We start from the raw sequence: 57,933 nt of genomic DNA, 5'->3' as shown, positions 1-57,933 counted from the left end.
CTCTCTCTCTCTCTCTCTCTCTCTCTCTCTCTCTCTCTCTCTCTCTCTCTCTCTCTCTCTCTCTCTCTCTCTCTCTCTCTCTCTCTCTCTCTCCCTCTCCCACTCCCTCTGTCTCTCTGTCTCTCTGTCTCTCTCTCATTCTCCCCCCTCTCTCATTCTCTCTCTTTTTTTCTCTCTCCCTCTACCTCTTTCTCCCTCTCTCTTCTCCTCTCCTCTCTGTCTCTGTCTCTGTCTCTGTCTCTCTCTGTCTCTCTCTCTGTCTCTGTCTCTCTCTGTCTCTCTCTCTCTGTCTCTGTCTCTCTCTGTCTTTCTCTCTCTCTCTCTCACACAAACACACACACACACTACCCTTGCCCCCTCTCTCTCTCTCCCTCTCCCCTTTCCTCTCTTTCTCTGTCTCTTTTTATCTCGGTTTTTCACTCCACCCCCGCCCATCTCTCTCTTATTGTGGAACCCACCTGCATTCTGTAACCCAGGCAGTGTGATCTGTGTTCTCTTATTTTGGAACCCACCTGCATTCTGTAACCCAGGCAGTGTGATCTGTGTTCTCTTATTGTGGAACCCACCTGCATTCTGTAACCCAGGCAGTGTGATCTGTGTTCTCTTATTGTGGAACCCACCTGCATTCGGTAACCCAGGCAGTGTGATCTGTGTTCTCTTATTGTGGAACCCACCTGCATTCTGTAACCCAGGCAGTGTGATCTGTGAGCACTTGGCTGCTGACTGTGGAGACTTCAGAAGTACATGGGTCGGCCCCTAGGAACACAGGGTTGGGGCCACCTGTTTCCACCAAACTGGAGCAGTCCAGTCCTGTTAGCACCCTCTTCCCAGGAATGCTATGATGAATTGGGCTGTGTCAAGCACACACATGCAGGCAGGCATGCACGCACACGCTTGCTCGCACGAGCACACACACATACACACACACACATGCCCTGGCCTCAAAGACGTCAGAAGGATAGTGTCTGTGCTGTAAGGATTGTGCCTTGTTCTAGTCGGCCTGTTTGTTCGGGCGTTTCACCTTGTTGCATAAGAGAAAAGCAGCACATGACCTGCTAGTTTCTCAATTGATCTCCACACACAGACACAAACATTATTTTACAAACACACCTCATATGCACAATCTCTCTCTCTCTTTCTCTCTCGCAGACAAAACAAATCCCATTTTCCCTAACCCCTAACCCTAACTCTTAACCAAACCCTAACCTTAACCCTAACCCCTAACCCCTAATCCTAAACCTAACCCCTAATCTTAAACTTAACCCATAAAATAAATGTCCTTGTAGGGACAGGCAAAATGTCCCTACTTGTCCGAATTTTCTTTATTTGACTATCGTTTTGAGGACTAGATAGTAAAGCCAAAACCGTACACGCACACACACACACGCACACACACACACACACACACACACACACACACACACACACACACACACACACACACACACACACACACACACACACACACACACACACACACACACACACACACACACACACAGACTCAAATGCCCCCAACCCCAGACAGTTTTGCCAAGTCAGGCTGTCATACTGTATCAGTGGGATCCTCAGTCTCCTCCAGAGGATAGTGCAGTGCCCTTGGCGCCTTGCAGCCCTGCCTCCACGTCTGTGTCCTTGTCTCCCTGCTTGTCCTAAACTGTCCTGAGCTGTCCTGGATCTGTGTTCAGTCTCAGCTGGAAGCTGGAGGGGGGAGGGGAGGGCAGAGAGAGAGAGAGGGAGATAGATAGATAGAGAGAAAATGAAAAGGCGGGGGGAGCAATATAGAGAGAAGATGGGAGAGAGAAATAGAGAAAGGGAGATAGAAAGGAAGAGAGGATGAGAGAGAAAGAGGGAGAGAAAGATGCATATAAATATGCCTTGAATCCAGACAGACATCTGCCTTTCTCTTTGTCCCAATGCAACCTCCACAGGCCTTCACATTTCCGCTTATCTTCCCCAAAATAACACAGAGGGCAGGGCGGGGCAAAACAGTCTGGATTGGGTGTACAGGGGGGAGGTATGTGAGTCGCTGTGTATTTGTGTGTATATGTGTGTGTGTGTATGTGTGTGTCTCTTATCTCTCCAACCTAGGATACGTTCTGTCTCATCAACATCCAATTCCCCCCCTCTCCCCAGTCCTGCGTGCCCTACTCCTCTCCTCCTCTCCCCCTCTTTCTCATTCCTTCTCTCCCTCCTGTCTGCTTCTTCCCTCCAGCCTGTTGATGCCAGCTGTGGGCATCAGAGGGAGATTGATAAAGAGACCAGATAGACCTTCAGACAAGCTGTGCAGCGGCTGAAAACCGTTGAGGAGAAGGGCATAGTTACAGTAAATGTAACACTAACCATGTAGCATAGAGGGCATATGAAACCAAACATACAAATTCAAGGGTGGAGTATAGTGCAATAGAGGGACTTTTCAAAGATAGCTGTTGGCTTTAGAAAGGCATTGCGGTGTACCTAGAAAGCCATAGAGTGGAATGAGGTCCCAGTGAGACATAGGATGAGGGGTTCCTATCGTCAGTATGTTGCAGGAATGTTGCAGGAATGAATGATTGTTTATTTATAGCAGCAGGAAACACAAGATGCTGATGAGTCATACAGTTCCGCTATGCTAGACGCTAGTGGGTGGCTAACTGACGCAGCAGCAGGACCAGCCCCACAGTCTCACAGTTGGACTGTGTCATATACAGTTCCTCTCTATGCTATAAACGCTATCCAACACAGGCCCATGCCCACAGTCTGTATCAGAGGCAAGCAAATGGTCTGAAGACAGGGTTTGGCTCTTGGCAACATCCCATCTTTGAAAAGGTATTGACCAAAATATCTCCTTCAAAATATATATGCTTTGTGTTGTAGTCATGACTGAATCATTTCCTCTCTTTGATTCCCTATCTCCTCTCACCTCTGAACCCGGACAGGACACAAGTCAGGATTCGTCTCACCTCTGAACACAAGTCAGGGTTCCTCTCAGGTTGAGTCATGATTATTACCCAATGAGTACTTGTCTGGTCTCTGAGGGGGTTAGTTACGTTCCATGTTCGGTATGATCTTGGCTGTGGACTCACTCTTAAAAACAACACTCTTAAAAACAAAAGGGCTGTCTATAAAGTCTGCTGGCTTCATGCTTCAGTTTCCGCAGGAAAAAAAGATGACTTTTCTTCACAGTGTATTTCAATGGGGTGCCGCTGAAAGAGCAGGGTGCTTATGAACGATTTCAGAAACATCTATAGGCTTTATAAAGAGTTCATGAAGGCTTCATAAAGCCTTTAATGGGGTGGTGCTGCTAAAATAGTACTAGTGGCTCACTAACAGGACACATGCTGGTCCTAATCAGTTTATAGTAATTGTAGGTCCGACAGGTCGAGGTGGCATTCTCCCAAGATAGGCTTTACCTCAGGGGACTGTCACTGTACAGGGAAACCCTGAGCCCTCATTGATGCTGTGACCGTCACATATTGACTATGAGTAGATGGTTGGTTCATGTTTTTCTAAAAGAAAGAAAAGTCTACACACTGTATGGTCCTGTGCTTTATTCCCCACCCACATAAACGTTTATGGAATACAGCAGTAATGCAACAATATCATTTTATTATCTACTGTGAAACTGACATTTGTCTGGGCTGCATTGGCAGGTTTTGAGTCGGGAGAGTTAGTGGACACAGAGAATTGTCTTTATGTTTTGTAAATGTCCTTTCCTGAAAAGCTTTGGGTGGTGCTGAACAGGTCTATGTGCTGTTCAAGATAAGGCTTAGTGTTTCTATAACACCAATGAAACAGTGTGGGGCAAAACGAAGGCGAATAAACTGAAGGCACAACAAAGTAGAAACACTAGCTACTTGGCTTGGTGACATCATAATCAAGGTCATCTCACATCTCAGTAGTACTGTACAGCTACATAGCTGACTCCCTTTTCAATAAAGTTACCCTCCATTCAAAATTCAGAGACCCTGAGAGAAGGATAGATTCAATGCCTCTTAGTGGCTTCATATCATATGCCCTTTCAACTAATGCTAAGTGTGTGTGTGTGGCACGGTGGCAGCTAAGGCCCTGCCTGGCTGGTGACACCCCAGCCGGGCTCTTTCCATCAACGTCCCAACAGTTATGTCATGAGCCACTGACAAAAAAATCTATATATCCCCTGCCTGCCTTCATGACCTGGCTTGTCACAGTACTGCACTGAACCACTCTGCTTGGAGCTGCCTGCATATCTCTATCTCTGTTTCTCTCTCACTCTCGCTCTCTATCTCCCTGCTTGCCTGGGGGTTGAGGGTGGTGGTGGCTGGGGGAGGGCATAGGGGGGAGGAATGGGTGAGGGCAGAGGAGGAGGAAGAGGGGAGAGAATGTGGGTCATCATCCACATCCAAAGCTGCATCAGATTTCCCAGTCAGCTGGAATCCCATCTCCATCCCAAACCGGCACCACAAGGCCCGTTATATAAGTGGTTATTGATCCATCAGAGAGAGTGTACTGCACGGGGGAAAAAACACCACCGGGACTGAGAACAGGGACTGATGGACGGCGGGATGGAGGGTGGAGGGTGGTTCAGTGATTTGGCTGCCGCGGAGGTGTCACAAAGTGTCTCTATGACTCAGTGTCCAAAATCTAAAGCAGCCTGCCCTGTGCTTGAGGAGTGCTGTGCTAATGGGTGCATTTAGAAAGCAGCTACGACGGGCTTGTTCAGCCATTCAGGTTATTAAAATACTATAAGGCCAAGAGGCCTACATCATTTTTGGGGGAAATATATCTACTTTAAGGTTGATCGCCTCCTTAAATGATGGCCAATCAATATGTGCGCTGGTTGCTATAGTAGGTGGATTTTTAGGAGGATAAAATCAATGATTATACTGGATGGTGAACAGTTTACCAGTGAACTTAATGGATTGAAAATACAGGGCTGACTCGCTAGTAATGCTGAGTTGACATTGTGTGACTCTGAGTGCCTGAGAGTAAGCTGTCAGCATAGATAGGGCTTATTCAGGTCAGTGACACGTCTACTCCCAAAGTCTCCAATGTGGGATGTCATCGTTTTCAGCAACCCTGCAATTCTGTTGCTCCATCCACATCAGTGGCGGTCAATGCAGTTTAAGATTAGGGAGGATGGCCTTATTTCTATTACATCATATTGAATGACTGCCATTCATATTCCATTCATCCAGTTCAATGTAACATCAATAGGTTTAGGCTGCTACATGATACTCTAATTTGCCCTATACCCATCATGAGGTTGCTACAACCTACAAATAAAAGTTTATAACGTAGGTGCACAGTGACACATTCAATATCGCCTTGCACACTTTTGCCTGTGTCTAGCTGATCTGGGGTGTAATCATTAGTCCAAACAGAGAGTTCCTACTGGAAAAATGCAGGTAGGTCCCTCCCTCTTTCGTTCCGTTTGCATCTGTTTAAGAAACAATTTTGCAACAGAATCGGCAGAATGAATACACACACCCCTGATCACAGTTCACTTTCATAGCAGCCGCATACAGCATCATTACTTTGCTTGTTGTTGAATTCATTTCCCCATCTATGTGCTCTCCTCCTCTCACCTTTTCTCTTCGCTTGTGGACTTCAGTGCACAACATAACAGCTGTCTGTGACCAGCCGCGAAAACCTCTCCAAGCCAATCCGTCGTACCATAACCGTATACCGCTACACAGCCTACATCGTTGTCACCATATTAAAGTTATAGCTAGTCAACAAACTAGAACTAACATGTTAGTAAACCCATAATCCAATCCATGTGTACAACCACGCTGTACAGTGTACAGCAAGCAGTTTAGAATTTACATTGGCGGGCACCCGTGGCAATACATTAATAAACCGAAAGCTTACCTTGACTTGGAAGAGTTGCAGTGTTGGATAGATAGCCTTAACCAGCTAGCTAACATAAATTGCATTCCTCTCTGTTTGAGTCAAGTTGTTGAGTAGGCTAAATGAGCTGCATTAGCTAAGTAAGTGAACGGTAAACTAAGATAAGTAAGAAGAAAATACAAATAAACGTAGCTAGCTCTCTCTCGCTCCGCTGTTTGTTCAAAACAGTTCAACTATTGTCTCTCTCTCTCTCTTTGAGTAAACTACTCACCACACTTTATGCACTGCAGTGCTAGCTATCTGTTGCTTCTGCTTTCAGTACTAGATTAATTTTATGATCCTTTGATTAGATGACAACATGTCAGTTCCTACTGCAAGAGCTCTGATAGGTTGGAGGACATACTCCATGTGATTATGATGTCATAATTACTGTGTAAGGCTATGAAAGGGGGTGAGAACCAAGACCCACCTAGGTTTTATATTTAAGTCAATGTACCCAGAGGAGGATGGAAAAAATGTGTCCTCCGGCTACACAATGGTGCTAACCTAGAGGGTGCTGTTGATGCTACTATAGACCTTCATTGCAAAATAGTGTATTTTAATCTGTTGATTGATGGCTTGTTGGTTCAAGCCACAAGCAGACAAATAAGGGTATTTTGAAATGCAGGGAGACAGAGAGAGAGAGAGAGAGAGAGAGAGAGAGAGAGAGAACGGATCAGATCAGAGTGTCCAAGGATAGTGTGTACCCTTTACATGTACAAGGCTAATCATATCTGTAAGTAGGCCTTGGCCTTGCCTCTGTGTGGCAACGCAGATAAATACTCTAAAACTTTTCTCTGACTGGCAGGCATAGCGTTCACACTGCACAGGGTCAGAGTCCCCTGCCTCTATGCAGAGTGTTGAGAGGTGAAATGTGAAGTAGGGCAGATGTGGTAATACAAGGTAATAGTAAATCTATGACCGGCGGACATTGTACTGGGGACATGGCAGGGTAAAAAGAGTCCAATGGTTTCTCACTTATTCCTAGATTCCTGGAGATAAGGCTTAAGTGGTTAAAGTTTCTCTAGGAAATATTTTCAGTGTTTACTGGAGTGGGTCTTTAAATGCTCCAAATGGTGTCCAAATGTGGGCTACAGAGAAAGCTTCAATCTGTGTCAGGCTCAGCAGTACGGAGAAAGGCATTGATGAATGCCCTAGCTATAAATAATTAAAGTTACTGTTTTACCAATATAGAACTGACTCCATTCAATGTCTTCTCTCGAGATAGAAGTTCTATTCCAACATTAAATGGACTGCTTATCCTCTTATCCTCTGCAGTTACACTACATGTATATGAACAGGTGTAGTTGACAACATCATACCTTTGATGTGCCGCTTAAAAAACCACCGACCAGACAGAAAGAGAGCAAAAAGAACGGGTGAACGAAAGAGGGATCACAGATAATATAGATTGAAGATTGATACGGAAATGACTGATTGCTCCTCCAGGAAAAGTGGTGAAGATGAGATCTCTTAAAGTGGCAGGAACCGAAGTTCAAGTTATAATACAACTGTTATGTCAACAGTTAACCTCGAAGCGGAGGGCTGTGTGACAGAGCAAAGCTAGTAGGCTACAGTTCATGTAGAATGCACAGGGTCCACAGATTTCAATGAACTGGTAACCTACCTTATCCAGTACTGGTACCTATTAGGGATATTTATAATTATGTCATTAAAACAACGGGTTACAACAAGTAATGCAAATGGTTCTTCACCCTAACCCTCCAAGCATGAATGTGAGACATGAAGGCCTACATTTCTTAGAGCTCATTTGCTCATAGCACTAAAATATCCTTGTCTGACATGTTTTGCAGCAGTGTGATGAGTTGACAGAAAAACACCCTTTGCTCTCCTTTACCCTTCAGGCAAGGATAAGTCAAGCAAGACCAAATGATTGTGCATGCATGTGTGTGTGCGTGCATGAGGAGTGCAGTCATTTATCCAGATCCACTTACACGTTTCACACATACGGAACAGTACATGGAAGAAGCGTATCTAAAAAAAACATGATTGTCAAAACATGAGTCACATCAGTTAAAGAACATTCTAGAATATTTTTGGAATCTAGAGGGGAATTTTCCCGCAGTAATGTTCAATTACTTTGCAGCTATACTATAGTTCATTATACTGTATTACTGGTATTTATATTCATACAATTCTTTATGTATTCTTAGAATCCTGAGAATCCAAGTTGTTTATCTTTAAGAGGCTCTCTGGCATGTCTTAGCGATGATTCATGACCCAAGAGATCTGGTCAGCAGCATGCACCGTACGGTTGGGCTGGCTACAGTATATATATACCCTGTGCCTCGCCACTGTGGTGTGCTGTGCTGACTGTTGCAGCCCTGTCCTGACCTGACCAGAACAATGCCCTGGACACCACATGTACAGTATACCCCATGGAACTTTCCACTGTTGACTTCACCTCTTTCCATCTAACAGTACAGCTGGGGAGAGGGGTCAGAGGGAGGAATCCGTACTATGCAAGTGTGTGTGTGTGTGTGTGTGTGTGTGTGTGTGTGTGTGTGTGTGTGTGTGTGTGTGTGTGTGTGTGTGTGTGTGTGTGTGTGTGTGTGTGTGTGTGTGTGTGTGTGCGTGTGTGCGTGTGTGCGTGCGTGCGTGCGTGCGTGCGGTCAACAAAGCATCATGAGAGAAATATGATGCCACGTTTTCAAACTAGCGGTATTTTTTGGGAAGATACAGTATATAAAGCGATCTGTGCATTTGAACAACTGAATAAATACACCTGTTTCACTTTTGCATGTCAAAACTGAATGACCACTGCTGCACATGCTGCAACTGTTTTGAACATATTCAATTATACTATTGAGAATGAGCAGCCAGCTCACGAACGAATGAGTGGACCAGGGAGAACACAAGAAGCATGCAGATGCAATAGGTGTAAACACATTCTCTAACTGGGGATAGCTAGCTAACAAATGTCACAAAGCATGATGCGCTAGCCAGTTAACTTTCATTTTAAAATAACGTAATAATTCCGAGTTAGTTGGATATTAGTTTTGAAAGTGTAATGGAGACGCAGGGAGTCAGGAAGCAAATGCAGTTGGTGAGTTTAATAATAACGAACATGGAGCGATGCAAAACAGGAGAAGCGTCTGGACATGAAAACCAATACTTCCTGATGAGTGAGGGTACAGAGTGTGAGATAAAGGGGAAGTAATCAAGGTGGTGATGAAATCCAGGTGTCCATGATGATGGGGCGCAGGTGTCCGTAATGATGGTTGCCAAGTGTGCGTAATGATTGGTTGCCAGTACCAGTGGTTAGCAAACCAGCGACGTCTAGCGCTGGAGCGGGAGAGCGGGAGTAGACGTGACATAAAGACTTGAAATTGTCATGGGAGCTAATAAGCTAGCAACCTACCAGCTAGCTATAGCTAGCTAGCTGCTTATCAGAGGTAGATAACTGATTAATTTGACCAAAAAATCTACCAAACTATTTCTCAATGTTGCTCAAAATTACTGTAGCTGGTTCATTCATTTCATCATACTTTGTGATACACACAGTTTTATGCTGTTTTAGTCGACACAGCATGTCGCCCTGTCACCTACAGCAGAACCTGATGAACAACATGGGGGAAAACAATAAGCCACCATCATGCTTTGTTTGTCCTACCAGATCCTCAATGAGAAGGTTCTAGCTGGTGTATCCCTCTTTACTTCGACTCCTGTTAGATGTAGATGTCTGGTTTATCAGGTCCCAGGCTCCCATGACTGTTATCATTATTTATTTACAAGTTAATTACAATTAGGTTTTTACTTTAGCGCCATCTGTACCAGATCTAGTCTCACGTGCGTAAGTCATCTGTTTGGCGCGAGAGACATATTGGGAGGGAGATTAGAGCAGACCCAGAAGTTGAATGCACATTTGAGCGGCCCAGGACAGTCTATCTACTTTGTGCTGTTATAATTTATGCTAGCAGTTCCCCCTCATAGCAAGTAGCTGGCAAAACAATCCAAGCAATGTTCGCAGGGCCTATGCACCCAGGACAAAGCTATGGATTTTATACATCTGTCTGTGTGACTTAAACAACGTACCAGAGGTCAGAGGTCATCTTAGAGACAGTCATGGTTAACATCATGTCACCCTTTTCACTACACTGTGGACTACTTTTGACTAGATAGTGCACTATAAAGGGAATAGGGTGCTATTTGGGACGCATCGTCAGAGGACACAAAGTTAAGACAAGTCAGTCACATGTCCCAGCCAGGGACTCTGGAGTGGAGTGGAGTAACATGTAATTTAATTTAAGTTATTTACTGGTTGTGTTTCAGTCAGAGAATGGTATGTGCTGCATGGGACTGTTTTAGCCAATTATCCCTGAGTGGATTGGAGTGCCATTGTGGCGGTTATGGCAGTTATGTCCTTTTCCATAGACGGGTTGTTGGTAGGAGGAATAGTTCAACAAACTTGTATGACAATGTGGCGTCCCAAATGGCACCCTACTCCCTATATAGTGAACTAGTTTTGACCAGAGCTCTATGGGCCCTGATCAAAAGTACTGCACAAAAAAATGAGATGCGGGCGATGCGTCGTCAGTGAACTGTAAAGCAGTGCTGAGTCACGATGCATCCCTTAGGGGGAAACACAGGCGTGGTCTCCTACTGAGAACCACTAACGTCTGAAGAATACAGCATTGTCCTCACTCCTTTCCTAAAACCCTGCTGCTGCCTAGTTACAGCACTTTGAACCCGGGCCACGAACACAGTGTAGCGTGGGCAGGGAGAGGAGGAGGGAGGGAGGCAACAGAACAGCTGGCCTGATTTTGAAAGTGCATTTTTCAGCTTCCTTCAGCTGGCCGGCATGTCGTACACTGGCCCTTTAAATCTCTGTTAAGTGTCATCTTGCACGCACACTGCTGAGTCATTGGGTTCAGGCTGATTTTGTAACCTCCGCCCAGCGGGGCTCCTCATTGGCTCTGGTCTCCACATAGCGGTCCGCGTGGTTGGCTGCCAGCACCACTAATCAGTTACTTTTTTCCAGAGGCAGCTCTTATTAAAGGGAAAGTAGCGAAATGATTGAACCACTCCCCCCTAAATTACTTAATGACTGACTGAGTGACTGAATATCTAACTGATGGACTGAAAGGCTGGACAGCTGGCTGGCTGGCTGACTGACTGACTGGCTGGCTGGCTTGTTGACTGGCTGACCGACTGTCACTAACTAATTGGCTGACTGGCTGGCTGACTCTGACTGACTAACGGACTGGCTGACTAACTGACTGAGACTGTGTCAGGGCCACTGGGCCACAGGGGTGGGGTCACAACACTGTCCGAGGATGAGGAAGACAAGAAAAAAAACCTATTTCAAGAGAAAGAGAGAGTGAGGAGGGGCTACAGAAAGAGAAAGATAGTGAGATGGAGAGAGATATGGAAGACAAGTGCTATAGAGAGATCTAGAGCGAGAGAGATAAGAGGGATGCACTCACTCTCAATGTCATGTTGTATCAACAAATCAGTAAATCTTCTGGAAGCCCAGAAAGAAAAGACGGAAAAGCACTGAGCCCTCAGCAGATTGTGCAATGTGACTCAGAGTAATGCCTCCCTCATGACTAGCCTCTGACGCCCTGGAAGTGTACCTACCACCTATTCCCTGTAATAGTCACCTGATAACTACTTAACCTAGATACATCCTTGTGATAGTCACCTGGTAACTACATTACCTAGATACAACCCTGTGATAGTCACCTGATAACTACATTACCTAGATACTACCCTGTGATAGGTACCTGATAACTACATTACCTAGATACAACCCTGTAATAGTCACCTGATAACTACATTACCTAGATACAACCCTGTAATAGTCACCTGATAACTACATTATCTAGATACAACCCTGTAAGTCACCTGATAACTACATTACCTAGATACAACCCTGTAATAATCACCTGGTAACTACATAACCTAGATACAACCCTGTAAGTCACCTGATAACTACATTACCTAGATGCAACCCTGTAATAGTCACCTGATAACTACATTACCTAGATGCAACCCTGTAATAGTCACCTGATAACTACATAACCTAGATACGACCCTGTAATAGTCACCTGGTAACTACATTACCTAGATGCAACCCTGTAATAGTCACCAGATAACTACATAACCTACTTACAACCCTGTAATAGTCATCTGGTAACCAGTTAATCTTGGTACGACTCTGTAATAGTCCTCTGGTAACTACATACGACCCAATAATAAGCATCTGGTAACTACAGTTCATAACCTTGGTATGACTCTGTCATAGTCCTCTGTTAACTACATAACCTAGACACGAGCCTGTAATAGTCCTATTTAAGGATACATAGTGCATGTAAATGCAGATGCAGATTCTACTGTACACGATACTGAAGGAGTTCTTAGTGAAAGCCCACTTACTGTAGAAGACCAACCACTCCCTGCTGTGCTCTAATACTGTGTTTGGATGGATCATGTCTTCATCATAACATGCTACCACTATTACCTCATTTCCTCCCAACTCTGTCACCCCATGACCATGCTCTCACTCATCCATAGAGGAAAGGTGCCCTCCTATTCCCTCCTATTGCTCTGTTTCCTAGATCAGTGTGGACTCCATAGGGTGAGGAAAGAGGAATGAGACATTGTATCTGTGGTTGAAAGGGATCCAAGCTGTTGCTTGCCTAGCAGAGGTGATGATTGATTCCTAGAATATATTTAAGAGGGGAATTAATGTTGAGAGAAAGTGAGAGATGGAGAGAGAGTGAGAGATGGAGTGAGAGAAAGAGAGATATAGAGATTGAGGGAGAGAGAGAGAGAGAGAGAGAGGGAGAGAGAGAGAGAGATGGAGAGAGAGTGAGAGATGGAGAGATAATTAGAGAGAGAGAGAGAGAGAGAGAGAGAGAGAGAGAGAGAGAGAGAGAGAAGTAGCAGCTCCTAGTACAGTATCCACAGCCTGGATGTACTATATTAAGCTGGTGCAGTCAGAGTTAAAGGCTGCTATGTTCCTGAGCTGAGCTTTGAGAGCTTATTAAGGACACATACAGCCACATAGGAAGCTCTAATGCAACGTTTCCATCCCACAGAATATGGTTCATGTCATACAGCATAACACAGCAGGAATCCCCCCACTGACTATGATATAAAACTCTCATAAGAGAAGACCAGGACCATGTCATGCTTTATTCAGTATGGTGACTCAGCCAATGACTGTATAAGGAAGAAACTCAGCCAAGTTGGAGGCGGTTCAATGGAATCACCACTAGAATCCTAATGGAAGGTGACGGGGCAGGCAACAGTGTCTGGGAGACAGAGAGATGGAGAGAAAGAGATGACTTGTCAATAAGATGGACATACATAGTCATACTTCCTCATTAGATGTCCAGTTACACAAAACAGCATTGTGGTCCAACAAAGCAACGTATTTACTGAATTTTGGAGACATGGTGTGGAACGATCATCACACTCACATAGCATAATTGTTTGAGGGCGAAGAAGTTAACAATATCCTCACAGTTTTCTTCCAGTCTTCTTCTATTCAGCGCCTGCAGTGTCTAAACTAGCTCTGTTGTTCCTGCCTCGTGCCTCCTGTCTCCAATCATGGAGCCAGCGTCACAGCACATAGCTAGCATGCATGAGGTAACAACACACAAGAGAGGAGCATCTCTGAAGAGAGAAATCAACCAGGTCCATGAATTTCAATGTGGCACATGCAGGTTCATGACTTATTCAAGCTAGCTAGTGGTTAGCTTAGCTTAGCTTCCATGCTATTCCTAGACTCCAAGTCCCCTGAATCTCAATGCGGATCCAAAGGATCCCAAGTTATTCAAGCCAGTGGTTAACTTAGCTTAGTTTAGCTTCCAGGGTATTCCTAAACTACAAGGCTGTGATGTGTTGTTGTCTCACCTAGCTATCTTAAAACTAAACATTTTGGCCATTTAGCAGATGCTCTCATCCAGAGTGACTTACAATTAGTGCATTTAATGTAAGGCCCATGAATTTCAATGGATCATAAGTTATTTAGGTTAGATGTGAGCTTCCAGGCCAGGATATTATTCCTAGACTACAGCGCTCTATGGGTAGCAGTTGGTGCAATCCACTGCACCGCAAGAATATGTGTGTAGGAGTGTGAGATGCGGAGGGATTTGGAAATGGGACACCCTGTTCTGACCATGTCTGTTTCCTAAATGGCACCCTATTCCCTACATAGTGCACTACTTTTGACCAGAGCCTGTAACGAGAAGATTCCACAGCAGGCTTCTTCCCAGGCAGCTCACTGGATGTTATCGTGTGTGTGTGTGTGTGTGTGTGTGTGTGTGTGTGTGTGTGTGTGTGTGTGTGTGTGTGTGTGTGTGTGTGTGTGTGTGTGTGTGTGTGTGTGTGTGTGTGTGTGTGTGTGTGTGTGTGTGTGTGTGTGTGTGGAAGCACCCTGCCCAGGTCACTCTTTAGTCTAAGCCCCACAGGGACCAACCACTGCTGGGAGGAAGTGGGATTTATTTCCTGAACGAATGGTGCCTGTAGCGCATTCCTGCCCTGCTATACACGCACATAAAACGCACACACGCACATACATGCACACACACACACACACACACACACACACACACACACACACACACACACACACACACACACACACACACACACACACACACACACACACACACACACACACACACACACACACACACACACACACACACACACACACACACACACACACACACACACACACACACACACACTCACACACACACACAGCTCATTCCAGTCCTGCTTTGCAAATCATCCACCTAACTGAGGCTAAGGAATAAAAGCTGTGTCACTGTGCTGAGGCTGATGCCTTGCTTCTCATATTACTGCCTTTTTGATATGTGCAACAAGAAAGGGGTTGACAGGCCAGTGCCTGTCATCTGACTGCAAGGCAACTCTGCAGCGAACCTGAAAAGGGTGATATAAGGCTGTTTAAACTACTGCCTTATTCTGATTCCAGCCCCCAAGACACAAACACACACACTCTTACACATGCAAGCAGGCATGCACACACATGGATGTACACACGCACGTAGGCACACGAACACACTTATACAACCTCAAGCATCATGCTCACACTCGCACAAGTATACACACACATTCTCTCTCTCTTTCGCTCTCTCACTCTCTCAGAGAAATCTTTATAAAAAATTCACGATGTAGAAAATAAACTCACGTTATGCCTCTCCCCATGCATGCTAAGGGTTGAGGAGATGTTAGATATCTTCAATTATGTATCATCAGCCAAAATCAAAAGTAAGTCAGTATCTGGTGTGGCCACCAGCTGCATTAAGTACTGCAGTGCATCTTCTCCTCATGGACTGCACCAGATTTGCCAGTTCTTGCTGTGAGATGTTACCCCACTCTTCCACCAAGGCACCTGCAAGTTCCCGGACATTTCTGGGGGAAATGGCCCTAGCTCTCACCCGCCGATCCAACAGGTCCCAGACATGCTCAATGGGATTGAGATCCGGGCTCTTCGCTGGCCATGGCAGAACACTGACATTCCTGTCTTGCAGGAAATCACGCACAGAACGAGCAGTATGGCTGGTGGCATTGTCATGCTGGAAGGTCATGTCAGGATGAGCCTGCAGGAAGGGTACCACATGAGGGAGGAGGATGTCTTCCCTGTAACGCACAGCATTGAGATTGCCTGCAATGACAACAAGCTCAGTCCGATGATGCTGTGACACACCGCCCCAGACCATGACGGACCCTCCACCTCCAAATCGATCCCGCTCCAGAGTACAGGCCTCAGTGTAACGCTCATTCCTTTGACGATAGACGCGAATCCGGCCATCACCCGTGGTGAGACAAAGCCGCGACTCGTCAGTGAAGAGCACTTTTTGCCAGTCCTGTCTGGTCCAGCGACGGTGGGTTTGTGCCCATAGGCAACGTTGTTGTCGGTGATGTCTGGTGAGGACCTGACTTACAACAGGCCTACAAGCCCTCAGTCCAGCCTCTCTCAGCCTATTGCGGACAGTCTGAGCACTGATGGAGGGATTGTGCGTTCCTGGTGTAACTCAGGCAGTTGTTGTTGCCAACCTGTATCTGTCCCACATGTGTGAAGTTCGGATGTACCGATCCTGTGCAGGTGTTGTTACACGTGGTCTGCCACTGCGAGGATGATCAGTTGTCCGTCCTGTCTCCCTGTAGCGCTGTCTTAGGCGTCTCACAGTACGGACATTACAATTTATTGCCCTGGCCACATCTGCAGTCCTCATGCCTCCTTGCAGCATGCCTAAGGCACATTCTCGCAGATGAGCAGGGACCCTGGGCATTTTTCTTTTGGTGTTTTTCAGAGTCAGTAGAAAGGCCTCTTTAGTGTCCTAAGTTTTCATAACTGTGACCTTAATTGCCTACCGTCTGTAAGCTGTTAGTGTCTTAACGACATGTTCATTAATTGTTTATGGTTCATTGAACAAGCATGGGAAACAGTGTTTAAACCCTTTACAATGAAGAACTGTGGCGTTATTTGGATTTTAAGAATTATCTTTGAAAGACAGGGTTCTGTAAAAGGGACATTTCTTTTTTTGCTGAGTTTATATGATAATCTATGATATAATAATCAGATATTTTTTCATCATATTATTTTTTGTACTTTTGGGTTGCTGCGTGATATAATTGACAAGTGAATGCTGAGGGAATGGAAAGTTTGAAATGTAGAATTCCACTGTTTTTCCCTTTGAGAAGCAAGCGCTCTCATCCAAAAGTGAAATTTCTGTGATTTCAGCAAGCCATTAATTAAGGTTTCCGTCCACAAGATGGGCAATGGCCTGTTTGGTAATGGAGCCCCACTGCCTCGTACTACTCTCACAACCTCTGGAGCATATTTACAAAAACACTGTATATGCTAAGAGATGTTATTGGAGTGACTGGGTTAATTGGGGTGACTGGGTTTATTGGGGTGACGTTTTCCTGTTTTTCTTCCTGAGTGGAATAGCACAATAAGGAGTAGAAGTACAGATATTGATTACTTATCGGCCTCAGCATAGATGATATAGGGATGAAGACATACAATGACAAACAGGGCTGTCTATTTAAGGGTGACGTAGGACAGCTATGGCAAAGGAATGCCTTTCTTTGTTACGTAATACAGCAAATGTACTTAGCAGACATCCTTTAGGGGATGCATCTATTTTATTCACATTGGAGAAACATCTGTGATATAGACAGAGTCTATGTCCCAAATGGAACCCTATTCTCTATAGAGTGCACAAAAGTAGGCCTAATGCACTATGTAGGGAATAGGGTGCTACAGTATCTGCGACGCACACAGAGTCATTATTCAGGAGTGATGTCGACAACAGAGATACTTCTTCCCTTGACACTTTGAGAACATTACCACAGTTTTGTGTTATTACAATGTAATAATGTAATAATGCAATATCAGAACAACAGCTCAATCCTCTTTACTCCTTTCTCATCTCCTCCCCACCTCTTTCTTCTCCTTCTCTCCTCCTCCTCTCTCCTTTCTCATCTCCTCTCCACCTCTCACTTCTCCTCCTCTCTCCTTTCTCCTCTCCTCTCCTCCTGTGCAATTATGTCTAAATGAGAGAAGAGGAAAGAAACAATCTTGTATAGCCTACTACTAGAGATGCTGTAACCTCCTTGCAACACACACAGAGTCCTGTTCTAGATTTTGAATGAAACCTGTTTTAACTAGAAAAGTTCACAGTACTCGACTACTTTACACAACCCTAACTATTGGTAAAACGCCTCTCCTGTATGCCACTCTTATTGGTAGGCATTTCTTGTTCACGCCTCCCTGCCCATAGTCATCCCCCTCAACATTTGTGAGAGCACCTGTCAATCAGGGTGCATAAGCGGTGGGAGTCGTCAGTGTTCTTTGACGTTGGAGTTTGATTGGCCAGCTGTTTCTATTGGCGTCACTGCGCCGCCAGCTGATCGCAGTGAGAAGCCGGTTTGAAGGGAGTTGGACTAGAAAGAACCAAGACGCGGCGATAGAGCAACTTGCTGTTTGGGGAACCGCTAGGAAACTGGGAAGTGAAACTGGGGCGGTATCTTCGTTTTTACGGATTAAGTTACAATGTAGCGCGTCCTAATAGATACAAGAGTGGTAGCTGAATAGTTGTACGTGCATTTTAAACTAGAGCTATAATAGATGCGTTTCGTCCATTACTAGAACTGTCAGATTTGATTGAGAGAGTTAAGGTGTGGCTGTCTTCAAAACGTTTTTTCTTCTTCAAGGCTTTCCTCTGAACTAAATGCTTATAATAATAAAGCTTGACATATTTACAGTGAGAAGTAGCCTAGCTGATCGATTTTCAACATTAATGGCGCATTTGAAAAAGGAACCATTCGATTATACGACCTAGAGTGCCACCTCGACAAGGATAATATGCATTATTCTAAACATTACGGATGGAGTCTATTCTGCTATTATTTGGATGATTATAACAAGTATTTAATAATCGTGTAGGTTAATTCGCTGTATAATGTTTTGAAATGGATGTGGCAACTTTACGGTAGTATCGCATTCTACATATGAAAGGTAAATCAACGGACCTGTGGGGGAGTAGGCCTACTCGGTGATATAGAGCTATTCTCGCACGATAATCGATTTAAAAAGAAACATCTTTAGATTTTTTTCCTTTATGATCAATGGCGATACTTGTAACTAGTCTACTGCCATTTTGAGTCCCACCGAGGAAAGAAGTTAGTCTAACCTACAGAAAAAAGTAAGTGCGTCAATATTAATTTAAAAACGTTTAAATGTCTTTATGAGTGTGGAATAACCTTAACTGAATATAATACAGTAATCCAGATAGGCTGCAATTAAAAGATAAAATAGCGCGTCAAATGAACCCCGATGACTATATGCCTACTGAGAATATTGCCATAACTGTTACTAATGAAGCAAATTGAATGTTACAAATTATGTAATCAAATAGTTGACTTGCAGTTCCATTTGGACTATATGTAGTCCGCTGGTCTGTAGGCGGTGCATTAATTACCATATCACTTCATTCAGTACAGCTGTGAATTGAATATTAGATTTATGAGTTATTTCAAAGGCCATCTCATATAGGCTAAACGTTAAATGGATTGGATTATGGACACTTCTGTTGCGCGCATTCGTGGCCTATAGAGCCTACGGGCGTGCCCATCAATTAGCCTACTTGTGAAGAAGAATGGGGCCAAAGGGGCCAGAATAAGATTCGGTCATATTTAAAACTTTAAAAAAATATATGTAAAATATCAAGATCATTCCTGTACTGTAAAAACGCGTTAAAATACCTATTCATAGATCTGATGTTTGACTTATTAACTTTTAGTATTTAGTAGTAGGGTAGACTAAAGACATGATGAATTTAACCTTACTCATATCTTTTCATTATTTAGTTACAGTAACTCACTGTAATTTGCTTTAATTCGATTTAAAGGAGAGAATTGTGGAGCGAATGCCTCAAGGCCCCACCCTTTACAGCGAAACATGGATGTGGATCACAATTTTCCCCAGAAGTTTCTTGTTTCCCGTTTTCCTCTCTCTAACTTTACGTTGCCAAGTGTGTAGCCATAGGCCCTGCTTTAAGTGGAGAGAGCCTGTAACCTCCATATAAACTGGCTGGCAACCCCCTAAAGATCAAGCTGCAGGATCTTCATTCAAGCTCCAATCAGTCTCCCTTCCTTTGATCAAGGTAAGATATGAACAGTCTAACCTCATTATTGAATAAAATAAGTAGTCTATGATAGGCCTTGCTCTTTTAAATGAACTTCCATTATTTACTTATTTTTCAGCGGAATTTTGTGGCAGGGATTATGTAAGTATAGGAACAAGTATTTACAAGCTCTCCAACTCATGCTTATGCAATCACAGTTTGAGGATTTCAACACTCAGAGGAGAGCTGTTTGTTAAAATGTGACAGCTCATCAAAGAAAGCTGTACGCCACTCTAAAGATTTGGCACTGTGTCATCTTTTATTGACTCAATAACTGTTTAAAGCACCTGAAATTCCTCAAATCCTGAAAGCCTATCAATTTCATTCAACAATGCTCCCTTGCACACTTAATATCCCGAGCACTATTCCATTCTACCACCACCAGACAATCGATTTATTCTGAATTTCAGTCAAGACCTCGTTGGATTCATCCTTTCCCTGAAGCCTCTTAGGCAAACAGCCTGCGGAATGGAATGGTGAATTCTTATCCATTTCTGTTGGGCAGTGACTCGTCTCTTCTCGGGTGTGACTTTGATGCTTCATCCTTATTCACTGGGGGTGGATGAATTCTTAAGGCCCAGGCTGGCTGAAAATAAATTGACCAGGCAGGCTACTTGGATGAGTTCCAAGATGGTTTCCCATCCCATACACCTTCTAGTTTGATGTCTCTGGAGAGTGAAAGACTGTTTTGTGACGAAAGCAAGACCTCAGCCTCCCAAGTTCCTCAGGGCCACTCCCCCCCCCCCCCACCAGAGAACGCTTAGACAGCAATTATCAGCTGTTTGGAAATTAATTGTGTAACATGTAGCCTAGCAAAACTAACAGCCACAGGCCATACTCGATTGGCTACATCCAGATTATCTGAATGCCACATTTTAACACTTAGTCCTTGAACCATTTTTAGAGAATTACATGGAAATGATGTCAGTGGCAGCTAACCTCAGATGGTTCAATGGTGTAACTGGAGGACAGTTGAACGTACATGGTTTAACGTACATGACATGTAGCCTACTGTCTCTCTATCTGAGGGACTCCATTGTCCATCTAATGGACAATGAAATGATTCTGTATGAATGAATGCTGCACTAAGACCTACTTGGAGGATCTGAAATGGGTGCCTCCATAGGAACGGTTACAGTGAGGTCTGATTTAACCTACCTGTGATACCTCAGTTGTAAATCACACGAGATAACATTGATTGGGTGATGACGAGGGGCTGTGGCTTTATGTAGGGAGGGGGTGTAGCTCACAATCTAATTGAATTAAAAAGGAATGGACCACAACCCAGATAAGATTCTTATTACTAAATCCAATGGATCACATCAAAGTCTTCATAAAAGGGACCTTTTTATTTACAGCTACAGAGACAAACCCTCAAGACCGTAAACAACATAGCATCTTTCCATATCTGGCTGTATTTGTTCTGTGTCCTGATTGTCTAGCCACGTCACACTGACCTGGCTGTGTGTGTGTGTGTGGTTAGCGAGCGGTGTCTTTATCTCCACATGACTGGATTAGATTAAAACAGATTTCCACAGAGCCGCTCCCCAGAATGACACACAGAACGACAGACAGACAGAAAGACAGCCCTGCTGGCTGGCCGGATAGGCAGACTGGCAGGCCAGGTGGACGGACGGCTGGACGGCAGGCAATCAGGCAGGCAGACAGACCGACAGACGGATTGTATGGGCGTACATGAACAGAGGGATTGAGAGAGATTGGGAGAGGGAGGATATGATGAAAGAGAAGAATAATTGTAATTCAAGGTCTTTCTCTGCAGTCCTGTGTTCCCTTTGCCCTACTCCCGTCAAACTATTGTAGTCATAGCATAAGTTGTGACGATATGTGTGTGTGTTTGTGTGTGTGTGCACATTGGTATGGTAAGTGCGTATGAGACATAACGTTCTCGTTAGTCCTAGAAATCATCCACTCCCTCACATGAAAGGTATTAAACCATTCTGATCTATTAATAAAATAATAATTAATTTCATTTGACACACCTTACAGGACACTTAAGGATACCTTACATTAAAAGTACCTACATTCAAGTGCAGGTTAAATTGGATTTAACCATTGGATTACTTACATTGATCCTATCCTCTGGAAGAAAAAAAAAACAGTTTAATTACACCAGAGGCCAATATTACTCTAGTTTTGACATTAGCATGCTAATGCAGCTCTTATTGAGTAGCATAGTTGGGCTGTTCTGGATTGCACATTGACAGTTATTGATGGGCTATCAAGAGTATTCCCAGTGGGTGAGGAACTGCAGTGGAAATGCGCATTCTAGAATGAGATTGCACGTTTCAGACAGGGCCACACCCCATGGCTATAGATGTATACACTGCATCACTCATCAGAGTACACACTTTACTTTACACTCTAATTGTAAATTGGTTCTTTCTTGGTTTATTTCAATTAATTCCCATGTAACCAAAAACTATACCTAGGTAATAATTATTTTATAACACTTTTATAGTTTTAGTTTTGACAAAATTCCAAACACTCTGAACCAGATCAGATGAGAATTCACAAGCAATGTTAGTTGCCTTCTTTTGAAATGCCATTATACTGAGAAGTTAGCAACAGCCATTGAGTGGGTTCTACTTCGTAGGTGCTGTGGTGGTGTGTATCAGACAGACATGGGCTCTGTGTGTGGGACTGAGTGTAGGAAGACAGACATTGAGTGGGTTCTACTTCGTAGGTGCTGTGGTGGTGTGTATCAGACAGACATGGGCTCTGTGTGTGGGACTGAGTGTAGGAAGACAGACATTGAGTGGGTTCTACTTCGTAGGTGCTGTGGTGGTGTGTATCAGACAGACATGGGCTCTGTGTGTGGGACTGAGTGTAGGAAGACAGACATTGAGTGGGTTCTACTTCGTAGGTGCTGTGGTGGTGTGTATCAGACAGACATGGGCTCTGTGTGTGGGACTGAGTGTAGGAAGACAGACATTGAGTGGGTTCTACTTCGTAGGTGCTGTGGTGGTGTGTATCAGACAGACATGGGCTCTGTGTGTGGGACTGAGTGTAGGAAGGCAGACATGGTCAGTCTGTAATCTCAATAATAACAGACAGACTTTAAAAACCCATACAGCAGATGTTGATTTGAGATCCCAGTACTCCATATATTCAAGACCAGTTCTCTATTAGCCTCAACTCTATCTTGAAGAGTCCAGCCTATTTGGTGCTTGGATCAATTCACTTGTGACTCAAGGCTGAGTTCAGACCCCTTATCTCTAAGGGTTGGGACTGGGATTGAGTCTTGTGCTCTTAGCGGCCTTGGGGTCTAGTCCACTCTCATCAGGGCTTAGGCTGGGACTGGCTCTAGTCCTCATAGTGCCTTGGTAAAGTCTGGACTGACAGTTAACAGTTTACAGTTCAACTAATTTAACTTCCATTGGTTCCATTTAATCTCCATGTTAAACAAGCACTAGGAAATGAACCCCAGAAGTTGTATGTAACAGTAAACTTAGCAGTGCCAATTCAGCATGAACTAGTCCCATCCAGATATTGAAAACCCTGGGTGCATCCAAATTGGCATCCTATTCTCTATATATTGCACTACTTTTGACCAGAGCACCTGGTCAAAAATAGTGCACTATATAGGGAATAGGGTACCATTTCCCCTGTGATGGAAGGAGTACATGGCAGGAGGGATGCTGTGTCATTGTGTAATCTCCTGTTGATTAAATGGACTGCCACAGGTTTTGTTTTTCCCACAGCCCTGTATCCCTGGCCCTGTAAGTGACCTAGTTAAAGACCCAGTGCTATTGTGCCTTGCTGAATTTCAGTCTCCCTATAAGTAGTTGTACATGGTGTGGAAGGTAGACATACATACACACCAGTGGAAGCTGCTGAGGGGAGGACAGCTTATAATATTGGCTGGAATGGAGTAAATGTAATGGCATCAAACACATAGAAACCATGTGTTTGACACCATTCCACTGATTCCACTCCAGCCGTTACCAGGAGCCCGTCCTCCCCAAGTAAGGTGCCACCAACGTCCTGTGATACATACATACATACATACATACATACATACATACATACATACATACATACATAGGCCAACCTACTGTATGCATACACACAAGGTGGAAAAGTGGAAAGCGAAAGGTAGAGTGGAAGCTAGCGAGCAAGAGAGGGGGACAGACAGTGAGCGAGATACTGTAGAGTTAGAGGAACAGGGTGGGTCTGGAAGAGGTGGGGCCTGCGCGTGCGTGCTGTCTGTGTGTGTGCTCTGTGTTCAGACAGCGTGGATGTCTGGGGCCTCAGCAGACTGAATGGAATTTATACCATATGTACCAGGCATCCCAGGAATGCACCCTAGGCCCAAAGAGCTGACCAACGGAAAGAGAGGAGAGAGAGAGGGAGAGAGAGAGGGAGAGAGAGAGAGAGAGAGAGAGGGATCCATCCATTCTGCAGGAACAAACCTGTTGAGCGCAAGTCCTCCTGTTAGGGGAAAAAATTCAGCATATTTTGCAAAATGGCTGCTTGCTGTGGACACATCTGTTTAACATGGTTGTATCTCTGGACCCTATGGGCCCTGGTCAAAGGTAGTGCACTATAAAGGAATAGGGTGTCATTTGGGACAGATTCCATATGCAACGATAAAGATGAATACACAGATTTTGCCCAACTAGTTATTGAAACGAGTTCTGCAATAACTATGTAATTACTATGTAGTTACACCAAGGCAACCCAGAAATTATTAACAATTATATTTAACTACATGGTATACAGTGCATTCAGAAGTATTCAGACGCCTTCACTTTTTCCACATTTTGTTACGTTGCAGCCTAATCCTAAAATGTATTTAATTGTTTCTTTCCCTCATCAATCTACACACAATACCCCATAATGACAAAGTAAAAACAGGTTTTTAGAGATGTTTGCAAATGTATTAAAAATATAAAACGGAAATATTGCATTTACATTAGTACTCAGACCCTTTACTCAGTACTTTGTTGAATCATCTTTGGCAGAGATTACAGCCTCGATCTTCTTACTATGACACTACAAGTTTGGAACACTGGTATTTGGGGAGTTTCTCCCATTCTTCTCTGCAGATCCTCTCAAGCTCTGTCAGGTTCGACTTGGAGCATCGCTGCATAAATATTTTGTAGGTCTATCCAGAGATGTTCGAAATTCGTTCCGGGCTCTGGCTTGGCCACTCAAGGCTATTCAGAGACTTATTCCGAAGCCACTCCTGCATTTTCTTGGCTGTGTGCTTAGGGTCGTTGTCCTGTTGGAAGGTGAACCTTCACCCCCAGTCTGAGGTCCAGGCCGCTCTGGATCAGGTTTTCATCAAGGATCTCTCTGTACTGTCACCACCATGCTTCACCGCAGGCATGGTGCCAGGTTTCCTCCAGACGTGATGCTTTTTTCCCCAAAGAGTTCAGTCTTGGTTTCATAAGACCAGAGAATCTTGTTTCTCATGGTCAGAGTCCTTTAGGCGCCTTTTGGAAAACTCCAAGCTGGCTGTCATGTGCCTTTTACTGAGGAGTGGCTTCTGTCTGGCCACTCTACCATAAAGACCCGATTGGTGGAGTGCTGCAGAGATGGTTGTCCTTCTGGAAGGTTCTCCCATCTCCACAGAGGACCTCTGGAGCTCTATCAGAGTGACCATCGGGTTCTTGGTCACCCCCCTGACCAAAGGCCCTTCTCCCCTGATTGCTCAGTTTTGCCAGGCTGACAGCTCTAGGAAGAGTCTTGGTGGTTCCAAACTTCTTAAATTCAAGAATGATGGAGGCCACTGTGTTCTTGGGGACCTTCAATGCTGCAGAAATGTTTTGGTATCCTTCCCCCAGATCTGTGCCTCAACACAATCCTGTCTCTGAGCTCTACGGACAATTCCTTTGACCTCATGGCTTGGTTTTTGCTCTGACATGCACTGTCAACTGTGGGACCTTATATAGACAGGTGTGTGCCTTTCCAAATCATGTCCAGTCAGCTGAATTTACCACAGGTGGACTCCAATCAAGTTGTAGAAACATCTCAAGGATGATCAAAGGAAACAGGAGGTACCTGAGCTTAATTTCCAGTCTCATAGCAAAAGGTCTGAATACTTATGTAAGTAAGCTCCTCACACTTCCTTACCTTTCCATTCATGTGTGAACTTTGCCATCAGTGCTGAAAACGAAATTCCTTTGGCCGCTCGCTTGCAAACAGACAAGCAAGCAAACAAAACAGTTTGATAGAGAGAGAGAGAGAGAGAGAGAGGGTGGGAGAGAGGGAGCACGAGAGAGAGAGAGAGAGAGAGAGAGAGAGCTAGGGGGGGGGATTCCATGGCCCTTATACAATGGAGAGGACTGTGGGGCAACATTATGTGGTATTATGTGTAGATTTTTTTTATTTTTTAAATACATTTTAGAATAAGGCTGTAATGTAACAAAATGTGGAAAAAATAAAGGGGTCTGAATACTTTCTGAATGGACTGTATGTGTGACCTCTTTTCCACCTCCAGGAGTCAACATATTCTTGTGAGAAACATTAGTAGACTGTAGTTCTCAGAAAATCTATGATTTCTCGACTGTACCACTTTTTTTCTCTGAAAGACGACTGTACATTTGTTAGCAATTACTAAGCAATGAGCTGCTTTGCTCCTTTTAATGACGTCCATATAATGTCTGATGTTCTTTCTACTGCTCAGTTGTCTGTGGCAGGGGAACTACATTCATGTGGTAACTGTCACTATGTAGAACATGCTTCATATAATAATTGAGGTTATCAGATACATACTAATGCTATAACTGGTGTATGTGCGAGCTGATCAGGGAGGAGAGAGACAGAACACTTTGGCATTATGGCAGCCAGTGTCGCACAAAGAATGTCAATGTGATCTGTGGTTGGATAAGAGCCTCTCTCTCTCTCTGTGTGTGTGTGTGTGTGTGTGTGTGTGTGTGTGTGTGTGTGTGTGTGTGTGTGTGTGTGTGTGTGTGTGTGTGTGTGTGTGTGTGTGTGTGTGTGTGTGTGTGTGTGTGTGTGTGTGTGTGTGTGTGTGTGTGTGTGTGTGTGTGTGTGTGTGTGTGTGTGTGTGTGTGTGTGTGTGAGAAAAAGCGTGTGCCTATGCCTGTTGGAAAGAGATGGTGTACTGATTTGAGCATGTGTATGTGTAACTTGAGTGAGACAGCAAGAGTGAAAAGACATTTAAGTGTGTGTGTCCAGCATTTCATCAGCTGCAGGCTGCCACATACACAGATATACACAGATAGCCTGGGAGTATATTCCATGCAGGGAACATTCTGGAAGACTGAGACACAGTGAGCAGATAGTTTAATTTCCACTCGGAACTTAAACTATCTCCTACTAACCCGCAAAGACTGTCATTACTTAGAGTATCTACCTACCTTATGATCACACACACACACACACACACACACACACACACACACACACACACACACACACACACACACACACACACACACACACACACACACACAGTCCTATGGTCTAGTCTGTTATCCCCACAGTCACGTCTGTGAGGTGAGGTGTGTCTGGAAACGTGGTCAACCACTAGTCAACAACTCTCATTGACAAGCAAACCACTGTGAGACGAGCACTGTTCTTTATGAAGAAACAAACATCTTCTGTCCTATGGGGAAATGGATCCATGCCCTGAATGTGTGTATTAAGTTATGAGTTCACACAGGTTAGGATGGATGGAAGGATAGGCACAATGGTAAAGGGCACAATTCATGCAGCCCTGTTGGCCCAGTTGAGGCTTCCTCGTAGACCTCCTCCCTTCGCCTCTGGTAGGACTTTTGATTTGATTTTACAGCCCAGTCATACAAGCACAGCTGTGTGGTGCGTGTACATTGGGTCCATTGCAATTCATTGGGTTATAAGCCCATTGAAAGAAGGGGCTTCTGCCCCCCCTCCCCCCCTCCCCCCTGCCCTGCCCTGTACTTGAGCTTGGGTGTGACTACTACTCTCTTTCCCTCTACTTTCATCATTACACATTCAAGAAGAAGTAGAACACCTTCTCTCCTCTCTCTCCCCCTTCCACTGCCTCCCTCACCCTCCTTTCCCTCTCCTTCCCTCCCTTATCTCCCTCTCTCAGCCCATTCTCCCCCCTTTTCCTCCCACCACCTCTCACCTCCTCCCCCCTATTCCAATCAGGGAAATTAGTTAGGAGATTACGAGAATTCCTGAGATGGTTGAGCTGTTTCCGTCTTGCCCCACAGTCCTCTCCATTGTACAAGGGCCATGGAATCTCCCCCCCCCCCCCAGCTCTCTCTCTCTCTCGCTCCCTCTCTCCCTCCCCCTCTCTCTCTATCAAACTGTTTTGTTTGCTTGCTTGTCTGTTTGCAAGCGAGTGGCCAAAGGAATTTCATTTTCAGCACTGATGGCAAAGTTCACACATGAATGGAAAGGTAAGGAAGTGTGAGGAGCTTGAAGGGGAACATGCACACATGAACACACGCGGACACACACAGATGGAAACACTCCTTCACACACACATACACACACGGAAGGACACACACACACACACACACACATTCATACGGACAGGCACACACAGATGCAGACCTAGAAACAACGTTTTTATTCACACACACTCCTATATCCGGGAAGGGAAGGGCGATGGCTAGACTGGTCTAGCCTGGCTCTCTGTCTCTCTCTTGTTCTCTCTCTCTCTCTCTCTCTCTCTCTCCCTCAATCTTTCTTTCACTCTCTCTATCTCCCTCTCAATGTCTCTCTTTCTCTCTCTGATTCTCTCTCTTCCTCCCTCTCTCTCTCCACACTTATTCCTCTGTTGGTTTTAGAAGAGCAACATTAACGATGTAGCTAGTCATGACACATTGTTGATAACCTTACAGCCCCCTTCGTTCGTTCATTTTCTCTTACGAAAAATGTATCAACCCCTACAAAAATGTCCATGAATTATAATCCCCATAAAAATTCCTATGTCCTGTTGCTGCAGGAATATTTTCCTGCTTTAGCAAACGGTCTCAAATTAAGAGGAGGACTAAAGAAAGATTACAGGAAGAAAAGGATCAGTGCGTGTGAAGCTGATGACCTGGGATGCCATACAAATACATAGACAGACACAGACAGGCACACAGCCTTGATGATCAGCTAATGACACACACACATACACAGCTGTCATACAGGATGAGTGTGTTGCGGTGTGTGTTGCGGTGTGTGTGTGTGTGTGTGTGTGTGTGTGTGTGTGTGTGTGTGTGTGTGTGTGTGTGTGTGTGTGTGTGTGTGTGTGTGTGTGTGTGTGTGTGTGTGTGTGTGTGGGGCAGGATGTCTGCCTCTGTCCCTCTGACGTCTGGGAGCCGGATACCCCCTGACACACACACTTCCTGTTTACCTCCATAACACACACACCATAACAACTAATTAACAACAAAATCTGAGTTGTTTCCCGGTTACAGGTGTTCTTTCATAACACGTAACCGTGTCATAGTGCTAATTCCTGTCCCCTTCTTCCAGTTCCTCCTACATCATCACTTCCTATTCAGGGGTGTAGATGCATATGAATGAAATCAGTGCTATCAAGCAGACAGCAAAGAGCTCAAAGCAAGCTGTGTGTGTGTGTGTGTGTGTGTGTGTGTGTGTGTGTGTGTGTGTGTGTGTGTGTGTGTGTGTGTGTGTGTGTGTGTGTGTGTGTGTGTGTGTGTGTGTGTGTGTGTGTGTGTGTGTGTGTGTGTTCACACCAGATGACTCACCGTAGCATAATTGCTGTCAGATTGATGTTGTCGGAGGTGGTTTGGTAAAATGGCAACGCTTACAGTAGCTGAGATCAGATGTCTACAGCATTTGCTGAAACGCATTCACACACACTAACATGCAAACACTATAACATATGTTGAAACAACATGTGTAGTGGGTAAGCGCACGCAAGCAACCAACTACATACACACATGCACACATTGAAAGGATGTACACACACATTGGAACATTGAGACATACACGGACTCTCTCCTCCTCAGTTAGCAGTGAGTGGACGTGGTTCCTGGTTGATGCATATGCATGGTGCTCTTATGAATAATTCACTGAAGGCCTGTGTGATATTGCAGTGAATTTCTAATGGGATAGTTTGGAAAGTGTGTATCTGTCTCAGAGATCCATATGACCACCACCACTGCTGCTTATGCCTCCAAGGCCTACTCACAATTTTTTTGTCCTGTTGCTCTTCTCACTCCCTATATTTCTCTCACTTTCATCCCTTTCTTTTTCTCACCTCTCTCTCTGCTCTCTCTCCCTCTCTATGTATCTCTCTCTTATCTTTTCCTCTCTTTCTCTCTCTCTTTCTCTCTCTCTCTCTGCTCTCGCTCTCCCTCTCTATGTATCTCTCTCTCATCTTTTCCTCTCTCTCTCTCCCTCTCTCTCTCTTCTCTGCGTCACTTATTTCAGGCATTAGTTGACAACCTCTACACTACAGAGCGAAAAATACTAAGTAATATTTCCCTCTGGGGAGTCATTTTATATAATAAATCAAATATATATTTATTCATTGTCTTTGAATTTATGAGAAGTTGTTATATTGGCATGCCATGGGTCAATCTAATCTCTATGGTGTCACATTACTGCCGTAATGTTGTAAATGAACTGAACATGAGTGGCATTTGCAACATAAGATATAAATCCTATGGGATGTCAAAACACATCCGGTTGCAGTGACAGTGACGTGAGACAGAGAGATGTTTCCACGTTGCAGTGACTCGTCTGGCCCCCCTCTCCTCCTCCGTTAGCATTGTCAACTGGCATTTCATAGCCCAAATGGATTGTGTGTATTCCCAGAAGGCTCGGCGGTTTTCCCTTTCAGAGATGACTTCCTGCAGTCAGTTAGAGAAGAGAACACTGGTTCATAACTCAGACCACATACACTGTTATTCACTACAGAGAGGGAGGGGGGCGTGAGGGGGGAGGAGAGAGCGTGAGGGGGGGGAGAGAGAGGGGGGGAGGAGGAGAGAGAGAGGGGAGGAGGAGAGAGAGAGAGGGGGGAGGAGAGAGCGTGAGGGGGAGGAGGAGAGAGAGAGAGGGGGAGAAGAGAGCGTGGGGGGGAGGGAGGGAGGAGGGAGAGAGTGAAGGGGGGAGGAGAGAGGGGGGGGAGTGCACTGCCAATGCCTCCAGACAACTGGGTGTGGCTCCTGGTCTCACGCACTCTCTATTTTATGCATGCATACTCTCTCATTCTCTCTCACTGTCTCTCTGTCTCTCTTCCTGTCTCTCTCATTCTCGCTCTCTCTCTGTCTCTTCCTGTCTCTCTCATTCTCTCTCTTCCAGTCTCTCTTTCTGTCTCTCTCATTCTCTCTCTCGCTCTGTCTCTTTGTCTCCCTGTCTCTCTCATGCTCTCTCTCTCTGTCTCTCATCCTGTCTCTCTCATTTTGCAAGAAAGGAGCATCTCCACCAGAGTGTGTCGTATTCTCTGATGCATGGCTCTGTTCTGGTGACAGAGCTGTTAAGACAGACAGAGCTATAAGAGCGGGGAGTGGTTCTCCCTCTGTAATATACAGTTAATCCACAGTCAGGCATAGAGAGAGGCAGACAAAGGTTTTAGTTGAAATAGAGTCCCTTTCCTCTTCCTAGTAATTCTACTGGGAGGCGAGAGAGACAATGACTAATATATTGATCTCCCATTGACTTGAAAGCAATTTATGAGAGGTAGAGGTTGGGAGGTGTTGGTGGTGAGGGGCATTATTTACAGTGGTATGGCGGCCTGGGCCTGAGGGTGGTGTATGTATGTGTGTGTGTGTGTGTGTGTGTGTGTGTGTGTGTGTGTGTGTGTGTGTGTGTGTGTGTGTGTGTGTGTGTGTGTGTGTGTGTGTTCGGTGTGTTGCAGTGATTTTTTTTATGGGAGATCACAGAACAGCAGTGTGTTTATAATTTATTTAACATATAATGTGTATATAATTCCCTCCTTAAACACACACACACACACACACACACACACACACACACACACACACACACACACGCACACAACTTTTGATGACTTGCCCTTTTCACCGGTCGTCCAGCAGTGTTTGACGTCAGAGGGCCGTTGTTTCACCGGTCGTCCAGCAGTGTTTGACGTCAGAGGGCCGTTGTTCCGATGAGTGGTCACTGACTCCCCTCCTCACCCAGTCAACCATGCACTCCCCAAGTGGAGGAAACCTGGAGGGGGTGAAATATGAAAGTGTGTCTATTGTATAAAGTGTCTGTTGGATAAAGTGTATGTGTGTTGTATAAAGTGTGTGTGTGTGTTTCCGCATAGTACAGGACATCACTGTGAGTAATAATGATATTAAGAGACCACAGAGGGACTCACTTCACACGCACACACACACACACACACACACACACACACACACACACACACACACACACACACACACACACACACACACACACACACACACACACACACACACACACAGTTGAAGTCGGAAGTTTACATACACCATAGCCAAATAAATTTAGACTCAATTTATCACAATTCCTGACATTTAATCCTAGTAAAAAATCCCTGTTTTAGGTCAGTTAGTATCACCACTTTATTTTAAGAATGTGAAATGTCAGAATAATAATAGAGAATTATTTATTTCACCTTTTATTTCTTTCATCACATTCCCAGTGGGTCAGAGGTTTACATACACTCAATTAGTATTTGGTAGCATTGCCTTTAAATTGTTTAACTTGGGTCAAATGTGTTGGCTAGCCTTCCACCTTGCTTTCCACAATAAGTTGGGTGAATTTTGGACCATTCCTCCTGACAGAGCTGGTGTAACTGAATCAGGTTAATATGCCTCCTTGCTCGCACACACTTTTTCAGTTCTGCCCACACATCTTCTATGGGATTGAGATCAGGGCTTTGTGATGGCCACTCCAATACCTTGACTTTGTTGTCCTTAAGCCATTTTGCCACAACTGTGGAAGTTTGTTGGAGTCATTGTCCATTTGGAACACCCATTTTCAAACAAGCTGTAACTTCCTGACTGATGTCTTGAGATGTTGCTTCAATATAATTTTCCAGCCTCATGATGACATCTATTTTGTGAAGTGCACCAGTCCCTCCTGCAGCAAAGCACCCCCACAACATGATGCTGCCACCCCCATGCTTCACGGTTGGGAGGGTGTTCTTTGGCTTGCAAGCCTCCCCCTTTTTCCTCCAAACATAACCATGGTCATTATGGCCAAGCAGTTCTATTTTTGTTTCATCAGACCGGAGGACATTTCTCCAAAACGTACGATCTTTGTCCCCATGTGCAGTTGCAAACTGTAGTCTGGCCTTTTTATGGCGGTTTTGGAGCAGTGGCTTCTTCCTGAGCAGCCTTTCAGGTTATGTCGATATAGGACTCGTTTTACTGTGGATATAGATACTTCTGTACCTGTTTCTTCCAGCATCTTCACAAGGTCCTTTGCTGTTGTTCTGGGATTGATTTGCACTTTTCACACCAAAGTACGTTCATCTCTAGGAGACAGAATGCATCTCCTTCCTGAGCGGTATGACAGCTGTGAGGTCCCATGGTGTTTATACTATCGTGCTATTGTTTGTACAGATTAACGTGGTACCTTCAGGCATTTGTAAATTGCTCCCAAGGATGAACCAGAATTGTGGAGGTCTACAATTTCTTTTCTGAGGTCTTGGCTAATTTCTTTTGATTTTCCCATGATGTTAAGCAAAGAGGCACTGAGTTTGAAGGTAGGCCTTGAAATGCATCCACAGGTACACCTCTAATTGACTCAAATGATGTCAGTCAGAAGCCTCTAAAGCCATGACATAATTTTCTGGAATTTTCCAAGCTGTTTAAAGGCACAGTCAACTTCTGACCCACTGGAATTGTGATACAGTGAATTATAAGTGAAATAATCTGTCTGTAAACAATTGTTGGAAAAATTGTGTCGTGCACAAAGTATATATCCTAACCGACTTGCCAAAACTTTAGTTTGTTAACAAGAAATTTGTGGAGTGGTTGAAAAACGAGTTTTAATGACTCCAACCTAACTGTATGTAAACTTCCGACTTCAACTGTACATACACAACACACACACCCGTACAGAGTCCTGATGCAGAATACACTGTTCCAGAGGTGTGTGTGTGTGTGTGAGAGAGATGATGTAAGAATGATTAACATGGTGTCTATGATTCTAAGGGGTGAAATTGCATCGAGAAGAGAACTACTGGTATCAGACCATAATACAGGCGTATCTTATCCATAATTCTCAGTACCTGTGTATGTGTTAGTCTTTGTGGAGGAACTGGTCTCATAGAAGGGGAAAGAGGGGTCAACGAAAGCACATAGCACCTTGTCACCAAGGGTTGAATAATATTCTATTGCGCTCTCTTTTTCCCTCTTTCTCTCTCTCTCTCTCTCTATACTGCTCTCCTCCATGTCTGTGCAACTAATAACACAGCCCAAACACACTTAAACATCCACATGAAGTATGACGTCATGTTCCATGTCAATGCATGCGGGAGCACATGCACACACTTTAAGATGAGGTCAGTAACAGCAGGAGCTACAGGTGTGTTGTGATGGCTGAGTGCTGTACTATGCTCTGTCAGAGCCTCTCTGGAGAGTCTGCAGGTGTGTTGTGATGGCTGAGTGCTGTACTATGCTCTGTCAGAGCCTCTCTGGAGAGTCTGCAGGTGCAGGAGGACACTGACTGACTGCCCCGTGTCCTTTAACAAACACTACTGTACTGTAGGTCAGGACAGTAGGCTGGCTAATGCTAGTCCTCATTCTAATGGTACTAGAAGATTCTGAGGCTGGCAAATGGTAATAATGCTAGTAGTGAAAGCCTTGCCATCTGAATCTTGACTACCTACATTGCTAGCTACATTAGGATGCTCTAGCTACGCTATAATAGCGACAGTACATTGAATGTTATTTTATCCAGAAATAAAGTTGAGTTTAATTTTGACTCTGATACTTGCCCAAAGGTACAGTAGCTGGATTACATTAGCTAGATATCTACCTTATGTTAGCTACGTATCATACTATCCATTTCCACAGTAGGGTAGAAGTTAAGTTAGCCCCTGGTTAGTTCTGGACACTATACAAGTCACATTAGGGATTTAGGACAGTCACCGGTCAGCTCCCCCTCAGCGCTACTCACTTCTCTTTGGTTCGAATGTTTTAGTGGATTAGTGTAGCCCATCGCTCTAATTTCTTGTGTCCTTTTCTCTTTTGACCTCATTTTCGCTTGTTCTCTCTCTTTCTCTCTCCTTCTCTCTTTCTCTTCTTCTTTCTCTCTCTCTCTCGCTCTCTCCTTCTCGCTCTCTCTCTCTTACTTTCTATGTAACAGTACTCGCATGGATCTCCTTGACAGCTAGCTACTGTATTGTTCCTGTTGAACACTGGAGGAATCTTCTCTGTCCAGCTCTGTCTGCAAACAAACGCCAATTAGGGGAGCAGTGGTATGGTTAGCGTAAAATAATACATTTAAAAAAATATATATGTATTGTGGATTGGAAATGATGCAGACAGTTACATTGATATAAGCCACAATCTATCTGCAAATATTAACGCTGAAAAAAACAAAGGCTGATTCCGCCAATCAGGTGTCCCTGAAGAACTAGTTTTACACACACACACACACACACACACACACACACACACACACACACACACACACACACACACACACACACACACACTCCAATCATTACACATTCAAAATGGACCCATTAGATCCACTACATTTCTCTGCTCAGAGCTCCTGTGTTTGGCTAGCCTCAGGACGAGGATGGGTCTGAGGCGGCTGTATTTAAAGGGACTCAGTGCTTTGGCAGAGCTGGCTAGTTTTCCTAGGCTGGGTCGCGTGTGTGCGTGGGCTGTGCGTGGGCTGTGCGTGGGCAGTGTGTGTGTGTGTGTGTGTGTGTGTGTGTGTGTGGATCTATTAAGTGAAGCCCGCACACAGGAGCTTTCCACTGGAGCACAGAGCAGGGCAACAAGGGGTGGGTTCGTTGGGTTTACAGAGTCGTTGGGTTCGCTGGACTGCTAAGGGATAGCTTTGCCCAAAACCCTGTCCTTGAACTGTAACAAATCTGTCTGCGCTGCCCGGAAAATATGCAGCTAGGAAGAGGCATTTAAAATGGCATAACAAGAATAGTTTTCATATACTACAGCACATAGTGAGGCTAGACTTTATTCATATGTTCAGTGAAAAGGCTAACCATACACTGACTGAACTAAGTAGGTCTTACTATTTTACTGGGTATATATTTACAGTTAGTTGTTCTCTGGGTGTTTTTTTGTTGTTGGTTGTTTTATGGGTTTTACTAAAGGACATAAGTTATTTATAACAATAAAAAAAATCAACATAGATGGGACACTCAAGTATAAGAGTTGTTTTAGCATTGTAACTAACTTTCAACACTTTTTGTTTAGGCTAAGGCTAAAAACGCTGCACAGCTAAGCTACATTCTTTATCATTGATGATAATGTGTTGTAATGAGTATCTCTTGAAGGTTTCACAGCCCCCCTGGCAGTTCTTTGGGATTAATCTGACATGAATTAAAGTGAACATTTCTGTCCTTGGTGACACTCTCTTGTAAATAAGACACCATGTTATCTTTCAATTTTGATATTTTGTTGTAGAAACAGTTGAAGACTGTAGTGACTAAAATAAACGCAAACTCTGTGTTGACCGAAATGGCACCCTATTCCCGATGCAGTGCACTACTTTTGACCAAAGCCCTGCCAAAGTAGTTTTGATGTCTTCACTATTATTCTACAATGTAGAAAATAGTAAAAATAAAGAAAAACCATGGAATGAGAAGTTGTGTCCAAACTTTTAACTGGTACTGTATGTCGTACTGAATATTGTATTGTAGCACCAGTCTGTCAGACATACATTCTAATGTTTCCCTCTCTCTCTCCACCCTCTCTTTTCTCTCTCCACCCTCTCTTCTCTCTCTCCACCCTCTCTTCTCTCTCTCCACCCTCTCTTCTCTCTCTCCACCCTCTCTTCTCTCTCTCCACCCTCTCTTTTCTCTCTCCACCCTCTCTTCTCTCTCTCCACCCTCTCTTTTCTCTCTCCACCCTCTCTTCTCTCTCTCCACCCTCTCTTCTCTCTCTCCACCCTCTCTTCTCTCTCTCTCTCTCTCTCTACAGATTCCACCTCTGCCCACCCTGATGGCCAAAGATGAAGAAGATGTAGCGTAGTGTGTGTGTGTGTGTGTGTGTGTGTGTGTGTGTGTGTGTGTGTGTGTGTGTGTGTGTGTGTGTGTGTGTGTGTGTGTGTTTGTACATGTTGCGTGGGTGCTCACTGGCTGACCCACAGCAGTTCTTCACTGGCAAGCTTTATGTCCTTGTGTACCAACTAAAGCTGCCAGCTGAAGAACTGTTGTGGTTAGCTCTTTCCTGCATCCCACACAGAAGACCAACAGACGCCTTCGAGAAATGTGTGTGTGTGTCCAGATGCCATGTATCGGATCAGTGAATTCTCCATCCAGATGTTCCATTTTGCAGCCAATGGTAGCAGTGTACAGTATATTTAGAGGTAAATACAGCACACGTGAAGATTAGGCTAAACAGAATAACTAGCTATCCAAGACAAAAGGTCTCAGTTAAAAACACATGAACCCACTGCACTCAAATGTAATGTTTTCATTAAGTCTTCTGCTCATGTCACAGAGCTAATGAAGGCTCCAAGTATGAAAAATGCTTACAAACTATGAAATATGTTTACTAAGTCTGAAGTTTGCTTACTAAATATCAAGTATGGTCCCAAAGTATGAGGTACGCTTGAAGTATGCTTACTGAAGACAGATTTGACTATATGTGTGCTGTATTTTGCTCTATTTACACTATATTGTATTTAGTTTTATGTATGTATACTCAACAGAGTTGTATGCTTTCATGTACAATGTGAGCTCTTTTAAACCACACTATCAGCATCAACTGCCCCCACAAATGGCTGCTTTATTCTACTCAGGCATTAACAAAGACGACTGCACATTGATGCTACTGTACATGCTGAGTCAGCCAACATTCCACACCCCAGCCAGGACCCGCCTGCTGCCCTTATATGGGTTGAAGCTGCATGGTGGGGCATCATGGGTGCTTCATTGTATATCAGAACAAAACATCTCTAGAATAATTTCTTATGCTACTCAAAAACAACAAAAAGTAGAAGGATAGGAAGGTAGATGGACTGGCTACTCAAAAGCTAGCAGTGTGTAAAAGCATAGAATGATTGAACGATACAGTATGATAGATTGGGGAAAGGATAGAAGGAAAGACCGAGGGAAGGTTAGGAGGATAGATGGAGGGAAGGTTAGGAGGATAGATGGATGGATGAAAGGGAAAGAAGGAGGGAGGGAGAACAAGGCAAGGACATACGACAAACAGCTGGACAAAACCAGCCTCCTGACATGCTGGTAAAGGCAATTTGTGACATTGTTCTAGACTTTGCTGTGCTGTTTGTCTCAAACCATGACTGCTCAGGCCCTCTCTGTTCCCTTTCTCTCTCCCTCTCTCTTCTCTTTCTCTCTCTCCTCACTTTCTATGTGTGTGTCTCTCTCTAACTCTTTCTATTTGACTCTTTCTCTCTCTCTCTTTCTCTTTCTCTCTCTCTCCCTCTCTCTTTGTTACACACCCCCACATACGCACACACACACAGCATACAATAAATCTGACTTCAAGGGCGGTGTTGGCGTCGGCAAGAACAGGATATGAGAGCGTGTCCCTCTAAAAACCTTCCCCTCCAGATGAGAACAAAGGTAGAGAATGTTCCAGATTCCCTGGCCGCTGCAGTCTAGGAACATGTGGAGCCAAGAGTTGGCCAACGAGCAGTCCTTATCTTTTCCCCCTTCTTTCCATGCATTTTCTCTCTGTTGTCTAGCTTGTCCATCTCTGTTTTTGGCCTCTTGGTAAGCTAGCTTTTTGTTTTGTACTATTATCTCTTTGTTAGTGTATCTGCTTCAATCTCCTTATCTTGTTGTCTTGTCACTCTTCTCATTCTTTCTCCCCTCTTCTGTCTAGCATCCCTCTTAAAACACACACAAAGACACACAAACATAGAGGTACAGAGAGACAAACTCACACACACACAGAGACAGAAAGCGACACACACACAGAGACAGAGCGACACACACACACACACACACACACACACACACACACACACACACACACACACACACACACACACACACACATACACAGAGACAGAGAGCAACACACACACAGAGAGCAACACACACACACACACACACACACACACACACACACACACACACACACACACACACACACACACACACACACACACACACACATCCCTCAGACAGGATTATCCCACTCTCACAAGTTGATCCTCTCTGGTAAGCACTGCCAGTCCCCTGTGAGCATGTAACAGAAGCACTGCAGTCAGGGCAAGGCTGTGACCTAGAGAGTAGTGTGTTTGTGTGTCTGCGTCTCTGTTTGTGTGTGTGTATTCCTCTGTGTGTGTGTGTGTGTGTCCCGCTGTGTGTTTGGGTGTGTGTGTGTCTCCCGCTGTGTGTTTGTGTGTGTGTGTCTCCCGCTGTGTGTTTGTGTGTGTCAGGTCACAGGCCAAGGTCTCCTACCTGATCCGCTCTGAGGGAATCGGCCTGCGAGTACATTAAGAGATTGCGGTGGGGCGCCGAGCCGAGGCTCACTGGCTCGACTTAAAGACATACACACATAATCCTGGCTGCTCTGCTCCACCTAACAAGGATACACGTGGCAGGTGTGTCTTTCAGGGTGTGTGTGTGTGTCTGTCAGTGTCTGTCAGTGTGTTTGTGTGTATCGTCTCTGAGCTTTACCCCACCTATGCCCTCTCAGGCGTGCCCCTGTCCTTGGGCACCCTTACCCACCCTAAAGTCACTTCATCTGCCAACTGGATAAAGATAGAGAGGGGTACACAGAGACGAGAGAGAGGGGTACACAGAGATGAGAGAAAGAGGGGATACACAGAGACGAGGGAGAGAGAGAGACCGACAGATGGAGGGAGAGAGGGAAGCAAACAGTAGAGAGACGTGACAGGACAGAGGTTACCCAACACCATCATGCCATCCTGCCCAGCCTGATCACACAAAGCACAGTCAAAGCACACCAACACCTAACCATGCACTTTAACTATGGAGGCTTGAGATCTGCAAGTGTATGGTATGTGTTTTGGTATGCTATAAAATGCTATGCTACGTAATTCCACGGTATGTCACGTGGTCTGTGTTAATTTTGATGTGATAATAAATTGAATTGCACGGAGACACAACATTCTTTGTGTTTGTATTATTTGAACTGTGAGTAGATATACACTACCATTCAAAAGTTTGGGGTATTGTCCTTGTTTTTGAAAGAATATCACATTTTTTATCCATTCAAATAACATCAAATTGATCCGAAATACAGTGTAGACATTGTTAATGTTGTAAATGACTATTGTGGCTGGAAATGGCTGATTTTTTTATGGAATATCTACATAAGCGTACAGAGGCCCATTATCAGCAACCATCACTCCTGTGTTCCAATGGCACATTGTGTTAGCTCATCCAAGTTTATAATTTAAAAGGCTAATTTATCATTAGAAAACCCTTTTGCAATTATGTTAGCACAGCTGAAAACTGTTGTTCTGAATAAAGAAGCAATTAAACTGGCCTTCTGTAGACTAGTTGAGTATCTGGAGCATCAGTATTCGTGGGTTCGATTACAGGCTCAAAATGGCCAGATAAGCTTTTTTTCTTCTCTGGGAAAATGGCTGCCCAGTATGATTACATGGTGGTGTTTAGACTTCAAAAGATACTCAAAACACAGGACGACCTAATCTCCTCTCCTGTTCCTAGAAGAAATGTCACTGACACTCTGTGGACGCTATTAGTTAATAACAAGTAATGGAGGGGAAGGGAACTAATGTGGTGTACACACACACACACACACACACACACACACACCATTTCTCCTCAATGGCTCCATCCAGCCATACTGAAAACCACAGGGGAGGAAAGGAGAGGAGAGGAGGAAGAGGTTTCAGTGCCAGCAAGAGGCCAAGCCTGGCTCTGCTCTGAAGAGGTTTACAAACCTTTCCTAACTTCCCCTTAGCCTGGTGAAATCGTCTGTGAAAGCTTCTTAGGGTTAGGATTACCCCTATGTGCCGGCTGACGGGTGCGAGATCACCGCTGCACCTGACAAAAACACTGCCGGTGTGCAACTTTACCCAAACCTGACCTATCCCAAGCCCAGACTGACCTAGCACATTCCAACAATGCACCCAGACCTTTACCAAGGGGGGCCAGCAGAGGCCTGTGGCCACTCACAGAAGGCAGGCCACCTAAGGACTGTACCTGGGAACGTATATGGCTCTCTCCCTCTTTAAGGTTCGTCACTAGTTAACACAGCCACAAAGTCATAATTATGGCTAAACTCTGCCTATTTCCACAATTTCTCTTCTTATTTGATTGTAAACCTAACCCTAACCTTAACCACACTGCAAACCTTATGCCTAACCTTAACCACACTGCTAACCTTATGCCTAACCCTAACCTTAAATTAAGACCAAAAAGCACATTTTTGTAGCCAATTTTGACTGTGTGGCTATCTAGTGGAAACCTTCTTTAAGCAGGAGATGTGTGATACATCCTGACTCAAATAGACAAGAGATATTAACAAAATATTTTATGATCTTTTCTTGTTTTTTTTCATCTCTCTTTATCCTGTGCTGTACCTCAGGGCTGGACTAGGACAATAATTCGTCACACATCATCATTCATAGGGCTTTATTAAGGAGTGTAATAAATAAACTACTGAGGTATTCAATAAATAAATGTTTTAATCAATCCAGTGATTGACATCAATTCTGGCTTGACAATTAGACTATAGTATTTTACTGTTGAAATAGGACTCCAGAATTACATATATCTTTATGTGCACTAACTAATATCATAGACTAATTCATTTAGGGTTCAACACCTGAGGAAGTGGAAACTCAAAACACATGAACTAGTGTAACTAACTCTGAATATAAAAGGCTACCCACTGCTAGTAGCCATGTATTCATCCAACAGTAAATGTCTTAAAAAAGCTTTGCAGTTGTAAGCTACTACCCATGAGACCTATAGGCCTATGCCCTTGCAATGGCCGGTGCACATTTCGCACACAAGCCACTCATTATCTCAAAGCCATATCATATCTTGGTTATAGAATAGTTGCTATAAAGCTGAATATGGACAGTTGAGAAATAAAAAGTATACCTACAGAAAGCTGAGACCCTACTCTCTTTGACAGGGACAAGGGAACAAAGCTTCCAAAGCTGTTGCATTTTGAAAGGTTATAAGATCAGAATGCATTTTTCTCTCTAGTGCATGGGGAGAGAGGAGAGCGGCTCACTCATCCCAGCGAAACAGGCACAGGGGCAGGGCAGACACTTTTATTACAGGAATCATGAGGATAATGCACTTCACTGATTGACCAAATTCTGGTTTTAGCCGCAGTGGCGATTTTAGCATGTAAATCTTGGTGGGGCAAACAAAAAACTTTTTTTTTAGATGCATGCCAGCAAATCCACTACACAACACTAAACAATAAATTGATTGCACTATAATGGTGACAAATGATGTCCACAAACTGTTAGGACCTACATAAAGCTGTCCCAACAGCAGAGCTTTCTTTTCAGCACCAGAGTGAATTCTTACCACTGCTACACCTGGCTATCAGCGGAGCCTTGTCTGGCAGCGAAACAGTTCATTCAGCCTCATTTACGGTCTTTAAAAAAACATAGCTGATATGGCTGACTTGCTTAAACAAATGTGGTTTCTACTGACAAGTGAGATGTACTATATCATAAGGGGGCGACGAGCGGATAAGAGGCAATCCGTAATTTCGATTAAGACATGAGCGAGCTAGGACGGACGTAGTCAATATAACTATTTGTTTAGCTCTGTTGAAATGTACAGTGACAGAATTCAGAACATGGTCCTTTCTTACATTATTCTCCATGTACGCCAAGTCAGAACCGTAGGATAAATAAAGGGGGCATATAAGCACACAATGAAAGTTCTGACATTTCTCTAAAACAGGCTATAGGCTACATGTGCACCACCAAGTCAGAACAGTAGGCTTTAGGAGGGGGAAAGGGACCAAATTATTAGGGTGAAGTACATGGGCTACTAACAGCTTACTACACAACATACACTTAGTATTACTTTCTTAGCAACAGTATACATATCTCCCTGGCATACTACATCATTTATGCAGCAGCATACAATATCAAATCAAATCAAACCAAATGTATTTATAAAGCCCTTCTTAGATCAGCTGATATCTCAATGTGCTGTACAGAAACCCAGCCTAAAACCCCAAACAGCAAGCGATGCAGGTGTAGAAGCCCAGTGGCTAGGAAAAACTCCCTAGAAAGGCCAGAACCTAGGAAGAAACCTAGAGAGGAACCAGGCTATGAGGAGTGGCCAGTCCTCTTCTGGCTGTGCCTGGTGGAGATTATAACAGAACATGGCCAAGATGTTCAAATGTTCATAGATGACCAGCAGGGTCAAATACTAATAATCACAGTGGATGTCGCGGGTGCAACAGGTCAGCACCTCAGGAGCAAATGTCAGTTGGCTTTTCATAGCCGATCATTCAGAGTATCTCTACTGCTCCTGCTTTTTCTTGAGAGTTGAAACAGCAGGTCTGGGACAGGTAGCACGTCCGGTGAACAGGCCAGGATTCCATAGCCGCAGACAGAACAGTTGAAACTGGAGCAGCAGCACGGCCAGGTGGACTGGGGACAGCAAGGAGTCATCATGCCAGGTAGTACTGAGGCATGGTCCTAGGGCTCAGGTCCTCTGAGAGAGAGAAAGAAAGAAAGAAAGAAAGAAAGAAAGAAAGAAAGAAAGAAAGAAAGAAAGAAAGAAAGAAAAAAAGAAAGAAAGAGAGAAAGAAAGAAAGAGAGAATTAGAGAGAGCATACTTAAATTCACACAGGACACCGGATGAGACAGGAGAAATACTCCAGATATAACAGACTGACCCTAGCCCCTCGACACATAAACTACTACAGCATAAATACTGGAGGCTGAGACAGGAGGGGTCAGGAGACACTGTGGCCACATCCAATGATACCCCTGGACAGGGCCAAACAGGCAGGATATAACCCCACCCACTTTGCCAAAGCACAGCCCCCACACCACTAGAGGGATATCTTCAACCACCAACTTACCATCCTGAGTCAAGGCCGAGTATAGCCCACAAAGATCTCCGCCACGGCACAACCAAAGGGGGGCGCAAACCCAGACAGGAAGATCACGTCAGTGACTCAACTCACTCAAGTGACGCACCCCTCCTATATTTTTGGACTCATCTTGCTGTGCTGTTCTTACTTGAACAGGAAGGTGGCATGGCAGTCCTTCGTGGGCAAATTTAGTTATCAAACTTCGTCAAGACAACTGGGAACACTGAACACTGAAAAAAACAAGGTTGAATCACGTCAGTGATCTTCAGGTTGGAGCTCTAGAAAGAAGCCCGAGTTCCTGGCTTGGAATTCCGAGTTGAATGACCGTTCAAAACATTTTTTCCCAGTCGGAGATCGTTTTTTTCCAAGTTCCTGGTTGTCTTGAACTCATTGAAGTCTGAGATTTCCCAATTCCGAGTTTCCAGTTGTTTTAAACACGCCAGAAGTCATGCTGGATTCACAGCATGGCCGATGTATTCAACCTTTTCTGACCCATCTTGTTGAATGTTTATCCTTTTAAGCTTTGAAAAGAGACCCTTAAACCAGACTTGGACCACACACCCACTCCACTGAATAGCAGGCAAGTGATTGTTTTGCAACGCTTGCAGTTAGCCACTGATTCCTTCCAAACCACTCATTATTGAATTTGCAATTTCAAACTTGTTGTGTAATGTTTATGTCCAATGGCCGATGAGCACCAATACGTTTTATATATAATTTCTCTTCATATGACAAGGATTGAAAAGGATTTGCCAGTAGATTGTCGACGTGATTCATGATGATGACTGCTTGTCTAGCTTGCTACCTAAGATTTTGAAAGAATGATGTTGACATGATCAGTCCAATCAAAGCTACGGTAGATATAACGTGATTTGACGTCATTTTATCTGTGGCCTATGACCTTGAGCCTTCTTGGATGGGCATTTCTAATGTAACTCTATGGCAGCACCCAAGGGGCTTGAATTTGAGCTATCCCTGTAGATTTTTGCGGTGACGTAGTGTCCCCATGAGTAACAGAACACTGAGCAATCACGGCGCAACTAGAGAACCAACCCCTACACTCCGTGTTTTCCTCAGGCTGCCCCACCACCACAGAAAGCACTGAGCTAGGCTGAAACACCTGCATTTTGGAGCTGCCTTACTCAAGAAAGCAAAAAAGAGACCATGTTCGTACGCGGCTTTATTAACTACATTTTTTTTTTTCATTGTTTGCAAACTGAAATGTGACACGTATTAATGCCAAAATAATATGCAAAACAGGCAACAATTTTATATATACAGTTGAAGTCTGAGATTTACATACACTTAGGTTGGAGTCATTAAAACTTGTTTTTCAACCACTCCACAAATCTCTTGTTAACAAACTATAGTTTTGGCAAGTCGGTTAGGACATCTACTTTGTGTATGACACAAGTAATTTTCCCAACAATTATTTACAGACAGATTATTTCACTTATAATTCACTGGATCACAATTCCAGTAGATCAGAAGTTTACATACATTAAGTTTACTGTGCCTTTAAACAGCTTGGAAAATTCCAGAAAATTATGTCATGGCTTTATAAGCTTTTGCTAGGCTAATTGACATCATTTGAGTCAATTCGAGGTGTACCTGTGGATGTATTTCAAGGCCTACCTTCAAACTCAGTGCCTCTTTGCTTGACATGGGAAAATCAAAAGAAATCAGCCAAGACCTCAGAAAAAAATGGTAGACCTCCACAAGTCTGGTTCATCCTTGGGAGCAATTTCCAAACGCCTGAAGGTACCACGTTCATCTGTACAAACGATAGTACGCAAGTATAAACACCATGGGACCACGCAGCTGTCATACCGCTCAGGAAGGAGACGCGTTCTGTCTCCTAGAGATGAACGTACTTTGGTGCGAAAAGTGCAAACCAATCCCAGAACAACAGCAAAGGACCTTGTGAAGATGCTGGAGGAAACAGGTACAAAAGTATCTATATCCACAATAAAACGAGTCCTATATCGACATAACCTGAAAGGCCGCTTAGCAAGGATGAAGCCACTGCTCCAAAACCGCCATAAAAAAACCAGACTACAGTTTGCAACTGCACATAGGGACAAAGATTGTACTTTTTGGAGAAATGTCCTCCGGTCTGATGAAACAAAAATAGAACTGTTTGGCCATAATGACCATGGTTATGTTTGGAGGAAAAAGGGGGACGCTTGCAAGCCAAAGAACACCATCCCAACCGTGAAGCACGGGGTTGGCAGCATCATGTTGTGGGGGTGCTTTGCTGCAGGAGGGACTGGTGTACTTCACAAAATAGATGGCATCACGAGGATGGACAATTATGTGGATATATTGAAGCAACATCTTAAGACATCAGTCAGGAAGTTAAAGCTTGGTCGCAAATGGGACTTCCAAATGGACAATGACCCCAAGCATACTTCCAACATTGTGGCAAAATGTCTTAAGGACAACAAAGTCAAGGTATTGGAGTGCCAATCACAAAGTCCTGACCTCAATCCTATATAAAGTTTTGGGCAGAACTGAAAAAGTGTGTGCGAGCAAGGAGGTCTACAAACCTGACTCAGTTACACCAGCTCTGTCAGGAGGAATGGGCCAAAATTCTCCCAACTTATTGTGGGAAGCTTGTGGAAGGCTAACCGAAACGTTTGAGCCATTAAACAATTTAAAGGCATATACTAATTGAGTATATGTAAACTTCTGAGCCACTAGGAATGTGATGAAATAAATCATTCTCTCTACTATTATTCTGACATTTCACATTCTTCAAATAAAGTGGTGATCCTAACTGAGCTAAGAAAGGGAATTTTTACTAGGATTAAATGTCAGGAATTGTGAAAAACTGAGTTTAAATTTATTTGGATAAGGTGTATGTAAACTTCCAACTTCAACTGTATATATGAGTGAGCTATTTTATATATATATACTGTACAATTGTTGCCTGTTTTGCATATTGTTTTGGCATTAATACATGTCACATAACAGTTGGCAAACAATGTAAAAAAAATCTTTGAGTTAATAAAGCCGCACACAAACATGGTCTCTTTTTTACTTTCTTGAGCGAGAGAGAAAATGTTTTTTTAAATCTATTTTATAATAATGAAGTAACAAAATGTGGAAAAAGTCAAGGGGTCTAAAAACTATGTATATATATACCATACATTTGGAAAGTATTTAGACCCCTTGAATTTTTCCAAATTTTGTTACTTTACAGCCTTATTCTAAAATACATTAAAAAAATACATGTTCTCTTCAATCTACACACAATACCCCATAATGCTAAAGCAAAGATAGGTTTTTTGAAATCTTTGCAAATGTATTAAAAATAAAAAAGTATTCAGACCCTCTGCTATGATACAACAAAATTGAGCTCAGGTTTTTCCATTAATCATCCTTGATGTTTCTACAACAAGATTGGAGTCCACCTGTGGTAAATTCAATTGATTGGACATGATTTGGAAGGCACACACCTGTCTATATAAGGTCCCACAGTTGACAGTGCATGTCAGAGCAAAAACCAAGCCATGAGGTTGAAGGAACTGTCCGTATAGCTCCAAGACAGGATTGTGTCCAGGCACAGATCTGGAGAAGTGTACCAAAAAATGTCTGCAGCATTGAAGGTCCCCAAGAGATTGCCAAAAGGTACCTAAAGCACTCTCAAACCATGAGAAACCAACTTCTCTGGACTCATGAAACCAAGATTGAACTCTTTGGCCTGAATGCGTCACGTCTGGAGGAAACCTGGCACCTTCCCTACGGTGAAGCATAGTAGTGGCAGCATCATGCTGTGGGGATGTTTTTCAGCAGCAGGGACTGGGAGACGAGTCAAGATCGAGGGAAAGATGAACAGAGCAAAGTACAGAGAGATCCTGTAGGGCTCCTGTGTGGTCTAAGGCACTACATCGGCTTTGGGACAAGTCTCTGAAAGTCCTTGAGTGGCCCAGCCAGAACCCGGACTTGAACCCGATCAATCGTCTCTGGAGAGACCTGGAAATAGCTATGCAGCGGCACTCCCCATCCGATCTGACAGAGCTTAAGAGGATCGGCAGAGAAGAATGTGACAAACTCCCCAAATACAAGTGTGCCAAGCTTCCAAGTGTCCCAAGAAGACTCGAGGCTGTAATTGCTGCCTTAGGTGCTTCAACAAAGTACAGAGTAAAAGGACTGAATACTTAATATTTCCTTCTTTTTTTTATTTAAATTTGCAAACATTTCTAAAAACCTTTTTTGCTTTGTCATTATGGGGTTTTGTGTGTAGATTGATGAGGGAAAAAAACGATTTCATCCATTTTAGAATAAAAATGGGGCTCAGAACTGGTGGAGCTCAAAACTGGTGGGGCACTCTTTAGCCGACCTAAAAAGAAAATGTTTTGAGTGAGGTGACAATGTGGAATATGTTCTTTCTACGTTAATAGGCTCCTTTTTCATTTTTTATAATCCATGATCTTGGCTGTCTAACTGATGACAGAGTCAGAGCAGGTCTCTTTGCTGATGCTGCGTTTGACTTTGAATGTCAGTTTGCGTGACACCGGGCCAGTCCACTCTATAACAGAGAAATTGCGCAAAAGTCAGAATCTCTGGTGGCACAGCTAGCACTGCAATGCAGTGCCTTAGACCACTGCACCACCCAGGAGGCCCCTGTGTGTCAATTTCGACCATTCCCTCCAACTCAAAAAATAGTTCAGCCCATTTGACATTTGACAGAATTGCCAGATGGCCAATCCACCCCAGCTGTACCTCGTCAGTCAGTCAGTGCTGACCATTGACCTGTATGTATGTGTTAATGTTCAATTTAGAGGGAAGTGGAAAAGTGTGCCCCCTCCTCTCCCCATACTGTATGTCTCAGTTTCCATGTTTGGACACCCTGGCTACTGTTGCTCCTTCCCTCCCTCCTTCTCTACTCCTTCAGTCTGATGACTTCATCAGGTGCCCCTGGAAAAACCAACCCACGTGGGAAGGAGACTGATGCCAGCGAGAGAGAGAGAGAGAGAGAGAGAGAGAGAGAGAGAGAGAGAGAGAGAGAGAGAGAGAGAGAGAGAGAGAGAGAGAGAGAGAGAGAGAGAGAGAGAGAGAGAGAGAGAGAGATGTGTGCACACTGCCCACAAAAAGAGATGGAAACTGAGCTGCACTTCCTAACCTCCTGCCAAATGTATGACCATATTAGCGACACATATTTCCCTCAGATTACACAGACCCACAAAAAAAATTGAAAACAAATCAATTTTTGATAAACTCCCATATATTCTGGGTGAAATACCACAGTGTGCCATCACAGCAGCAAGATTTGTGACCTGTTGCCACAAGAAAAGAGCAACCAGTGAAGAACAAACACCATTGTAAATACAACCTATATTTATGTTTATATATTTTCCCTTTTGTACTTTAACTCTTTCCACATCATTACAACACTGTATATAGACATAATACGACATTTGAAATGTCTTTATTCTTTTGGAACTTCTGTGAGTGTAATGTTCATTTTTCATTGTTTATTTCACTTTTGTTTATTATCTATTTCACTTGCTTTGGCAATGTAAACACATGTTTCCCATGCCAATAAAGCCCCTTAAATTGAAATTGAATTGAAAAGGGGAGAGAGGAGTGATATAGGTGAGAGAGGAGAGATATAGGGGAGAGGGGAGTGATATAGGGGAGAGAGGAGTGATATAGGGGAGAGAGTAGTGATATAGGGGAGAGGGTAGTGATATAGGGGAGAGGGGAGTGATATAGGGGAGAGGGTAGTGATATATGGGAGAGAGGAGTGATATATGGGAGAGAGGAGTGATATAGGCGAGAGAGGACTGATATAGGGGAGAGAGGAGTGATATAGGGGAGAGGGTAGTGATATATGGGAGAGAGGAGTGATATATGGGAGAGAGGAGTGATATAGGGGAGAGAGGACTGATATAGGGGAGAGGGGACTGATATAGGGGAGAGGGTAGTGATATAGGGGAGAGGGGAGTGATATAGGGGAGAGGGGACTGATATAGGGGAGAGGGTAGTGATATAGGGGAGAGGGGAGTGATATAGGGGAGAGGGGACTGATATAGGGGAGAGGGTAGTGATATAGGGGAGAGAGGAGTGATATAGGGGAGAGGGTAGTGATATAGGGGAGAGAGGAGTGATATAGGGGAGAGGGGACTGATATAGGGGAGAGGGGACTGATATAGGGGAGAGGGTACAGCACAACATGTAGAGTGTGCCCATGGTGACATAGCAGAAACCAATAGACAAAGAGAGAAAGAAAGAGTGAATGTGATACAGAGACAAGACCAGAACCCAGGGAAAGAGAGAAAGACCAAGAAAGAAAGAGAGACAGAGAGAGAGAACTTGTACAGTATGCACACCCACCCACCGCTGTGCCCCATCCAATGACAAGCCTCCCATTTCAATGAGGCACCAGCCAGCAGGCAGTCTAGGCCATGATGTATGTTACACATTGCACCCAGGCCCTGGGCCCCAGCCCTGCAGTGAAGACTCCAGACTTCTCTATAGATGGGCTGTAGGGAGAGAAAAAGGGTAAGCAAGGAAGTGAGAAAGAGTAGTAACAGACAGAGGTATTGTGTATCTTTAATTTAATTTTACTAGGCAAGTCAGTTAAGAACAAATTCTTATTTTACAATTACGGCCTACCCCGGCCAAACCATGGCGATGCTGGGCCAATTGTGTGCCGCCCTATGGAACTCCCGATCACGACTTGTTGTGATACAGCCCGGGATTAAACCAGGGTCTGTAGTGATGCCTCTAGCACTGAGATGCAGTGCTTTAGACCGCTGCCCCACTCGGGAGCCCTGACTAGTTGCCATGGTTAATCCTGGGCTGTGACATCAGAGGAGGCCTTGCCATCACCTAGACGATTTCCCTCTTGGGTCCACAGAACGCGTGTTGCGTAATTCCTCGGAAAGAAAAGTCTGACCAGGGCAGACCGACGCACAGCAGCGACCAGACAATCTTGTTAAAAGAACATGACAGCCAGACACACACACCACCTCTGCTGTGTCCAAGTAACCATGACAGTGAGTCCACTCAGGTGCTATCTATGGGTGGTTAGGTACATTGAAAGTAGAGGGTTACCCAACACTTAGTTATAAATAACTGTACAGTACCTTAAGAAGGTTTTGTGTGGTGGAGGGTGCTGAGAGTTCAATGGAACCTGACAACTTAATCCTGCGTAAAAGATAGATAGAGATAAAGAGAGAGAGAAAGAGATAGCAAATTGATAGCAAGTGCTTATGTGTTTATGTCTCAGCCACTGTTGCTTATATTCACACTTGGCTCTTAATACCAAACACAGGGTGTTGCTCTCACAAGTCAAGTCACATTTGATTTACACTTGACAAAAAATACACTTTACAAAAAAATTAACAAAAGTACATTTTTAAAAGAAAACAAGAGACAACACTTTCACAGACACGCTTTTAACTGCTTCTGTACCTATAGCTCGCCAAGATATACAAACAGACAGAAACACAGACAGACACATAGACAAACAGACAGAAACACAGACAGACAGACAGAACAGACACGCTTTTAACTGCTTCTGTACCTATAGCTCGCCAAGATATACAAACAGACAGAAACACAGACAGACAGACAGAACAGACACACTTTTAACTGCTTCTGTACCTATAGCTCGCCAAGATATACAAACAGACAGAAACACAGACAGACACATAGACAAACAGACAGACAGATAGAAACACAGACAGACAGACAGAAACACAGACAGACAGACAGACAGACAAGCAGGCAAGCAGGCAGACACACACACACGGACAAATACACAGTGTACTTTATGTGAAACGTGATCTGTGCTCTTCTGCAGTCAAGCCCGTGTGGTAGGGATATTGTGTGATTCCTGTTTCTGTGCTGCGGCCGGCCAGCCCAGGACAAAGTACAGAACAACATGTACTGTAATTAAGACACAGCAACAAACTGTGTGGCTCAGTTGGTAGAGCATGGCACTTTCAATGCCAAGGTTGCAGGTTCAATTCCCATGGGGCACCAGTATGAAAATGTATGTTCTCAGTACTGTAAGTTGCTCTGGATAAGTGTCTGCTAAATAATTAAAATGTCAAATGAGAGTCATAGAGTGACAGCAATAGCAGGAGTGATGGAGAAATACATAAAATGTTACATAACTTAAAACAAGTTACAATGCTATTGTCAGTGGAATAAGGAACATTATCAGTCACTAGGGACTTGTTTGTCCACGTCCAGTAGATCAGTGTGTATATGTACTGTTTATACAATTGTATTGTATATACACAAACACACACTGATTTACTGAAACTTCTGGACATGGACAAACAAGTCCCTATTGACTGTGGACGATAATGTTCCTCATTCCCCTGACAATACCATTGTGTTTTAAGTCTGTGTGTGTGCATGTGTGCATGCCACATGCAGGGCCCACGTGAGAACAGGCTGGCCTTTGATTTCATCCGGCAGAACGGGCCTCATTGGGATGGGGAGAAGCGTGTAGCGGGTGTGTGTAATGCGCATATGCGTATGTGCCTCACACATTGTGTGTGTGCGTGTGTGTGCCTCGCACATACTTGAGGAAATTGTCAATAGCTGGTTACAGAGAGAAACACTGCATGCCACTCCTGAACGCAGCCTCGCTGTCTCCCGGCAGGCCACATGGAAGACATTAGAGCAGACAGAGCAATCTCCTACCAGAGACCAGAGCACGCTGCCGGCTTATTGGTGCAAACGTCTGAGCATTTCAATGGGTTTCCTTATAGGGTCGGAAATTACGCTGTTTTAAAAGCCACCCCCTCCTCAGGCAAGATAGAGTTCAGTGAGTTTAAGGTGTGGCCTGCTTTAACAAGTTGAGGTTATAGGTAGGCATGAAATGGTAGGAGAACATTTGAACAGGGGAACCCACTCAAATTGACCCAATAACAATGCAGATTTTTGTTTCAGGTTTCATAACATTTTGTCCCGTTTGCTCATACTGAACATAACCCAGGTGATGTTACAGTAAGAGGTTGTCGAGGCCCACTGGTTTAAAGTTAAATGTATTGAGGTCAGACACGTATTCTACAGTATGCCCTCCTCTCCCCCTCTAATCCACAGACCTGGGACGACCCCAGATTACGATTGAAGATATTGGTCATTTCCCTTTTTTGTATTTAACCCCCTTTTTCTCCCCAATTTCGATCTTGTCTCATTGCTGCAACTCCCCAACGAGCGAAGGCGGAGTTATGCGTCCTCCGAAACATGACCCCGCTAACCCCGCTCTTTAACACCCGCCCTCTTAACCCGGAAGCCAACCACACCAATGTGTCAGAGAAAACACAGTTCAACCGACGACTAAGGTCAGCCTGCAAGCGCCCGGCCCACCACAAGGAGTCACTAAAGCACAATGAGCCAAGTAAAGCCCCACCGGCCAAACCCTCCAGTAACCCAGAAGACACCAGGCCAATTGTGTGCTGCCCTATGTGACTCCCAATCACGGCCGGTTGTGATACAGCCCAGGATTGAACGCAGGTCTGTAGTGACACCTCTAGCACTGTGATGCAGTGCCTAAGACTGCTGCGCCACTCGGGAGGCCCAGATATTCCTCATTTAAATCACACTCAATACCCTCGCTCCTCCCTCTCACATCCCAGTGAGGTTTGCAGTAAAGGTCAACGTCATTATATCATCACTTAGACTGATCATGATGAAGAGCGGAGGTATTGATTTCAATCTGCTTAGAGATTTGGAATTGTGTTATTTGTCTACTTTCTTTATTGGAATGTATTATTAACTGTGTGTAATGTATTGTATATTGTATTGCATGCTATTATGTGCGTTCCCAGGCTACTTTTAAACCAAATTACGTATTTCTGTGTGTGTGTGTTTTGTGTGTTTGTGTAGAGCTTATGGTGTGTGGGCTGTCAAAGCTCTTGTTTTAAGTAAACAGTGGGATTAGCTGTATTGACTCCATACATGAGCTGAATGAGTTCGCAGTAGGTGTTCCCTACATGCCCCCGTCCTCATACCACTCACTACCACTGGGAGGGAGCTCCTGTTTAAGTGACTGACTGGCTGCCACAAGACTGTGTAAGCCCACTGAGCTAAAGCCAAAGTGTAGGCATTAGGTTGGGGGAGCGAACGCAAGTCTGAGCTTGGTTCACTGAATCTGAAGAAACACTGACGACTTATTTACTCCTCAACCTGACTAGGTCACAGGGTCCCATAGAAGATGCATGAGAAATATACAGCACAGTAGGGGAAATGTTCCCTCAGCACGTTGGAACGCATGGGAAGGGTGTGTGTGTGTGTGTGTGTGTGTGTGTGTGTGTGTGTGTGTGTGTGTGTGTGTGTGTGTGTGTGTGTGTGTGCGTGTGCGTGCGCGTGTGCGTGTGCGTGAGTGTGAGAGTGTGTGTGTGTGTGTGTGTGTGTGCGTGTGTGTGCGTGTGCGTGTATGTCAGAGATGTTGTTCTGCTTTTCTCTAGCTCTGTTTGATCCTCTCGCTGTGTGTCCAAAAAGATGTCTGAAGTCAGGCTTTGAACACTGTGAGTGGGATCTCACCTCCACCCCACAATACTCAGCTGGTCTCCCAGGGTTATCCAGCTTAAATAATAGCCCCAGGCCCATGTGACTGTGTCAACAGTGTGTGTGTGTGTGTGTGTGTGTGTGTGTGTGTGTGTGTGTGTGTGTGTGTGTGTGTGTGTGTGTGTGTGTGTGTGTGTGTGTGTGTGTGTGTGTGTGTGTGTGTGTGTGTGTGTGTGTGTGTGTGTGTGTGTGTAGAGATGGTACACAGTGAGTGTGTGACTGCTGTGTGCATGTGCTCTTTGTACTGGCTGCTATGTGCAGAGGTATGTAGCTAAAGGTCGGGGCAGGAGCATGAGGCTCTGTCAGGGAGAGCTGTGACTAGGACAAGCCCAGAGATGAACGGGTAATGGCCAACTGGGCTGGGGTTACATGGGGCTGGTGTTGAGGTTACATGGGGCTGGTGTTGGTGTTGAGGTTACATGGGGCTGGTATTGGGATTACATGGGGCTGGTGTTGGGGTTACATGGGGCTGGGATTACATGGGGCTGGTGATGGGGTTACATGGGGCTGGTGTTGGGGTTACATGGGGCTGGGATTACATGGGGCTGGTGTTGGGGTTACATGGGGCTGGTGTTGGTGTTGAGGTTGCATGGGGCTGGTATTTTATTTACATGGGGCTGGTGTTGAGGTTACATGGGGCTGGTGTCGGGGTTACATGGGGCTGGTGTTGGTGTTGAGGTTACATGGGGCTGGTATTGGGGTTACATGGGGCTGGTGTTGGTGTTGAGGTTACATGGGGCTGGTGTTGGGATTACATGGGGCTGGTGTTGGGGTTACATGGGGCTGGGATTACATGTGGCTGGTGATGGGGTTACATGGGTCTTGGATAACATGGGGCTGATATTGGGGTTACATGGGGCTGGTGTTGGTGTTGGGGTTACATGGGGAGGGGCTGAGATAACATGGGGCTGGTGTTGGGGTTACATGGGGCTGGGATAACATGGGGCTGGTGTTGGGGTTACATGGGGCTGGTGTTGGGGTTACATGGGGCTGGTGTTGGGGTTACATGGGGCTGGTGTCGGGGTTACATGGGGCTGGTGATGGGGTTACATGGGGCTGGTGCTGGGGTTACATGGGGCTGGGATAACATGGGGCTGGTGTTGGGGTTACATGGGGCTGGTGTCGGGGTTACATGGGGCTGGTGTTGGGGTTACATGGGGCTGGTTCTGGGGTTACATGGGGCTGGTGTTGGGGTTAAATGGGGCTGGTTCTGGGGTTACATGAGGCTGGTGATGGGGTTACATGGGGCTGATGCTGGGGTTACATGGGGCTGGTGCTGGGGTTACATGGGGCTGGTGTTACATGGGGCTGGTGTTGGGGTTACATGGGGCTGGTTCTGGGGTTACATGTGGCTGGTGTTGGGGTTACATGGGGCTGGTTCTGGGGTTACATAGGGCTGGTGTCGGGGTTACATGGGGCTGGTGTTGGGGTTACATGGGGCTGGTGTCGGGGTTACATGGGGCTGGTGCTGGGGTTACATAGGGCTGATGTTGGGGTAACATGGGGCTGGTGCTGGGGTTACATGGGGCTGGTGTCGGGGTTACATGGGGCTGGTGCTGGGGTTACATAGGGCTGGTGTCGGGGTTACATGGGGCTGGTACTGGGGTTACATGGGGCTGGTGCTGGGGTTACATAGGGCTTGTGCTGGGGTTACATGGGGCTAGTGTTGGGGTTACATGTGGCTAGTGTTGGGGTTACATGGGGCTGGTGCATGGGACTGTGGCTGGGGTACACTAAAAAAACTAAAAGGGTTCTTCGACTCTCCCCATAGGAGAACCCTTTGAAAAAACCTTTTTGGTTCCAGGTAGAACACTTTTAGGTTCCATGTCGAACCCTTTCCACAGAGGGTTCTACATGGAACCCAAAAGGGTTCTACCTGAAACCAAAAAAGGGTTTTACCAGGGAAACCAAAAAGGGTTATAACAGGTGTGGCTTTTATGTCATGTCACTCACTGTTACATATGTTTATTATAGCATAATGTAGGTTTAAGATCTTACCTACCTGAAGATTAGTAGTCCAAGTACTGTAGTCAGACGGGTGGACGGACAGACAGACAGGTTCAAGCAGAAACAAGCATGTGAAACACACAAACGCAAATGTGCATGCAACACACACACAAAGCTCTGAAGCACGAGGCAGGTCATTGCCCCCTTGTCTGTCATATCTCTGGGGCATGATTCACTCCCCTGCACTTCCAGAGCCTCTCACCATGTGGGGTGTGGGGACGTGCCCGCACATAATCACCATTATCATCACCACCATCATCATAATCACCATCATCATCATCATCATAATCGCCACCATCATCACCATCATCATAATCACCATCATCACCATCATCATAACCACCATCATCATAATCACCATCATCATCATCACCACCATCATCATAATCACCATCATCGCCATCATCATAATCACCATCATCACCATCATCATAACCACCATCATCATAATCACCATCATCGCCATCATCATAATCACCATCATCATCACCACCATCATCACCATCACCATCATCACCATCATCATAATCACCATCATCAACATCATCATCATCATCGCCATCATCATAATCACCATCATCATCACCACCATCATCACCATCACCATCATCACCATCATCATAATCACCATCATCAACATCATCATCATCATCGCCAATATCATCATCAACAATGATCAAATGGTCCAATGTTAATATGATGATACAATATCATGGTTACATGGAAATCACTATGTAGTCTGCATGTGTGTGCGTACTTGCTTTCTTGTGTGTGAGATGTACCTGTGTGTGTGAGATGTGTGTGTGTGTGAGATGTGTGTGTGTGTGTGTGTGTGTGTGTGAGATGTGTGTGTGTGTGTGTGTGTGTGTGTGTGTGTGTGTGTGTGTGTGTGTGTGTGTGTGTGTGTGTGTGTGTGTGTGTGTGTGTGTGTGTGTGATGTGTGTGTGTGTGTGTGTGTGTGATGTGTGTGTGTGTGTCTGTCACAGTGAGAGGATGAGGCTGGTAAGAGGAGATGTCTGGCCAGGGTATGTTCTCCTGTACCCCTGCTGGTGGTTGCCCTTCTGCTGGCTCAGCGCTGAATGTCAAGGTAAGGAAGGAGCGCACACACACACACACACACACACACACACACACACACACACACACACACACACACACACACACACACACACACACACACACACACACACACTCAAATTCTCTCTCCCTCTGAAGCCATAGAAAGAAAAGTGGCACACACGTCAGAGCACCTGTGTGTGTCTTTTTCCATCACTGAAGCATCAAACTCAGTTCTATTTATGAATGAATGGCCTTTCAATATGTTTCAATACCAGCAGCTAGATGACATGAACAAAAATAGCGTATGACGTCATCAAAGGGAACTAATGCATCAGAGCTGTGTTTCCATGGTGGCTAAATAGGAGTACAGTCACAGGGTGAACCCCATGCGTGCGAACATAGAGGAAGCACAGATTAGTAAAGGCCCAGTGCACTCAAAAACATGACTGTCCTACACTATGTGGACACCCCTTCAAATTAGTGGATTGGACAATTTCGGCCACACCCTTTGCTGACAGGTGTATAAAATCGAGCATACAGCCATGCAATCTCCATAGACAAACATCGGCAGTAGAATGGCCTTACTGAAGAGCTCACTGACTTTCAAAGTGGCACCGTCATAGGATACCACCTTTCCAACAAGTCAGTTT

General features: G+C 44.6%; 1 long non-coding RNA gene across 1 annotated transcript; it reads left to right on the top strand.

Annotated features, from left to right (window-relative positions):
* The first annotated feature begins 17,769 nt into the window (after positions 1-17,769).
* LOC123729279 (uncharacterized) lies at positions 17,770-39,731 on the top strand. Its single transcript, XR_006760990.1, has 2 exons — positions 17,770-19,523; positions 36,605-39,731. It is a non-coding gene; the product is annotated as an uncharacterized lncRNA (long non-coding RNA).
* Positions 39,732-57,933: the final 18,202 nt, after the last annotated feature.

Source organism: Salmo salar, chromosome ssa20 (genome assembly GCF_905237065.1).
Source record: "Salmo salar chromosome ssa20, Ssal_v3.1, whole genome shotgun sequence".
Classification (NCBI taxonomy): Eukaryota; Metazoa; Chordata; class Actinopteri; order Salmoniformes; family Salmonidae; genus Salmo; species Salmo salar.
The sequence above is the reverse complement of the archived record's forward strand: the minus strand, read 5'-3'. Positions and strand labels throughout refer to the sequence as shown.